Below are 72,089 nucleotides of genomic sequence, written 5' to 3'. Positions count from 1 at the left end.
AGCAATGACTCATTTCTGAATTGCCTGTTTGGTTCAGAAATCACTGATTACTACTTCTACAACAAGGTATTATGGACTATTAGCAAGAATGTTTCTGACAGGTTTACAAGGCTTCAAGAGAGCTGATAGCACATGGTGTTACTGCTCTGTGCAGAGCTCCCCATTTTTCATTTTCCCCTCGTATTCCAGGACTATTTGAATTATGCCTCCTTCCACTGCTGACATGTTTTGAAGACATTAAAGGCAGCTCCAAGGAGCAGAAGGGAGGCTGGATTCGCACTGCTCCAAACCCTTATCAGGCACATCTCAGAGGTCAAACTCAGATATTTCTCATCCCTCCAGGCCACTCACACATAGCTGTGCTTGCAGGAGAACTTGGGTGAGTGAATAAACAGCAGCTGCAACCACACAGCGACATGGGAAGGGTGTCAGGGTGCTGCTTCTCATGATGTTTTAATGAGATGGAATTTAAAGTACACCTGAGTTAAAAAGTAGACCTGAAAATGTTTGTGCCAGGAGCATTTGAGGAAATTGCAGCTAATTACAGATTACAATAGGTAGATAAATGGGAAGGAGATGCTAAGCTGAGCTGCCTTGGCAGTTTTCCCCATTTCCATGGAAAGCTGGATAGCTCCTGGCACACAATAACCTGCAGAGTGGAGACACAAATCAGGAAAGAGGACGAAAAAGCATGGACCACACTTGAGTTGGACCTTCTCCATGCAGTTACATGAATTCTGTCTGAAAACTTATTTCACCAAGATGAAAATGCACAAAAACCCCCAAACCTGATGAATCACCTGCTTTTCAAATGCAAAGATCGCTAAAATGGCTTATCTTGCTATAAGAATGGCAACATCTGGTCATCACATGCTCATATTTAAATTTCTGCTGACAAATCCATGTTGAGTTCGTGGCTGTTACCAACTCTCATTTCAGGACATCGTTGGACAAGTTCTCTGTTAACAGGTGATTGTCAACTAAAGACTAAAACCAGATATTTATTTTTCCAGAGAAACTGTATTTTTAGCAAAAATTCTCTTCCAGCTAAATCAAACTGCATATTTACAGGTTGAGTTTTCCAAGTCCAGCATCACCCAAGAACAGAAGCTGAAATTATTCACTCTATCAAAAAAAAAAAAAAGGAATTATTTCTTTCTGAAGTGTTTTTAAACTCAAAGATTTTGTACATTAAACTAAAAATAAACACATAGGCCTACATTTTTGTTACATCCACACGAAATTTTCTTGTTCCAATTTCTGTCATTCTTAGGGGAGGGAACAGAGCTGATATTCTGGAGGGAGAGGGGAGGCCTACATTTCTCAATGAACCATTTAGGGCAGGATAATATTGAATCACCCCTTGGAGAGAGAAGATCACATCAACAATAAACATTCTGCCTGCTCCCCCCAGAAGAAGCCATTTGGCCAAAACCACAGCCACACAGCCATCAAGGCCCTTAATTACTATTTCCAGAAGTTTATTCTGCTTGACTGGATTTGGCAAAAAGTTTTCAATCAAGCACAGAAGGACTGAGAAGAAAATCATGCAGGGAGAGCCCTCCATGCCAAATTCCAACCCAGAGCAGATTTTTATAGCTAAGTAGGCCTAACTTACAAATAAATCTATTAAAGGCAGAATTTATATTGGAAACACTGACAAGCTCATCAAGCATCCCTGAGCTGGTGGCCACAGCTGTTAGGAGGTGATGACGTTAATTTAGGGAGAGGATATTGCTTCAAATCTAAAGTGTGATGGATGGGGGCTCTCTAATGCAGCAGCTCCTCGTGGTGCCAGGGCTGGGCAGAAATACAGCTGCTGGTAAATGCATTTATAGGGGGGTTGCTGGCTATAAGATCCAATTTCAGCTAATCAAAGGTAATAAAATAGTAATAGTGCTGCTCCACTATAGAGCATGACAGCAGCAGCTACTGCTCATCTATTAAACGCTGGAGCTGAGAGCTTCAGGCCCCAACTACTTTAATATCCATTAGGGAGAAGCCTGGTGTTTCCACCCTGCTCCCTCCTCTCGGATAGCAACTCCTTTAGATTCCCCAAGTTTCAGCATCCCAGTGTACAATTAAACCACACTAAGCATTGATCTCCTCCTCACTGACCACTTCTCTAACTGTAGGGTCCACAAAGAGGGCTGGAATTTGGGGTCAGTTTAAACGTCAAGAAACTTTGTGCACCCAAACCTCAACTCAACATAATTCTTATGCCCCAGAGACCAATATTTGCAGCAAAAATTAAATATAGTTGGCAGGCTGGGATGTGAAGAAGACACCAGCAGCCTGCCAGGCAGTTTCCTTACTATTATTATTAGGAAAACCACACAAAAATCAGGGCATTGCCTCACTGTGACACCTGGAACACAGAGGGAGCCTGAGCATCTCTCAGGGCAGTCACTGTCAGGAGACCTGGCCGACTTGGGCCACGCTTCCAAGTCAGTTCCAAAAGAACTTCCTTGGCTTCAACCAATAAATAACCTCATTATTTAAATGCTGCAAATATGCCTGAACCACAGGTCAATAACTTCTTAAATCCACAAAGATACCAAAGATTTTATTCACAGACAGTGCAAAACAGCTCAAATGCTGACATGATCTAAAGGTCACTTGGCAGCCTGACCTGAGATTAAACTAAAGCTCTGGTTTGGAGCTAGTAAAGAGAAACTCATTCAGCTGTCAGTATTGCATGTAAATGGAAATATTTCCTAGGCCAGAAATGCCATTATCCTCGGCCAAGCAGCTGAGAAAGCAGCCAGAGCTGCCTTTCATCCCCATCCGGCAGATTCGGAGATTTCTCTTTAACACAACTGCCCCTCAGAAGAACAAGTGTGTGGAGACTAAGTGTCCCTTCTGATATGATTGAAAAACAAATTTGGTTAAACTCTTCCATGGTATTATCTATCCTCATTAAAATCTCTTGGAAAATTTTCACTCAGCCATTTATAAAGTGCCTTTTTTTTTCCCCACATTAATATGCACATGTTTCCTTCCATCCATTTAAGAGCATGATAAACAAGCTGTGCTTCTCACTGATGAAGAGCTGAACACTGGTTGGAAACATCAATTATTTGAAATTCATAAATCACTGTGAGCATAACTCCTTCTCCCTTCCAGCCCCTCACCCTCACCTCTGCTGTCACTCAGGAGGCAGAAACCAGCCAGGAGTGTCCTAAGTGGCACTTTGAGCTCATTTCCTCAGTCCACAGCAGTTGGGAGAGAGAATTTCTTGTCAAAATAGATTTTCTCACTAGCTACAAGGATGTTAAACCTGAAGATTGAGGTCCTCATGTAGTATAAGTTTTAACTCCTTTTTCAATACTAGGCAATTTGAACACAAAGGTGTTCTCAAAGTATGTAAAGTCGTAAATTCTATTTCATTTGTTTAAAAGAATTAGGATCTTCATATTTATGTCCCTGTATGATGAGGAATGAAGAGGATGAGGAATTGTGCATCTCTTTATCAGAAAAATACTTACACCAGTGATACCACATTGGGTGGACAATAAACTTTTAAGTCTGTAGCCCTCAGACAACATGTATTGTGTATAATACAAATTACCAAGAATATTCCCAGGATCAACACTCCCAACCCAGGTCCTCTTCCTGAACCAGCCAGAGGCTCCCACACATCTTTTGCTCCTTTCCATCTCACACCAAGTTAACTTAGTGGCTGAATTTCCCATGGCATAAATCCTGACAAATGACATCATCACACCCACGGATGTGGCAGCAAAACCATTCTCTGATCCTACATCAAGAAAACTTTGATCAGAAAAACCTTAGCCTAAGTCACAAGTGCCATGAGCTTTTGGCTTCATGAACTCCTGGTGCTTTTGCCAGACAAAGAAACATTTTCCAGATTCCTGGAATTTGTCATGGAATCCCAGAATGGTCTGGGTTGGAAGGCACCCTAAAGCTCATCCAGTGCCATGGCAGGGACATTTTGCGCTGTCCCAGGGTGCTCCAAGCCCATCCAAACTGGCCTTGGACATTTCCAGGGATCCAGGGGCAGCCCCAGCTCTTCTGGGAAACTCAAGTGCCTCACTACCCCATGAGCAAAGAATTTCTTCCCAAAATCCAGTTTAACTCTACCCTCCTTTGTCCTCTTGCTCCATGCCCTTGTGCAAAGTCAGTGTTTTACTTCAGCCCATATTAAATGAGTTCAGCTTCTCTTGACCTTTCACTTTAAAAAAAGCATCACACTCACAGTGGACACAATTAAAGCCAACTGATATTCCCAATCCCCTTTGGAAATGGCCACTGGCAGCACAGGGCTGCCCTGGAGAGACCTTGATCCACAACCTCTGACACAGGACTAATCATTTCACCCCAACAGAGCCACGGCTTGGCTGGGGCAAAAAAAAAAAAAAAAAAAAAGGTCAGAAAACAAGTTTTATATAAAACAGATCTGAAATGCAACAGTTGCAGCTGATGCAGATAAAACCCTTTGGAGTGGTTTATATGTGCACATTCCTTTCAGCACATGGATGAAAAAGCTTTCAGATCTGTTCCTAAAGCAGATCTGGATTCATAGCAGCAATTAAAATTGGGCTACAGCAAGACTGAATAACAAAACTTAACACATTTGGCCTCTGAGTATCTGTTTCTATCCCAGCTTCTTCCCCAATTCACTCATCATTCCAAAACAGGGAAAAATTAATTTATTTCCCATAAAGACAAGCAAAGTGGCTCAGTCCATGCTGCTGTATCAAAGTCATGCATTTATTTCCACAAATCCTTACACAACCTCAATTTTCCAATTATTATCATCTCCATGAGTGGAGGTATCAGGGTATGGCACCAACAATAACCAAAAAAGGATCATTAATATAAAGAAGCCAAATGAAGACAGCACATCATCATAATAAGACACAAAAACCTCAGTGTCAAAAGAGCAGCAAAATTACTTTCATTTAGTGTAAATTAAAGTTCAAATATTATTCAGGCTGCATATATTTTGATTGACACCTGCAAAACTAGAATAAATATTCCGCAAGATATACTTAAAAAAATAATTCCCACAGAAATTATGCATCACAGATGTTTGCTGCATTTTCCGAATTTTCTCAAACCTACAAAATAAAATCCCCAAAACCACACTAGCATCCAAACCCTCAGAAGCCCAGCTGAGAAAATATTTTTCTTGCATGTTCTCTATTTATTCTGGCCAAACCATTAGATGCTGCCAGTGCTTTCCACACTGTTACCCCTGCAGGAGTTTAACCCCAAGAGCAGCATCAACCTTAACCCCTGGGAGACAGGGAAGACATGAAATAGGTGCAGATAAGTCAAGAAAACATTTGTAAAACACAGTGACCCCTTTGGGTGTGAATCCATGAAAACACTCACCACTCCTACTCAAGAAGGGTGGCTTTTGGATACGCAGCAGTCCTTCAAGAGATTTAAATTTACTTTATTGGGGCTGTAGAGCCCTAAAAGGGTTTAAGTGCCCTGGGCAGCCTCCCCTGGCTCCTGCCCAGCCCCATTTCAGGTGTGAGTGCTCAGCCTTGCCCTGAGCCCCACCTGGGCACCCACCTGTTCCTGGTCCTGTTGTTGATTCTGTCCCCAGCCCTGGGCTCTGCTGTCCCAGCTGGACCTTCCCTTTGTCCCTGCCTGGTGACCAGGGGATGTGGCTGATCCTGGTTCTCATCACTGGGCCTGTTCTTGACTCAAATCCTTGCTGAGCTGCCCCATCACTTTGATTTTTGACCTTTGGTCACCCCAGGAATTTCCTTTATGGGCCACGGGGCTGCCGTCCTGCCACAGTGCCTGTTCCTGCAGGAGCAGCCAGCCCTCCCAGCTCCCTGACACCTCTGCTATAAATTTTCATTTGCTTGCAAGCTGCCAGAAATCAGAACAAACAGAAACCTTGGAAGAGCTGTACAAAAATCCCTGTCTAGATGCACATCTCCTCCCCAGCCCTCCATCCCCACGGCACTCTGATATATGGCGCTGGCATCCTCCTTTGCTGTATCACCATGTACCAGTAAATGAATTCTCTGCTGCTCCTCTGTCAATGTTTCCTAATGAGAGCTTTGTTTGAGTTTCTCTTTTCAAGTATGTGCAGAATAATGGATAGACTACAGTGAAATATGTCCCTCGTGCTCTTTGATGGAAATCATAAACTCTGACTGCAGAGCTCCAGTGATTTACAGCCCTTCCAAAATGCAAAGCAGAATTCATTCTGTGCCAGCCTGCTGCAGCTCTCATTTGTTTTTACCTTTAAAATGCAATGTATGGATTCATACACCTTTTATATCAGTGAAATATATATGTAAGCATTTCACCTGGCCGTGCAATTATGCAAAAGGCAATGTTAATCATTTATCTGTGCCATTCACACCAGCTTAAGGAAAGCTCTACTTCCTTAAGTAGGAGAATTAATAATTTTGGGTCTGAGGAGCACTGGTTTCAAGTCTTTAAAAGGATTTATTTCTTACAACATAATGAAAGCCTGTTCATCTAAAGTAATCATGGGCAAAAGCTAAGCTTCGTGAATAAAGTTTGAATTTTTTGACAAACATCTAATGAACATACATAAATTAGATTCTCCAAGTTCCTGAGTAGAAGCATGATTTGCTGTTGAGTAGACCCACAGAAGAACTGTAGGAGGATTCATATTATTACAACTGGACACTCAAGAACATAAAATAATCAACAGAACCTTTAGCAAATGAAAACCCATTAGTTTTTCAATATTGTCAGCCTGCACAAACTTCCCAGGTTCACATTTCATATAAAAATTACTTCCTTGATAGATCTGATTATGTTATTTATCTTGCAAACTAACCAGCACAGGTGTCTTTAAAATAACACCATTAAAAATCAAGCCCCTAAATGTATCCTTACCATAATTTATGTTATTTATCTTGCTCTACCAAGCCCACTCTACGGAATTTACAGTCAGATGAGGGCACTTCTCATCCCTAAATATTTTTTAGTCTAATTGAACATGAAGAGGAAGGGAGCTGAAGAATTAAGGGAGGAAGGTAAAGAAGGCAAAAAGGAAAACTGAAGCAGGAAGATGTAAGCTATCCAAATAAAACATTTAAATATATTGGTCCAGCTCTGGAAATTCAGGACAGTGTTATGATTTTGGTAGGCTCCTACTCATCACAAACTGATGTGCAGGTGTTAGCAGAACAGAGCCAGGTATTAACATTTGAGTAGCTGACACAAACAGGAGTTATTTAAGTCCTGCAAGCATTCCACAAGGAGAGGTTTCACCCAGGATCTGACAGAAATAACACTGAGGAACACCTTCCATGAATCCATGTAACATTAACCAACTGCTTTGCAGGCTTAAATAACAGTCAGGTAATAATAAAATCTGAGTACACAGCAGAATGGGCTCACCTGCCACGCCGTGCTTGACTTTAAATCCACTTTTTGCACTGGTGTGCAGTGCAAAGCCACACTTCATATTGGGACTGTGTGTGTGAACATGCCATTGTGCAAGGAAAAAGAAATCAAGTATGAAAGCAATGGAAATAAAGAAAGGAAATGAAATTAAGTTCTGTTCCTAACTTCTTCAGTCTCAGTTTGTTCCTGCATTTGATGATGTGTCTCTGTGTTTATTTACCTGAAGCCTCAATAATGAGTGTTTGAGACATTCAGTGTCCTAAGTTTATTAGTACATGCAGACAAGAGTATTCTTATCTAATTCAACATATTTTTTTCATTTTTACAATGAAAGGAAAATTTGGACAGTTGTGTTTTATCCCAAGAATTGCTGGAAGCCAACATCAAATGTCCAATGCCATTGGAAGGATGGAAAACATCATGAAACCCATTTGTATTCAAAGATAAAAATAACCCTTCCAAAGCCCACTTCCTCTCCAGAGGTGTTTATTAAATGTAGAAAAGAGAGCTCGGTGGGTTATCCTTTACTCCAGAATCATCTTTCTCCCTATCCAAACACTTCCAAGGGGATCTGCTGGGCAGTTCATCACATCCCTGGTTACTCTGCTCTGCTCCCAGCAGATCCAAACACGAGAATTTCCTGAAAGCCACGGCTGTCAAAGCCTGCACAAAACACCCTGAGTTTTGCTTCCTTCCTGACAACTTTTATTGCATTTCAAAGTTTGCATCTTCCAGCGTTCATCAGCCTGGTTTTCCTCTTGACAACATGTCACATAGAGCCTTGTCTTCATGCCTGGATCACCCACTGCCCTCCTTGGGCTGTGGTGATTTATCCTCATGACACAAATAAGAAATAAGGTGTGGAAAACAGAGATTTCAGCTTAAAATTCTGCAAGTAAGTCCTTAGGAGCAGAGCTACTCTACTTGCTTTCTCTACCTTTTATTACTAAAATAAACTTTTTCTGTGTTCATGCTAATTTATACACAGCTCTCCCAAAGTGATATTCTAGGACTTCTAAAATATTAAACACTGCAAATATTCAGAGCAAATTTCATCTTCTGTATGGTATTTTTGACTGTGGAACAGCAGACTGTGATATGAAGTGACTTATGACTCAGATAAAAGTCCTTTATTTGTAGTTCTTGGTTTTCTCCAACAGTAACAAGTCGTTTATGACTATTAACAAAGGGTGGATAATACAGTGAAGCAGATTGAGCTTTCAGGTTTCTGAAAACTGTTTAAGTTTACAGCTGCTTTTGTTGATTTGTTGAGAAACCATAGGAGCTGGGAAAAAAAAAAAAAACAAACAAAAACTATCCCAGCATGAAAATAAGATCCCAGTTTGGTTATCATTTTAGTAGATTAATGTTGCTTGTGGCATTTCTGTCTCTTCTACACTTTATAGATTATGAAATCTTGTTTCTTATGGCAACCACAGCTGATGATGTTGAATCATTATTCACACTTCAGTGCAATCCAATGGGGGTTTTTAGCTGGGTTTTTTAATGGGTTTTAATTTACTTGATTTCATGCAGAACAACAGTTCAGCCAGCACGGGGTAAATTTTGAAGGTGGTGAGTAGGAGATATAGTGCAAGCACAAATCCTGTTATTTGTTAATAGGATTTGTCTGCATCGCTGTGTTTATGACTTGGGAAATGCAGGGCTGTGCCTCATTTGCAGAATAATCCCATTGGCAACAGCAGCAGCTCCAAACAGACCTGAGTGTGTGCCTGCTCCTCACATGGCCTGGGGTGGAATGATGCCTCAGGTTTGAGCTTTTCTATTTTTCACATTCTGTGCTGCTTTAGTGTCCAGTTCTAAGCTTCACATCAGGGGATGGTGAGCTCTCTGCACAGAGCAGGGAGACAAAACAATTCCTGCTCCAGCTGGGGACCAAGGACAAATGATCCAAACCTCAGGCCCAGGAGCACAAACAGCGTGGGCTGGAGAGAGAAAAACAAGCAGGATGGGACTGCATGGGCTAAAGCTGGAATGGGACAATGAACTCCAGTGTGCACATGGAGCAGAGCTGATCACAGTGAGAGCCCCCGGGAGCGCTCGTGCATTTTGGGACCATTTGGGTTCATCTTGGGTGCAGCCCTGGCTGGGCTCTGGTGCTGCCTGAGGTGGATCCATGGAGGAGATCCTTTTGATCAATCCCTGCTTTATTCTGTGACTCTGCCCAGCCTCTGCTCTAGGGCAGCCTGCACAGGGCATCAGGAACAGCTCTAAGCAGGACATGACCTTCAATTAAACTTCCAAGGAACTACCAAGGACTCCTATTCCTTGATTTACTCTGGTGCCCCTAGTCACTCTGCTCTTTATCAGTGAATTCCTCAGCTTTAGAGCCAAAGGTGTGGCTAAAAAGCTCCCCTTAAAGGGTGATTTTCTAATTATTCCAACCATGCTTTTATTAGTCTGTGTGACAAAATGTGAAGAGCTCCAATAAAACTAAAGTATTTTCCACAATCTATCACCTAAATAAGTGCCAAAGAGGATATCACAAATCATACATCGAGAACATCCCCAAAAGGAGTTTTTCTCCCACTGGTGGAACTTGCACTGACCATTGTGGCTCAGTTTATTATTTTATTTTGCCATTTTCAACCCCCTCCCTCTTATAGATCCTGAGCAAGGAAATAGTTGTTTTCCAGGACCACTCCCCTCAAAAAGCACACTGATGATGCTTTAGTTCCTTCATTGCACTCCTACCTCTCTAAAAAGGAAATTAGACAAAACTTTTGATGGAGGAGCTAAAAACCTCCCAAAGGTGATATTCATATGGGCAGAGAAAATTGAGTGTAAATCACAAAAGGAAAGGAAAACTTAAAAGCAACTCAACAAAAAACCCAAAACCCTTGAAACCAAACCACTACCTCTGAAATTTTCATGACTTGATGTGCACGTGGGAAGGGCCTCATCTGCAAATAACAAATATTTTTTACTTTCAACAGTGGGATGTTATTTGTAGTGAGAGCACCATCATCCTGAAATCACGCTGACAGCCAGGTTCTTTAAATCAAATCCCAGTGCTGTGGTCTGGGAGTCGGAATTGTGCAATAATTGGCATTTTTGGCTCACTCTGAATTCTTCAGATTCAGAGTAAAAGTCCTTTCTTCTGTCTATCCTGTCCTTGCATGTAATTAAATATTATAGAAAAAGAACAAGTCCATTCCTCCTCAGGGTCATAGAAAAGGGTGACTTTATATTAAACTGAGATTCACAGGATTAAATAGTTTCTAGTATTTTTCTCCTGCCTGGTATGACACTGAGTTTTTTTTCTAATTAAAAGAAAAAAAATGTATCTTTACAGTGTTTAATTCCAATTCTTTTCCCATCTTGCTGCATTCTTGAAAGAGGAAATCATGTCAGACCTTGGTGCCATACCGCCAAAGAAAGAAAAAAATTCATATTTAAATCAAGTTAATGACTCACTCTTCCCATTTTGTGCATTTTCTTCCATTACACTTGGTCCATTGGTTCATCCATTTTTAAAAGGTTTAATTTCCTGCTGGATCATTGACTGAATTTGTAACAGGTTCTCCTTGCATTGTGAGCTCATGAGGCAAGCAGCATTCTGTTTGCAAGCACACAGGACTGTGTGCACTAAAGGCAGGAGCTTTTCTTATTGAAGACCTGCTGGTAAATCATTTCCACACATGAATAAAATGAAGTAATTATTGCTTTGGATGTGAAGTTCTGTCAAGGCCTTTCATAACACCTCTCCTTCCTCCTCACAGGTACTTCCCCTGTGGTACCACAGCGTTCCCAGCCGAGGTGGGTGTGCAGAAAATAAAGCTAATTTCAGATTAAAGTGCTGGAAGTGTTTCTGGTGGCTGTTCAGAGCCCCTGCCACCGGCTGCCCAGAAGTGACAGATTCAGGATGCCACCACAGTGTGGGCTGGGCCTTCAAGGGGAATTGGTGCGAATTTCTCCTTCCCATTCTCTGTTGTCACAGAACTCCTCTCCATCTCAAGTTAATAATGCATTTCAGAGATGATGCCATGGTGGTTTGAATCATGGCATAACCTGAGCTTTTGGTGGTTTGAATCATGGAATAACCTGAGCTGGAAAGGACCCACAAGGATCATCAATCCAGCTCCTGTCCCTGCCCAGACACCCCAACCATCCCACCCTGTCCCCAAGAGTGTTGTCCAATGCTCTGGCAGCCTCGGGGCCGTGCCCATTCCCCGGGGAGCCTGGGCAGTGCCAGCACCCTCTGGGGGAAGAACTTTTCCTAAAAATCCATCCTAAACCTCCCCTGGCAGAGCTCCAGCCACTCCCTTGGTCCTGTCCTTGGCACCAGGGACAACAGATCAGTCTCTGCCCCTCTGCTTCCCCTCACAGATTGCAGTGGCTTAAGAACTCCAGATATTCTGGGGGACAAGGTCTGATTTTCAAGGCCACAGAAATAAGGTTATGAGATATTCTTTGTGATGTCAAGAGGTAGCAGAATATCAAGTAGGCCAGAAACCAACGTGCCAGGTGAAGAAGGCAATGAAGAATTGCTCTAGACCACAGATACCATCTGAATGATGAGCCTCATTTATGGGAAATAAGGCCAGAGCTTCTGCTGAGGGTATGTGAGGACTTACCACCTGCATTTTAAAAGGAAAAAAAGCAACTCTGAAGCACAGGGTGGGATTGTTGGGGTGTCCTGTGCAGGGCCAGGAGCTGGAATTGAAGATCCTTGGGGATCCCTACCAGCTCAGGATATCCCATGATTCTATTCCGTGGCGTTTTTCAGCATGCTGAGTTTTGGAGGGGGAGCAATTGAGGGAAAGTGCCAGTTTTAAATGCACATTCCTGATTCACTACCTTTCAGAGCCATTGGGAACTGCCCCCAGGCTCCTTTAATAAGAGAAATCTCAGAAAGGTTTTGACAAAAGCTGTAAGGGTTGCACAGGCTCATACCCTGAGAAAGGTGGGAAAGTTAATCCAATTTGCTGATCTATTATCTTGTCAAAGTTTTCTGTTTATGTTTATAGCAATTTGGCAAACAACCTATGTCTAAAATCAGAGCATAGACGAGGCAAATTTACCTCTCAATATAAACCTGAGTAGCACAACCCAACAGCTGTGGGGTTTATGCACATTAAAATACCTACATTGCTTTGGCAACTCACAGGCTATTCCTGACCACGGGAGCTCTGGATTAGGATTAGGATTTTAGAAAAGGAGATTTTGGGTTTCCACAGCACTCAGGGTGTGCCAGGCACCAGTGCTGTTTTTCTTTTTCACCTTGTGTAGGATTTCTTTTGGGTTTCACCTACATCAGCCATACTTTCCCTGAAATTATTATTTAATATATGCAACTAGAATGAGTATCTTGATAAAATGGTTTTTACCCAACTGTTGCCAGTGCCCTGAGCAAGGGTCTCCCCCAGGTGATGGAGCAGGAGATGGAGCAGATCTGCAGTGAGAACCACCCTTATTTTAAGGAGAAGCTGAATCATAAAAAATGACAATGATTATTAATAATTCACAGAGGAAAAGGGAGAGGAGGGGGCAGGTTTTATTGTTGGATCACTGCCTCTACCCTAGCAGGATTTAAAATTATGAAGGCAGCCAAGGCTGTAGCCAAGCTGTATTTCTTCCCTCGATGGCTAAAATCACAAGCAGAAGGACTGCAAATATTGAGGAAGATTCATAGTTATGCTCATATTTGCATAATATTCTTCAAACTCTCATTCCTGGCTCTCTTGAAACCTGAATTGTTTTTCACGGCACTTGGGAAAGGAAAGGGAATACATTATAAACACTTTTACAAATATTTTTTTAATTTAACACTGAGTCAAATATTCATCCATTTAGTTGAACACAGACTGCAGAAAGGTGATAAAGATATTTGTTTGAAGTCTAATATTCCTACAGTGTGAGAACCTTGACTCCATGCTCTTTATTAGGCGACTTTAAACAAAACACTGAGCAACTGCAGAAAAAAGATACTCAGAGCAGCACTCAGGGAAAATGTAGAACAAATTTTGAAAACAGGCTTTAAAAATGTAAACACATATTTAACACTGAGGAGAAAAAAAGAATGACAGTCATGCCCTGTATTAGTCACAAATCCTTAAAGCTACTCAAAATTATGAGCACAAAAGACAAAAATATATGACTGTGACTCATATATTTGAAAAAATAAAGTAAACAGATTAATATTTTCTTGCACTCTCCATATTTTAAGGACTTTGAGAATTTAACATAACATTTTAATGCCAAACTCCAGCTAAAAATACCATTTTCATGTAAAACTCCTTCTCTAAATTTATAAATTATCTGCTCAATTTCACGGGTGATGTTTGGTTTCCAAAGAGCTGGTACGACTTTCACATTGAGTCTTCCTTCTTGCCTTTAAAATATTATTTTAGAATCTGAATATTTTAAAAAGAAACTTTTGCCACCAGCAGGTTCTTTTATCACATTACAAACACAAAAGCTGATTTTTAAGAAAAACTTCAGTTGTTCTTTTTCGCCCTATGTAGGATTTCTTTTGGGTTTCACTTACATCATCCATACTTCCCCTGGAATTATAATTTAATATATGCAGCTATAATGAGTGTCTTCATAAAAATCAGGGGTTTTACCCAACTTCAGCTAGGGAAAAAATGTTAACTTTCCTGGGTTTTAAAGAAAAGTTCAAATTCTCTGCTGTCATGATGAACACTGTGAATTTTGTTGTTTCATGCAGCTTAAATCAGCTTTTTTCCTCCTTTGAAGCTTCAAGGCAGGAGTTGTGGTGTTGGAAAAGTTGGTTACATTTGCAATGTAGGTGTACTGAAATCAAAAGAATTTATCCATTCACCTGTTATGCTCCAAGGAAGCTTCCTAGTAGAGCTGGAGCTCTTCCAAGGACAGCCAGGACCAACCACCACATCCCTGAGATCTGAGAGATGTGGGAATCACAGTCAGACATCAACACATCTCCTCTTTGCATCCATTCCCCATGAACAGGACATAGTGGCTAGGAGAAATTCCCTCACTGAAAGAGCGGTCAGGAATTGGAACAAACTGACCAGGAAATGGTGGAATCTCAATCCCTGGAAGTGTCAAAGAAGGTGTGGATGTGGCACCTGGGGACAAGGTTTAGTGGTGGACTCAGAGTTACCTTGCAGGACCTTTCCTTTTCCTTGGCTGATGGGGGAGGCTCATTCATTCAGTTGGTTCTTTCCCTCAGGTGCTGCTGCTGTTCAGGATTTCCACAAAATTCCCCTCACGGTGATATGTAACAGCTGAGAAATGCAGGTTCCTACAGGTGGTGAAATTCCCTTTTATTCTGGAGATTTATCAGCTGAGTGCATTAAGTCCTGCTACAGCCACATTTGGATGACTTTAAATGGATTTAAGACAAGGGATTTCTCTTGCACTTCTTTTACATAGGCTTGGATTTAACCTTTAGGTGGCTACTGAATTTAACCCTTTTCATCCTGATTTTCAGAACTCAGAGTTCCTAAGGTAGGAGTTTTGCAGACAGAGCACATGGTGCTATCTTTTACTTCAAGGACAGGAAAAAAAATAAAGCTGCAGTCAGATCTGAACTCCTGAAGTGAAATGGAGATTGTGGAACCTCCCTGTCCCAGGGCAGAGCTGCTCCCTGAGGAGCTGTCAGGAATGCTCTGGGCTCTGAGGATAATGAAGGATGATCCTTCAAGGAAAAACCTCACAGCATTTTAAAGAAAAAGAATTATTTCATCCTGAGTACAAAGCAGAGGAAGACAAGTGCAAAATATATTTCAGGGAGGAGTGGAAAAGCTGTGTTCATTGGAAGATTTGGAGATTTAGGTTTGATATTGGAAGGGAATTGTTCTCTGTGAAGAATTCCCTGGTGCCCAGAGAAGCTGAGGCTGCCCCTGAATCCCTGGAAATGTCCAAGGCCAGGCTGGACATTGGGGCTTGGAGCAGCCTGGGACAGTGGAAGGTGTCCCTGCCATGGCAGGGGTGGCACTGGATGGGTTTTAAGGTCCCTCCCAACTCAAACTATTTTGGGATTTCATTATTTTATGAAAATTGCTGAGCAAAAAATTGTTGTCTTCTGAAAGTAAGAGTAAGCTTACACCAAATAAATATAATTTATTTGATTAACTTGCACATATAAATGGGTTTCTATGAGGTTTTCCTGAGCTACATGCAGGAATCAGGAGTTGTGTAATATGGCTATTTTTTTTTTGTCTACTTCCCTCAGTGCTGCAGCAAAGTGCCAGTTGTGTTTTTGGTTTCTGGAACATGGAGACCAAGCCTTCTTTCAGTCAATATTTTTCTAAGCTTCTCCCCAGTTTTGGCACAAAGGATTGCATTAAAACCCAACAAGACTTCATAAATTTGGCCCCAGCTCTATTATATGAAATAAGGATTACAGAACTGGTAATTTTCCATTATCCAGAAATCATGCTGACGGATATTTAGGAGAATGGAGATTTTCATGCATAACTCACCCCAAGTTAATATATCTTGAGGCAGTTTTAAGCTCCTGATGATTCACTGTGCACACCTGGCTCATTGATTTGTCCTTACTGTGCCCCCATGAAGCTCATACATCACTGGGGAAAAAATTCAGAGCTCCACATTCAGGAAAACAGGGGGAAAAAATGGATTTCCAAACCTGAAAGCACATATGAAATTTTTGTTTGAAAATCAAAGCCCTCTAAATATAACTAAGCATTCAATAAATAAAAGGGGTGGATTTTTTTTTCAGATACAAGATGGTGCAAAAACTTTTGCAATTACCCAGCTGCAAAAACTCCTGACAAGTTAAATGGAGATCAATCAGAATCAATCAGGGTTTTATGAGAAATTAGATGTAAACTCAGCCTCCCATTATCTGCCTCAATTTGAAGCATTTCATGTGGAATTTGAGCTTTGCAAGAACAGAAAGAGTAAAAATTGTAGGAATAGTACAGTTTCTGTTTATCATTCCTGAAAAGACAAGGGGCACTTGAACAGGTTCCAGTTTTTGGTTATTGAATCACAAAACACCAATAATTGCACTAAAATATAGATCTAAAAGCTTAAGCCAGAGTTTATATAAACCAAAATGCTATACAGACACTTAACTAAGTAAATCAAAAGAAACCTGTAAATATTTGTCAGATTTTCCAGGTGGAACCTCTTCCTTAATGGATGTGGAGAAGCCTCAGGTCCCAAAGCATGAATCCCTTGAGGTGACCTGCAGAAAGTTTGCTCCTTCCTTTCCCTCACAGCGTGGAGTTGAAATATCCATGGAAGAAAGAATCCCAGAATGGTGCTTTTACCAAAATTTCCTTGCTGGAAGGAGGAGGGAACAGAGCCACTGTCTTGGTTTGAAAAACCAGGTGTCTGCTAAGGAAGGCAGGAGCCTCCCTTGGAATGGAAAATGTAAACCCTCTCCCTCCAAATTATTATAATTTTGAAATTAAAGGGCTCTCAGTCAAATATATGGGAGCAGGAATAAAAGCTCTTTATTAGGGAAATTAAAAATACAAATTCAAGAGTACAAAAGAAAAAAAACACTGGCAGAGTCAGAGCAGGCCCTGGCAGCCTGTGGGTCAGGGTGGTGGCAGCAGTCCCATCCCATGGTGGCTCAGCCCTCCTGCAGTGCCAGCTGTGCTTCTGCTGGAGCAGGGATCCTGCACAAGGCTGGAGTTTTCCTCTGAAGCTCCAGGGCTGCTGGAGATGGGCCTGGGTTTCCTCTGGGAATGCAGTGGGGAAGAAAGCTGCTCCTCTGGGAATGCAGCGGGCAAAGGCTGCTGTGGTGCTCCAGACCTCAGATTGTATCCAGGTAGGAATGCTTGGCTCCTCCCCTGGGCGGAGCCTCTCCCCGTGGGATGATGGAATTTTATCAGCCATGCAGGGACACTTACTGGCCCATGAACAGAAGAGATCTCCTGGAGGGAGGATGGGTTGTGGAAGAGATAAAGAAAAGTGCCCAGTCAACAGCAGAGAACTGCCCCAGCTCTGACAGATGGCAATAGAATACACACCCCCTGCCACATTTTGCAACCTAAGACAGCCAGGCAAGGCCCTCGGTCCCAAAAAACTTCCCAAAAGCTCCTGAGTCTGAGCCTCTTCCACACCAGTTTTCACCTTCCCTCTTTACTGAATTTCAGGGCAGCAGCTGGACCCTGTTTATTTTAGGGATAATCTCATCTGCTGTTTGGCTTGGGGGTAGGAAAAGGAGTGCTGGCTGATGACTTCCTCCTGACACCTCCAGCTGAGGCTGACATTTGTTTTCCAGCTGTTATTGGCTTCTAATTATGCCTGGATATTCAGAGGATCAGCTAATTTGCTCTGCAATTTTTGGATGCAATTTTTAATTCCCTTCGCTCAGTTCGGAAATCTATGCTAATTTCATGGAATTATTAAATATTCAGACAGGATGGGACTAAGCCTATTGGGATTCCCTGGAGATTCAGCTCAGGTGTGTCTGTAACACTGCTCTGGCTCAGAAATCCAGACTTCCTGCAGGTGGCACAGCCAAAAAAATTGAGGAGCTTTTGCTTCATTTGTGTTGTCCCACTCACTGCAGAGAACCATTGGCTCCTTTCTGCTGCTGGGCAAGGGCAGAGAAATAAAGAGCCCTGATCAGGAAATAGACACTAAAACTGGAGTGTGTGGAGAAACTGAGGCTCTTCTGAATTAATGAAATAATGGAAAACACCAATGTCAGCACCATGGAAGAAATGCTCCCATTTGTGTTTCAGTTTGCTTTCCATTCTGCGCCAAGACCTTAAAATAGAGCCAAAATCCTACCCTTAAAATTCCAGATTCAGTGGTGTATCAGGGATAATTTCACAGGAATAGGGGAAAAGGATGAAGTGATTTTGCACTGCTTACTGAAAACACTTCCAGTGTTGTTTCCAGAATATTTCCAAAAAACACGTTCCCAAGTATCCCACAGGGGTATCCCTGTATAGAAATATTCCAGTTATAGATTGGAGTTGTTATTGCACCAGCAAGAATCTAGCAGCATTTCAAGCTGTTTGTAATATTTAGCCTTCTGTATATTCCAATATAAATTCTATATATTGTGAAGCCGTTCCTTTTTAAACATCCAGGCAAGTTTGAAATAATCAAGGCTGTTTAACAAAGTGCAGGTAAGACCTGTGCACATTAGCTGAGGAGCCATTAACTGCTTTACAACCTTATTTTTATAGGAAAAGTAAAATCCATCCATATATTCATGCAATTCACAGGAATCCCTTCATTTCCTTTACCATTTCAGTCCATTCTGGTCTCTATCACTCTCTTGTTTAAAGGGTGAAATCTTTTGTAGTTTACAATGAAAGAGTTTTCTCCTGACCACCCCAATCTTAGTGAGACCCTACAGTGAAAAATCAGCCAAACTAGATGGTTCACTGCTAAGGAAAAAAATAACTTTTTGACATCCACAAATTTAAGCCAAATGACTACAGTGGCACTCTGAATAAAACATCCCAATTATTTACTCTTCTTTCCCCACCCCTTCCCTGATGATCTGCCTTAATTAGGTTCTCTGGCTTCATATGAAGATTTTCCCTTCTTTTATTCACATTTGGTGAAATACCGTTGATGTTTGGAGCAGAAATAATGAATGTAAGGAATACAGAATATAATACCACAACATTAAACTGAGCACTGGTTCTAGCTGAGCATCCCAACTACCTCCTCAAATCTGAGTGTCATCCAAGGACTATTTTCCAGAGGCAAATTTCGGCTCTGGTTTTGTTGGTGAGGACATTCCCGACTGGTGCACTTGCACTTTACAAATATTTGGGGTTTTCCTGGTTCCTTTTCTGGTTCACTCCAGTCAGAGCTTTGAAAGCACCAGAAACTTCCACTGAAGAATATATTGATTGTCCCCAAACAGAAATAACCAATTAAAACAAACTCAGTTTTCCATGAGTTTAAACACCAACCTGATAAAAATTTTTGTAAAATGGGTTTTTTGAGGACCTGTGGCAATAAAGGACTTTCTGTGTCTGTTGTCCTAAGCTCTGTCACTGCTGATTTTAATACATTAAAAATGGTTAATTTTAGCAGATTGTTCATGACTTTTAAAGCAAGTTATGGCAGTGCTAAAGTACATCACTGCTTCGAGCTCCTCTCAAGAAAGCAAAAATCCCTGAAAATTTTCCTTATTCCCACTCAGCAGATGATGAAGATAGAATGGAAGTAGCTTGCCCTGAGTCAAGTCCCTAAAGCCTGAATGATCTGTTGGGGATTTAGAGAAAATGGAATAGGTTTAAGAGAGAATTTGCTGCATTAGAGCAAAAAAAAAAAAAAAAAAAAGAAAAAAGGAAAAAGAACCCCATAACCCCAACAACACAACAACAACAACCAAACAACCCAAACCAACTGAGCTGCTTAATTGTCCCATCTCTCTCTTGTTGCTTCAGTAAGAAATAGGTTTAAGGGTCTCTAGATTTTGGACCTATCACTTTTAAGTCCATCAAGCTCCCATCAAAAAGAGTAAAGAAATATTTTCCTTTTTTTTTTCTCCTCAGCACCAGCTCAACAGAGCCTCAGTATCACAGGAACAATGGGTAAAAGCACTCAAAAATCAGATTTTATTCTCCCCAGTCAACTTTCCTGTCTGGCAAGGCTTGGATGCACAGAGTGGGATGTCAGCCAGCAGGTGTGATTAAAGTAATAGGATAATTAAAAAGAGCTACATGTGGACATAAAAATTGGGTTTTTTTCAGGCTGGTTTGACTCAGTAGCAAACAGCTGCTGCACATCTTCTGCTGCTGCTTTCAGCATGGAGTTATTTTTGTTTGCCTCAGTTGTCTTTTATTTTAAAGGGGATTTTCATCATCAAAGAAGTAAGTTTATTGTCACAGACATGCCAGGAGGAAACAGAGCTCTGTCCCACGTCCCTGTGGCACATGGAGGATGAGTGTCAATCTTTGAACCCAGGAGTGAACCCAAGCCTGGCTGATTTCAGAAGCCAACCCCAGTTATCTTTAAGCCCAGTAGAATAAAACATAACCTGTCAGGCTGTATTTCAATGGTAGAAATGGGAGAAAAAAAAGTGGTTAAGCCTCCAGAATAAATTTGTTGAAAAATAGTTTCAAATTATCTAATTTTTAGAAAAAACATTAAGGGAAATGCTGATAATGAAATATTTTAAAATTATTTATTCTAGACTAGCTCACATTGCCCCTGCCCTAATGAGATAGCAATATTTTAACTCTAGTAATACTATTAAGGATATCTTATCTCAAAATCTGATTCCTAAGTGTGTTTAAATAGGTATAAATCTTATCCTTAGATCCAATGTGACATCTGTACAAGAAATTTACTGTAGAATATTTTCTTTCCCTTGATATCATCTTTTATAGATATATTAATATAATTTTGGATGGAATTTTGCCTTATTCCATTCTTTTCTGCCTTACAGACAGGCTGTTTGTGCATAGATGGTTTATAGATGCCCTGGGTAGTGGCAGAATTTATTTCAACATGAAAATTTTTAAAGTGAGGAGGTCTAATTTTAATAATGGATCCATTAAACCCTCCCATTCTCCAATGGCTTCCTAAGCATGGGGAGAGTTCTCAAATATCCCAAAATGAAGTAACTCCTCAGCTAATTTCATTTACAAAGATTGAAAAGGGTGGGCACAGGCTCCAGGATGTTCCTGCAATAAACTGAATTATGCAGTTTCTTTTTCACTGTCATTGCAGATCCTGACTGAAAAATTACCCAGTGTGTTCATACAGAAAAAAAATTCCATTGTCAGAGCATTGGACACCACCATAAAATGTCCCTTTTATTGACAGGGACTGCAATCTGTCACTTCCAAAGGGTACATGGAATAAAAACACTGTGGGATTATTGAAGAGTCAAGCCACTGGTAACAACATAATTTGTATAAAAACCACAATGTCTCCAGCACATTTTATGAAAAATCCAAATTGTGGTGTTTTAAACGTTAAAATCTATTTAGAAAGAAACAGTGAAAATTACTTTTCTTCCTCTACCAAATTGTAATGATATTTTGCAAATTTATGACCCAAAACCTTTAGTGGAACTATGAAAATAACCACATTTATTTTGCCATTGAAAATCAGGAAAGGAAAGGACCAATGCAAACAGCAAATGCAGGAGGGTGAGAGACCCAATGCTGCACAAAATGAAAGAAAAAAAAATGGGGATGGAGCAATAAAATTACAGATAAATGCATGTACCCAAAATGAACTTAATGTTCTCTTTCCTGTTCTGATTTCCCTTCCACTCCCCCAGACAAAAATAGTTCTGTGCACAAAGTCAGATCATTGAGCTAATTAGGTTATTTACAAAGAAAGGTCATTAAAATGGTATCCACCATGTTTTACTGTCAGAAAAGAACCACTAAATAGAAATATCTCTCATTGTTTCAGTAGCTTTGAATTTTTCTGCCTAATGCCCAGAAACTATTTATTGTTCAATATTTCTGTATTATTACCAGTGATATAAATTATTGTGCATCTGAAGCATGTTTTTGTAGTTACATTATATTGTCTCAAATCTGTGGGCAAAATACATCCCAGATATTCAAATACATTCCCAAATAAGCAGAAGCTGGAAGCAGCACTCGAGCAGAAACACTGACTTAATTCCAGAGCTCCTCTCTCCAAAAGTCAGTCCAAGGGATGGGATTTCCTCCTAGATTTGGTGTGCAGGTTGAAAAACAAATCAGCCAACAAGAGGGCATCATGTGCCTGAGCCTGTGCCATGAGCTGGCTCTGGAGAGAACTCAGGGCTGCACAAGGCTGTCCTCCTCACGTAGCCCCAGGAGAGCTCAGTGCCAAAAACTCACAGCCAAAGCCAAGAGCGGCCCGGCAAGAGCATCTCTTTTTTACTTCATTGTTTGCTCCACGGAAACTCCTCTTCTTCCAGAATCTGGGCATGCCCCCGAACTTCTGCAGCGACTGAGCACTCTGCTTGGACCAGCACAGGGTGAAAGATCCCCAGGGAAACCTGGAATCTTGCAGCAGGAGCGAGGAACAAAGAATTGCCTCCCATCCTTGCAGTCAAAAAGATCCCAGAGCAAACCCAGCAATCACATGATGGCTTCACAATGATGCCTTAGGATTCAGCTTTTATGTTTTCCAGCCCCTGTACTGCTTTAGGGAAGAACTGTAAAGTTCCACAGCCTGTCAGCTCTGTTCTCCCATTTTATTCAGACACAACAATTCCTCTCCAGGCCTGGCAGCCAGAGACACCTGATTGTCTCAGCCCCCAAGAGATGGGAACAAATGTGAATTGGGGAGGAGCAAACTTGGGGTAAATGACTTCATTAGCTGAAGATGTAATTGGAGAATTAACCCCTGATATGTAAATGGACTAAACTTATAATTGTCTGAAAAACTCATGACCATTGGGTGTAGCCTCTGGGAGGCTTTGGACTGCCCAAGGTGTGCCTATCAATGCCTTTAATAAATACCCAGTTTATTCTCTCAATCTTGTCCAGCCTCTGTTTTAGGCAGCCCTCCAAGGCATGACACAAACAAGCTGGGAGCTCTTGGCAGGGCTGCTGAGCATCCTGTACATAACCTACCCCTGCAGAAGGCCCAGAGAAGCCTGGCAGCCTCTGGGGATGGCAAACAGAGGGTGGGAAGGATGCAGGAACTGCTGGGAGGGCTGTGCAGCTCCCCAGGGTTGGGTTCTGGGTCAGCACAGACCCAGGGCTGTGAGCAGCCCCAGCAGACTGATCCCTCCTGCAAACTCTGCAAAAAAACAACATCAGGGAAGCAAACTGTGCCCGTGTGTGGGATGGGAAAGAGCAGGGTTGTTCCTTATCTACCAAGGGCAGATTTAATTATATTCTGCAAAGCAAACTTGGGGAAAAATGATGCCAAAACGGCTCAGATTTTGCCTGGGAACTTTATTATTTGCTCTTTTATTTGACTTAAGTTGTAGTAAATCAGACCAAAGGAAAGTGAGTAATTACTTTTGCCTTATCCAGTGTATTTCTCTATTACCAATATTTTTGACAGATGGCCCTGTTATACCCAAAGATAGAAAGGAAAGCATAATATGCAGTAGATATCCCAGTAAATGTAATAAGGCATCACTTTCAGGATCTCTAACCATTCTTCCAAAACAAAAAGCAATGATTCCTTTATTGATAAAGACTTCTTAAAAAAAAAAGTGTTTGTTTGTATTGTTTGTTTGTATTGTTTGTTTCCTCTCTCTCTCACTTTGCAAGCAGTAACTGCAGATCTCTATTTTTGAGGTGAATTGCCACAAATTTAGGGCTTAGCACCTTTCCCCCTTTTTCCTCCTGATGAACAGGAACTCGGCAACTGAATTCCCCAGGACGAGGGTTTTACCAAACACCAAAAAAGTAGAGATTTCTCTCCAATGTGGCTCCCTTGATGGTAAAAAGGGATCTGAGCTCATCACCAACAGCAGGGAGCCTGATTTTAGCAGGATAAATCTTAGTGCAAGCAAGTGGAATAGGCTTTATCTCAGCACAGGAGAGCCTGGAGCCTGGCCAGGTCCTGGACAGGAACCTGGTGAGAAACACCAGACAAGAGTTGGACCTTCCAGCCTGCCATGCCAAAATACTTCCTTTTTGGAAGGTGTCAGGAGAACTCTGCTGCCAGGACTTCACCTTCCCACAGACACTGCTACACCAAGAGAAATTTGCCACAAATCCAGCCAGTGCTCCCTCAAAAACAAACACAAACAACTTTGTGTTGCAAAGACAGCCCCCAGATAAGTGTGGCTTGAGTGTATTTTATTTTGAGAATACAGGTGGAAGAGTAAGAGTTCAAAACACATCTCCTACCCTTCAAACAACAGGGAAGTCAAATATCAGAAGTAAGATATGAGTGCAAGTGCCATTATTTGGTAGTTGGTATCGAGTGTTGAATGTGGGATAGAGCAGCAGAGGGACATTGCTGACCCCACTGCCTAAAACAGCTAAAGGCAAAGGATAAAACAAATACCCTCTTCAAGGCAGGTAGGAGTTGACAGTAGGACGTAATTCAGAAATATAAATACAGTCACAATGATGTGATCAGAAAAGAGAGAAGAGCTTTAGACTCTTCACTGTGGCTGTAATCCCTGTGCTTAGTGCAGCTTTCCATGCTCAGCTGAACCTGACACAAAAGTGATGAGAAATCTCTACCAAAACCTCTGCAGAACTCTGTTCATTACCATACAGAGCTCTGACATCTTGCAACATGAATGGAATCACAGAAAAATAGGGATTAAAAACTCAGTGCCTGCTCACCTCCAGGCTATGATCCTTGCCAGCATAAACCCAGTGGAAGCTACATGGAAATATCCACCTGGAATGACAGGAAACAACCTCAAATCAGGGCAGTCTTCCTGCAGCCTCAGTGCCAGTTCTGATCCCATTTACTACTAATATTTGAAGGAAATAAAGGATGCAATGGTGGCATTGATTCCCTTAATTCAAGTGCTGGATACCCTGCTCCATACAGGAGTGGATGTCATTCCAGGGATGTTCCCTGCCTCTTTACCCAAAACCTGCTGAGAGCTGTGAGGAAATTCTGTTTGCCCCAGCCAACACTTCCTTTTTCACTTCCTTTATTTCTTTTCTTACCCCTTAATTGACTATTAAAACCCCCAGACACTTCCAGTGTGCTTTCATTTCTTTCTGCCTTCGACTCAACTTTTAGCATTACCATTGCGGTATCTCCTTGGGGATTATCCTGTTCCAAACCCCTGCCATGGGCAAGGACACCAAGGGCTGACATTTTCCTTGTATTTCAGACACAGCCATAAGTTCTGTTGAAGAATTAACTTGGTACTACTTAAATAAAAACCCATCTCAGCCTTAGAATATTCTTTGTCAGAAAGGACAGGGAGAAAACCCTTTAAAACCCAGCCCATCCAAGGCAGCACATTTGCAATGTTCATGACCTCCTTATTTCATTTGCCCCAGTTAAATTCTTGGTTTAGCTGCAAGAAGGTGAATGGAAACTTTATCTGCCTGCTAGAACAGCCTCTTCCCAACTGTATTAGCTCTTTAACTAACACATAATCAGAAATTAAGTTCTCACTGCCAGCTGTAGAAATGCAGCTCAGGGAAAAGTGGGAAGTTTTAATTTCCCAGTGCCCCCATTATGCTGCAGCTGTAACAGCCCTGTGGTTTTGTCAAGATCCACAATTTTCTTGTACTTTCTTTTTCACATTTGATTCCAGGATGTTGTCACAGCAGTGCATCCAGGAAGAGAATTTAGAGAAAACAATTGCAAGAAATGCTCACTTTTATAGGTCCCTACTCTAAAGTCTTTGCAGAGAAGATTGCAGAAAAAAAAAGTATTTATATGTATGTTGGCTTCTCTTTATGCTAATATTATGTATTACTCTGCATTACAAAAAAAGAAAGACTGTGTTGCATTTATGCTCAAAAGAGTTCCAATAAACATAAAAATATGGGTGTTTAAAATGACAGCAATTTTTAAAATCTGTAATTTAGAAGGGTAACTTCATAATTTTCATATCTGCAGGAAAAGCTGTTTGGGCAGTTTTAGAAGCTCACTCTAACTGTAGTTGTAAACATGTAGCTGAAAAGCATAAAGATGAGTTGCTCATTTACATTTTTATCTGTGTTGTCTTAGAGCCATTAATTGTGGAAATGAAACAGAGAAATATGTATTAAACCCCAGGCTACTAGAAATTAATATACACAGAGAATAGAAATATCTGGAAGTTAGGGATGACCTCCATGTTTCAGAGAAAGATTAATCAAAGACCGAGTTATAGTTTCCAATTTACTGCAGAACAACAGATCCTATTTCATAACAACTCCAGGAACACCATCCCAGCTTCAGCAGCACTTAGATGATGTGGATAACAACTAAAGCCAGGGCTCGGCGTTCTGGAGCATGAACTGCTGTGCAGGAAAGCCAGGAGTGTGTTTGTTTAATTGCAATGAGCTTTTGATCCCTCTGGCTGCCCTGGCTGTCTCAAGACCCTGGCAGGGGTCTCGGAGACCCTGGCATGAAGTCAAAAACACCTGTGGCTTCGATTTTAGCCCATGGAAAAAGCTGTCAATTTTGTGTGAGGAATTACAAGTCACAAGGGTTTGAGTAGTGGGATATTTGAATTAACACAGGGTGGAGAAGGAGAATTTTGGGATTTTTAGAATGGGGTTCAAGAGTGTACAAGATGGAGGAATTTGGGCGTTTCCTAGCCTTCCTTCCCTTCTTCTTGCCCTCCATGTCTTGGTGTGCTGGTGACACTTTTCTATTGGTTTAGGATAGGGACACACTGTCCAACATAGATGTTAGATATTGGTGCATTGTTATAAACAGACTGTGCATAACTTTTGATATAAAAGGCAAATGCCGCCCGAGAGGGCACGCCAGACTGCTGTGGCTTCTGTTCTAGGCAGACCTCGGCAGGTCAGAGAGAAAATATTATAGATAAGGAGAAATAAACAACCTGGAAAGCACAATCAGACGCATTCCAGGCTCCTTCTTCGGCTGCTGGGTTAGGCGAACAAGGACTTTCACACTGTTGGGGTCTCACCAGCTGACCCTGACAGCCATCCACACTCATTTTCAGCCCATTCGGGACTCAGTGGGGCACAGCCCTGAGCTGATGTCAATTGTCACAGCTATACCAGAGAGAGGCAATGAGGCCCGTGCAAACTGACACCATCAAGGAGGGGCTTTTGGCTGTTGGGAGCAGGGCCTGGCTCAGATCAATCCCCTGGCTAGAGCCCACGGGGGCAAGGCAGAGGCCCCAGGAGCCACAAGCAGCCCTGCAGAGCTGCAGGACAGGGACAGGGCAGCTGGACAGTGCCCAAGCTGAAAGGCTCCTGGGGTTGCTGATGGACAGCAGGCTGGACATGAGCCAGCCGTGTGCCCAGGTGGCCAAGGAGGCCAGTGGCTCCTGGCCTGGATCAGGAATGCTGTGGCCAGCAGGAGCAGGGCAGTGATTCTTCCCCTGTGCTCAGCACTGGTTGGGCAGCACCTCGAGTGCTGTGTCCAGTTCTGGGCCCTCAATTTAGGAAGGACACGGAGGGGCTGGAGTGTCCAGAGAAGGGCAGCAAGGCTGGTGAGGGGTCTGGAACACAAGTCCTGTGAGGAGAGTCTGGGGTTGTTCAGCCTGGAGAAAAGGAGACTCAGAGGTGCCTTTATCACTCTCAACCACCTTTCAGGTGGTTGCAGTCAGATGAGGTTGGTCTCTTCTTCCAGGCAACCGCTGACAGAACGAGAGGACACAGCCTTAATCTGTGCCAAGGGAAATATAGGTTAGACATCAGAAAAAACATCTTCACTGAAAGAATGATTGGGCACTGGAATTGTCTGCTTGGGGAGGTGGTGGAGTCACCATCCCTGGGTGTGTTTAAACAAGCCTGGATGTGGCACTGGGTGCCAGGGTTTAGGTGAGATGTCAGGGCTGGGCTGGACTCGATGGTCTTGAAGGTCTCTTCCAACCTGATGACTCTGTGATAAAAAAACCAAGCAAACCAAAACAAAAAAAACAAGAGTACACAGCCTCAAGCTGCGCCAGGGGAAGCTTAGATTAGAAATTAGTAAAAAATTCTTCACAGAATGAGTGATTGGGCACTGGAATGGGCTGCCCAGGGAAAGGGTGGAGTCACCATCCCCGGAGGGGTTCAACAAAGCTTGGACCTGGCCCTCAGTGCCACGGTTTGGTTGATGAGGAGGTGTTAGGTCATGGGTTGGACTTGATGATCTCAAAGGTCTTTTCCAGCCTGGTTCATTCTGTGATTCTGAGCTGTCTCAAGGCATCTCAGAGCAGGATTTGCCTCCTGGTTGGGTGTACCCCTGGAAGGAATGTGGGAGCTGCAGATGCAATCAGGTAAAACTCTGAGACTCAGTGAATCAGCCAGTGAATTCTCCCCAGCCACACAGAGCTGCGCTCCCCGAGGAGCGTAATTTTAATTTAATGTTCTTTTGTTAATACCTAGGAAATGTCATGGCATTTAAGCTGCAGGACTGCATTGTAAGCAACTTCTTTATCAAATTTAAGGCTCTCTCTCGCCAGCCAAGGGGTGTGGCTCAAATGGGGCAAACAAGAGGCAAAGAGGGCCAGATGCTCTCGACAATTAAAACAAAGGCTGCTTTTCTGTGCTGACATGGGAATGCTGGGCTTCAGCCTGACTGTTACCAGCAGCCAAATTGGAAAAAATATTGATTGGGGGAAAAAAATACAACACACAGAACACCTATCTAAATGAATGTGATGCAGTCTTGTGTAAATCAATACCCAGTCTTCTCAGCTGAGGAGTGAGGAGATCTTTCAGCATGCCTGACATTTTCCCTATCATTTATGAGTCCAAAAATGCTTCCCAAATTCCCATGGAACACTCCAACAATTGCTGAAGTGCAGAAGTTGGAGCACAGGGATCTGGAAGCAAATAGAGCTGCTCATTTGAGCATCCTCATCACTTGCTAACTCCACTGAGGCCTCATCAACAATTCTTTTATATTAGTCATGTAATTATTGTTATTATTATTATTCTTGGGTAGCAGGTGCATCCTGATTTTACTTTTCAGGACACAGGAAAAGATTGCATTGCAGCAAATTTACACTCATTAAGAAGTAGAGAAGAAAGGGCAAAATAATCTCCTTTTTGCTGCTTGAGAAAAAAGGCAGATGGAGGGAATTAAGAAATTTGCCTAGCAAATTCATTTCCAGCAATTTCTCAATCCTTGTCCTGGTTACATCTCTTTGCTCAAATCTGACCCCAGACAAAGCTGTAGATGTGAAGGCACAAAGTCAAGGAAATATCCAAAATCCAAGAGAGAGATCAGTTTTCTCTACAAATTTAATCGATACACTTTGAAAATAGAGGGCTACACCCCCTTTTTTTGCTTCTGATAAGAATTGGAGACACATGAATAACCAACATCCTAACTGCCCTCAATTTTCAGTAAGATCAGACTCTTACATTCCTATTACACCTGGTTTGAAATTTTTCCTTTAATCTCCATTTCCATCTCCACCCTCTCTAAAAATATTGATTCTCAGCATCTTGCTGATAATTCCAAACTTCTTGCATGTTAAGATCACTTGAAATGACCTGTTACACATCGAACTTGACTTTCAGAATGATCAGAAATTGTGGCTTTACTTAGAAATATAAATTCTAATAAAAACAAAGCTGCAGTGATACATCGTAAGTGTTGAAAAGAAGTATTTTGTTCACAATTCATCACCTGCCCAGCTGTAATTCTCCATATCCCATTTTATATAAGGACTCAGGTTTCCAAATCACCTTGATTGATGTGAAAGGATTGCCCTTATATGTTACTGTATAAGGAAATATCAGGGAATTCTGCCATGTGCAAGTTAACATCCATTGTTCACTCAGAGGTAGTCATGGCTGGAAACAGAGGAAAATATCTTAAAAGCATCTGTTTTCTATCTAAAACCCATAATTTAATTTACACTATTTCACACAAGTATTGAACAAAGTGAGGAAGACAACAGCTCTGTGAGGATATTCAGGATCACCCTTCCCACAGGAAGGGTCCTTCGAAATCTGCTGGGAAGGGAGGATCAGAGCCCTCGGAGGGATCCCCGTGATGCCTTTTGGGGCTACCTAAAAACAGAGGCCAGACAGAATGAAGGGAATAAAAATCTGTTCTATTTATTGAAGGGCCTTCAGGTACATTTGGGGCAGCCCCAGGGGCTACACCCAAAAATGGATGATGGGTCATGGCTTTTCACACTTTGATAAGTTTGGTCCATTTGCATATTGGGGGTGAATCTGCCAATTCCAGCTTCAGGTAATGAAGTCATTGACCCCAAGTTTGCTCCCCCAACTCACTTTTGTTCCCATCTCTCTGGCCCGAGGCAGTGAGGTGTCCTTGACTGCCAGGCCTGGAGAGGAATTGTTGTGTCTGCCCAAAATGGGGAAGCAGCAGCTCACACTGTGTGTGGGGTTTGGAGTTACACACTAAAGAACTGCAGGGTTACAGACAGATGGAAAATAGAAAAGCTGAAATCCTAAGGCATCACCACGGAGCCGCTGCTCCTTTCCTGCAGAACACTTCTCATTCTGGGCATGCACAGCCCCAGCACTGCAGCTATTTAGGGCTGGAACACCTGTGTGATACTGCCGAGGAAATGAGCAATAAGCATATTAATGACACCATTATTAACCAATTAATTAGTTCCTGCTGTCTGCACTGGAATACTCGTGCTTTCCCTGTCTAAAGGGCAAAATACTTCTGTCCACATGGGCCAATATCCCAGCTCACCTTGCTGCCAGGGAAAGTTAGCAAACATTGTTCTCTGTTTGGAAATGCTTTCCATCAGGAGTTTGGGTTTATCTAGCAGTGGTTTTAGATTTTTTTCCTCAAGGAACTCCAAAAGGAAAACACTGTTCTGATTCTGAGTGTCTGAGCCTGTCTTCCATGCAAACACAGCCCCTTCCCACATTCTTCTTTCTCCACAAGCTCTCCAGGCAGCAGCATTAGGACAGAGCCTTCAGAAACAAACTGTCAGCTCTGGGATCCCACATTAGCAACATCATTAGCCAATTCACTGTTGGAAAAAAGCCTTCTCATCTTAAACACTCCTACTTCTACTGAACTTCACCCACCCATGTTAGCAATTTAATTTTAATGTTTCATTTCACCCAATACAATTTTTTTTTTTTTACTTTAGAATTTTAATCGCAGGCTCATTTTCCTTTTAGTGCAAAAGCTGTCTTTAACCTTGTTGTACTTAAGCTCTTCAGCTCCATACAATGGTTAATGTCATTTTCTACTGAGGTTTAGAAACAGGAAAAAAAATGCAGTGTTGATGAGGACTGTATTGAATAGCTAACTTCTCATTATACCACATAAACTCCATCATAATAGAGAACAGAGATCACCTTTGGGCTAATAAATGAATGAAAAGAAGGATCTAAAGCTGGACTCTTGCTCGCATTACAAAGATTACATTTACTGCATGTTTCACCTTAGACTCTCAGCTCTTGTATACCAAGACGTAAATATCATAATCCCTGTGAGAAGACAGAGGGGCAAAGGACTTAAATAACATTTATTCTTCAGAGCATTTAAGAGCAGTGTTTAGAAATACCAATTTCCTGATCAGTTAGATGCTACTCTAACCCAAGCCCAGATGGAGGGGCTGGAATTTCACCCTCATTCCCTGGGATTCCTCTGTGAAGCTGCAGTTCTTCCCCTTTTCTCTCTCCTATCTCAGCTCAGACCTGTGCTCATCTCCTCCTCCTGCTACAGCAGCAGAATTTCCAAAAATCCTCAGGCAAGGACACAGGTGGAGGTGTGTGCTGTGCAATCAGAGTGCCTGGGCAAATATTTATTGTTAATATGAATTATCCAGATTGGCATAAGCAAACTGTGCCCAGCCCAGAGCCAGCATCCTACTGTGCCAGGCTCTGGAAGCACACAGTGGGATAAAAGTTCCTTCTCGGAAATCTGTTATTTCCTCCTAGTTCTGGTGGAATTTTCTGCACAAAACACCACAGTTATCCTTGTGTTCCTCCAGTAGTAACTTGCCATCACTGTGCTTTTGGCAATTTGGGATAACAGCTCTGCTTAGGTTTGTAATTCCTACAGCTCCTGTTCTAAAGGAAGTGAGCTACAGAACAATTATGGCAGCTGAAGAAAGAAGATTTCCAAGGTCCTGTGCCTTTCATTCTTCTCTTTCACTGACCTCTAAGATCTAAAGGAGAAGGTAAAGATCCAGGAGCAAGGAGAAAGTGACCTTTTCTCTAAGGCAGACAATAAACAGTAAAGGGTATTGTTAACACAGTGCACATGCATTTAACCACACATCTCATTAACTCTAATGGGAGCCTCACCTAAAATATCCCAACATCACTCCCAAACTATATCCTCAAGTGGGATGTATGGGGGAAAAAACGCCCAGAGAACATGTAAAAAAAGAAATTAAAAAGAGAAATACTAAAGGGGAAGGCAGATATAAAAGTAGCTGTGTGGGTAGGAATACATGAAGTTATTTGTGAATTTTTATATATTAATTAATTATATATAAATTAATATATTAATTTATATGCATTTACATTTATATACATATACTATATTTGTATATTTTTTATTTATATTGCCCCATGAAAAGAGGGATAATCTCCCAACCAGACAGGAAGGGGCTTTGGAGTATTCAACAGAGGGAGAACATAACTACAGGGAAAAGGTATCCAAGGAGTAGTTCCATTAGCAGCAGCAGGGATAGTTATAGGAAAGCATAAGGAGAATCCATAGGGAAAATCAATCTACAAACCCCAGTGTGACAGTTTTATGTTTCCCCATTATTTAATATAATAGAGAGTTGTAGGCATTAAAGTATTCAGGTTAAAGTATTCATGAATAATAAAATCATATTCATTTTGTCTGGTCACATTCTATTCAAAATTATTTTATTACCTTCCAAAGGGTAAATCTGGCAAGGTTTTTGAACATGTTAAGATAATTTAAAAGTAACCGCTTAAGTTGTTTAAACCTCAAATGGCTCCTTCCATTTCTGTCTTTCTGAAAGCTGAGAATGAAGAGGGAGGAGAAGAAAAACAAAATGTGCATCTAGAACAGAAGGGGACAGGCTGTACACAACATGGCTGCAGAAATTAATTTGCTTACAGGGAATTTCACACATTAACATTGAAATGTTTTGTTCACAATGAGCTTTGAAATGAAAAATGGCACCGGGCATGGGGCTGCTCCTTCACACACACAGAATTATCACAGCTGATAAAAGTGAGCATTAAGATCCCGACTGATAAAGGCATTTAGCATTGCAGAACTGAAGTTTTATGGCTCTGTCTGAGCCTCTGGAGGGAAGCAGCAGGATGCTGGTGGCATGGTCCTGTCACCTGAGCCCGTTCACAGAATTCACAGAATGACTAGTACATATTCATTTAGAGAATTCACAGTTGTCCCCTCCCCACTGGGACTGCTGCCCCAAGTGCCCCAGTCCCCCTTCTTCACCCCATTGTGCTGCCTGGGGCTGGGGGAGCTCCCTTCCCCTCTCGGGGCTGTGGTTTGCAAGCAGGGTGATAGAGGAGGTGCTGCTGCTGCTGAGCACAGAGCCAAAGGCCTTTTCTGGTTTTTGTGCTGCCATGGTGGCCAGGGGACTGAGTGGGAAACGGGGAGGGGACACAGCCAGCACTGTCGCTATTGGACACGAAATGAGTACACAGAAGCTTGGTGAGTTCAAAGGAGAAAAAGAGAGAGTTTTATTCGAACATCTGGTATTTATAGAATTCCAGAGGTGACCGTGGATTGGAGGATGGAATTGCCACCTCTCCAACCACACTGGTCAAACCAAGAGTCCATCAATTCTCTCCTCCCACAAAGAAGAATGCAAAACAATCATTATTTACATGAACAGTGCGTGAGAACTCCAGGAGAAATATGTAAACAGATCAGAAGGCTGAAGAAGTTTTATGAGAACTTTAAAACTTTCAAAAGGACTGTAAAAGAAAACTTAGCACTTTTAAAAATCAGGGTAACAAAGGACAGCTGGTCCCACATGGCCAAAAGGACATTCCAGACCAGGAGCCCCTGCTCAGTGAATGAAGCAGGGGGAAGATGAGGAGGGGACACTTGTAGTTATGGCATTTGCCTTCCCAAATAACCTTGGCCTTTTGAGCCCTGCAAAACATGAATACAAGATATTTTTATTTTTGGCATTTCATGAGCTTTAGTCTCCTGTGAGCTTCAAGCCTGGCTCAGGGGAGCTTTGGGCACGTGCTGAGAGCACATGAATAACCCAAAGGCTTCGAGCTGTTTGGTTCCTCCCTTGCACCCAGGGATTTGGCAATTTCCTGGAGCCAGGCAAAGGAAACTGCAAATCATTAACTAAATAATCTTTGCTCATGACAAAGACATTAATCAAAATGTCTGTATTCATGTTCCAGAGGGGCATTTAAACCATCATCCAGTCGTTCACTCCAGTACAACCCAATGTCACTTCCACTGAACAGCACTCAGAATTCCTTCCAAAAGTATGACAGTGTCTAAACTAATTTTGGCTTTATGGAACAGCTTCCTTTTCAAAAGCATGCAGTATTTATGGGATTGAGCAGAAGCAAAAAAAAAAAAAAAAAAAAAAAATCAGTTGTGAAAGTCAGTTTTGTGTCAGGCAAACAGAAGGAAATATTCAGCATTTGAGCACGGGCAGCCTCACCACCTGGACAAGGCTTTTTAATAAAAAGCAGCCAATCTTTTCTCCTCGCCAGTGCAAACCCCACTGTTAAATTCCCAGGTGCCCCAGTACCCCTCACTCTCATTTCTCACCAATTCTAATACCTCAGCCCTAAATCCTTCAAGAGCAAATCTTCAGCAGTGCACAAAATGTGAATTCAGCAGGCAAAAAATCCCGAAAAACAATCCCCATCAAGCCCATAGCACTGTGCATTTATTATTCCTCACAACAAATTGTTTTTGTCAGGAGCTAAACAAAACACAAGACAATAAATCCAGAAATCCTGTTATATTACACAAATTATTCCATAATTGGAAACAAGGCTGTTTTACCTCTCCAGTGAGAGCAAGAAACAAATGCTTAAAAATAACTTTCCAGGAAATATTTGATTTCTTGATTATTTTGCTTTTTAATGGGAAACTATGGAGAAACAAATGGAGTTGACGCTTTCATTAAATCCCTGATAGAAAGTGAAATTCTTCCCTGTGAGGGTGGGCTGGCCCTGGCACAGAGCAGCTGTGGCTGCCCCTGGATCCCTGGCAGTGCCCAAGGCCAGGCTGGTCATTGGGGTTTGGAGCAGCCTGGGACAGTGGAAGGTGTCCCTGGTTGGAACTGGATGATCTTTAATGCCCCCTCCAACCCATTCTGGAATTCTCTGATAATTATCGTGCAGCCCTGATCTTTCTATTGGAAAATACAATAATGAGTAACCAAAGATATAGTATAAAACCTTGGAATATATTGGAATTTATATCATAAATGATGGAATCATTCTAGTTTTTACTCGCAGTCCTACTGGCTTTAATGAAGTATTTCATCATCTCAAACAGAGAAGGTGAAATGAGTGACAGCAAAACATCTTAACCCAGGGATTCAGCCAACAGGAAAAGGCTTCCTGAGGGAAAAAGCCACATTTCCACATGTAACAGAAGGCTGCTCTACCTAAACCCTCATTAATCATTAAGCCAGATTTCTGATGTGTTTGTCCAATTCCATTGTGTTTGCCATCGCCTGGGTAGGAAGCTGGAGGAGATGTGTGCAGGGACACAGCTCAGCAAGGCTCCTGCAATCCTATCACTCACACAGCTGAGAAATCCTAATGGATGAATCCTAATAGATGATTCCTAGTGGATGAATCCTAATGGATGAATCCTAATGGGTTCGTGGCTTCATTAACAAGACTTGAAGAGAAAAAAAAAAAGATTTACCTCAGTGGCAGGATCATGTAAATACAAAGAATTTTTTAATATATTTCTAGATGACAAATTGGTGCATTGCTATATTCTAAGACATATCCAGGCAGTTTATTCTTTCTTCAGCCCTAATCAATATCTTGGATTATCTAGCTGTTCCTTACACAACATTCCCATAGCAGAGCAGGACCAAGGCATGTGCACTGATATAATTTACAGCTGATTATTTCCTAGCTGCCGTTTCCAGCTGCTGTTTGAAGTCAATCAGCAATAACAATGACAACAAAGTACTTTGCTCTTCATTTCTGGGCTGCTGGAAGCTAAAGCATTGAGAGGAACACCTTGCAAATGTCCAGGTTGATGTTTGGCCTCCCAGGTGTGCCCTGAAATGTGAGTTTGCTGGCCCCAAGTTGGGCAACTCCCTGGGGGCTCCCCTGGCAGGGGAGACCCTCCTGGAGCAGTTCTGTGTCAGGAACCAGAGACGCATAGGACTTTTTCGGTCTTCAGCTTCTGTTTATTGTTATCTTATCAAAACTTCAGCACGCCGTCTGCACCAGACTCTGCGTGCAGGAAAATCAGCACAAACATGGCTAACAATCTCTTGTTACAAGGTATTTTAAATCTAATCAAAAACTAAGTTACCCAATTAAGAAGTGGCACCTAAATTATTTTCCTTTCTAACCCAATAATTGACCCCTAAAGACCCGCAATGTGGATTTTTCTACCCAATTAGAAAGGTACAAACTAAACCCAAGAAGAAAGAGGAAGAAGAAGAAAGAAGAAATTAACTCAAGACAACACCCTGTACCCTCAATCTTGAACCCATCTCTAACATGCTAAAAATCCTAAAACCTAAATTTCTCATCCATGTGACATACTATACTACTCTCTACAATCTCTTTCACACTTTTGTGGTTTTTAGTTTGCCTTGAGGCTTTGGAAATTTTCTCCATGAATGAGGATCAAAGTCTGTGCTCCCCTGGGGTTCAGGACACCCCAGAGCAGACAAAGAAATATTCCCGGTGCCCTGGGTTTCCACACTGAAATTTCCCAAATTGGTTCAAGATCTCTCAAAATTCAGAGAAATTAACCCGTTCCTCAACAATGTTCATTAACCATGACCCTGCTCCCCACCCTCCCACAGCTTCGTTGGCTGCTTCTTGCTCCAGAGCTCATTTCTGGATGTGGAATTAGCCCCTGTTCAATTCCCCCACACCATCAATCACCACCTAAAGCCCCTGACTCCTGTTCTGTGGGCTGATCCAGCTCCTGCCACAACCAGGAGGGACAGTGAGGTGGATGCTCCAGGAGATGAGGAATGAGCAGATGAAGTTTGGGGTTGCTGCAGAACCACGAGCACAGCAAAGAGCAGCTCCCAACCTCTTGTGAAAGTTGGCAAGGAGAGGCACAAACATCTCAGAGGTTCTAATGCCTTTTTTCCCCCCCCATACATTACTGTCAGCTCCACTGAAATCACCTGCCACAAGATATTTTTTCCTCATAACGGGCACTGTGGCTTATGCACTCCATCAGGGACACTGGAGAGGACAAGAGAACGTGGGTTACCTTTATGGCCTGAAGAGCCAATTTTATTACAGATTTATGTTGCCCTGATTTTTAAAAGTGTTTTCTTTTGTAGTTCTTTTGAAAGTTTTAAGGTTCTCATAAAACTTCTTCAGCCTTCTGATAATGTTTACATATTTCTCCTGGAGTTCTCACGCACTGTTCATGTAAATAATGATTGTTTTGCATTCTTCTTTGTGGGAGGAGAGAATTGATGGACTCTTGGTTTGACCAGTGTGGTTGGAGAGGTGGCAATTCCATCCTCCCATACACTGTCACTTTTGGAATTCTATATATTGTGAGGTCAGAAATACAATTGGCTCTTTTTCTCTCTTGAACTAACCTTCTGTGCACTCATTTTGTGTCCAACAGAAACAGATTTACATCTCCCTCATGTGCCATGGCCACAAAACCAGACTGGGGGAAGCTTAACCAGCACCTCAACCAGAACCTCCACAGCTCACTGAGTTTCACCATCCAGGTCTACACTGGGTCACCCACCCAGCTTCTGTGCTGGTCTCCACTGGAATCCAAAATTCAGCCCAAGAAATCCTTGAGAGGACCAGGCTGATTCTTTGGCTGGAAAAGGTGGAATCTCCACGCTGAGGGCTGGAGAGGTATGTTCTTTTTGAAACATCTGAGTTAAGTGGTATTGTCTCAGAGATTCAAAAGGCTGTGGGCAGTTGGGGTGGGTGGGATTTTTGCAGGAGAGCTCATGCACTGAGAAATACAGTTATAGGGAGGAAAATCATGAAGTATTTGGCAGGTAGGTCATGTCTGAGTCATAGTCACTTGACAAAAAACCCACAAGAGTTTGACTCTGATTTTCTCAATTTAGAATATTTCCAGAACTCCTAGTGCAGAGTTTGAAAAGGTGTTAGAAACTCAAAAATGAATGACACATTTGGATTTTCAGCAAAGAAAATATTTTAAGTTTAAAAAACCCAAAAAGACCAAACTCTTCACTGTGGGAAGAAAACCAATAAATCATTTCTGCATTCAACTCTAATTTCTCTGTCAAGTTCACTTTGATTATACACCCAGGAGCTTGATGAGGACTAAACTACAGGCTCCCTCATCTGCAGTGTGCAGCAATTCCCTGCTAGAGATGCTCATTATGGCCACAGGCACTAGGCCAGTGGAATAAGGCTGCTAGATAGTTATTGCTAGGTTTTAAGCAAAAAAAAAAACAAAAAAAAAACCAAAAAAACAAATCCATTAAAAAGCACAGTAATCACAGCCACCTCAGCTTTCCCATAATAGCCCAGAAAAAAAGAGGGCTGGCTGGGTAAGGGCAGCCTGGCTGGGAAAGTGTGCCAAAATCCCAAATCCCAAGCACAGCCAGGTGCTGTCATGGTGGGGAATTGAGAAAAGGGTGTAGAGAGACCTCACTGTTCTTTACAACAACCTCTCAGCCCCACATACCCAGCAAATTCTCTCCTGGAATGTTTTTCCTACCGGGCTATCCTGTATTTTATTTATTAAGCTTAGCAACAGACAGGTGTGGGGAAAAAATATAGATTACAAAAGGCCCAGTAAAGAGATAAACCATACACTGCTCCTGCAGCAGAGCCCACTGCAGGGCTGGCAGAGGGAACCAACATTTTAGCTGGTTTAGAAAGGAGGTTTTACCTTGATGGATGTTTCTGTTACATATAGACATTCTTAAATTAAAATGAAGCTAAGCCAAAAAATATTTATCAAAGGTCATAGACTTCTTATTGCCTGTGTAATAGTATTGCCATCACTTTGGCTCACAGCTCAGTGAAATTCTACTCATTGGGCTGAACAAGGTTGTGCCAGGTAATGTTCCCATAAAACTAAAGGACAGTTCTTGCCCTAAACAATTTACCTGTACAATAGCATATATTGCCTCTGCTACTGCCTCTCTATTTTTGCTTGTCCTAACACAATGGGAACACACTGATGTTACTGCAGAAAAAACTGGGATCTCATCTATTGGGTCTTAAATCCTTGTCTCCCCATCTCCTTGGCTTCCATGGGGAAGTTGCAGCTGCTTCCCTTCCAGCTTCCTTCCCTCCCCCACGCCCTCCCAGCTCCACTCCTCACACAGAGGACTGGGAAAAATGAAGTTGGGTTTATGTTAGGACAAGGGTGTTCTACTTCAGTTATTTATTGCAGTAATCACCCCTTGGAACTGTGCTTCCCTCAAATTGCACATATAAATTATCAGCTATTTCTCCCCCTCGCAAAGGTTAATGCAACCTCTTGTTTTACAGGTAGAGTGAAATTTAGAGGTTAAAACATGCTTATGACTTGATTTTTCCTCCCTGCTTCACCAGCGACAAGGTAAGGGGAGAGGAAGGCGAGGCATTACCCTGAGAGCAGCTCTGCTAAGTGCAATTACAGAGGAGTTTTGTGAAGCATTCTGCAGTGCTGTACATGAGCTCTGAGATCTGGCTTCCCTCTGCTATTCATTTTTCAATTTTCAGCTTCAAAGATCTTGGACAGTCTCCTCTACGCTCATCTACAAGCAGGAATCCAAGGTCTAACCACGTTGGATGATTTGCTCAGACGCAGGATTTGTTGCAGCAGTCTCGAGACAAACCAGCAGAAGGTAAAAAAAAAAAAAAAGGCAGGAAGTTCATGCAATATTAGAGCTGCTTTTATTTTCCCCAAATGCCGTGACAATCCTATTGTCCTTCAGAGACGTGAGCAAGTTTACCTTGTGGAATTTGAGCAGGATTATTATGGCTTTTGTACTTGATAATCTGCTTTTCTTACAGAGTCTTTTGTGCGAGGCTGTGTTGGCTGTGGCTCCATTGTTGGAGACACAAGAGCCCTGCTGATTGCTGACAAACAGCACCCCTGGAACGAGGCCACACTCCCACAAGAGACACAGGAAGAGGAGCACAGGAGATGCCACCTGGTGCAGTCAGCCCCAGGTAGAAAGAGGGGACAAGGAAAACTGCTGTCAAATGCTGTCTGAGCAGGGGAAAAGCCTTTTAGTGATGAGAGTGGTGGGAAGTCACCATCTGAACAACCCACAGGTATTCAAATGTCTCTAGAACCTGGGGACTGCTGGTGCCAAAACAGGAGCAGTACGTTCTGACACTCACATTGTTTCCTGTACATAATTTACAATATAAGTAGGAAAAAAAAATTAGAAATAATCCAGAGCCCATCAATATAGAGTTCCTCCCACAACACAGACTCATTCAGGCTGGAAAGTTCCCTCAGCAGCACACCCCAAGGAGCCTCTGGGTTCTTCCCAACATGCTGGTGGAGGGAATTCCTGCCAGGGAGCTCAGCAGTCTGGAGCTTTTCCCTCAGAGCCACCTCACCTGAGCAGGGCAGGGTCAGGGGCAACCAAGAGCACTAAACCAACCTGTGGTGACAAAGCAGGTCCAAGGCGCAGCTGGAGAAGCCAATCCAGCTGAATTAGTGTCACAGGCAGGGACCACCTCTCCCTCAGCAGAGTTTAAACCAGATTAAGACCCCAGGGCTGAGCTTAAATATAAACCCCAGTGGGAGACCCAGGTGAGGCTTTTCAGGTCCTTCAGGGGCTCCTGGGGAGACCCAGATGAGGCAGGTCAGGTCCTTCAAGGCCTGAATGCTCTTGGGGATCCCCCATGCCCTTGTTCCCTCTTCCCACTCAATGATCAGCATTAAAAACCATCCAGAATGGACACACCAGTGAGATACAGAGGTATTTTTTCATTCAGAAATGCTGTGGGGCTGAACCCTCAGCTGCTGCACATCATTTGGAGTGGAATCAGTTAACAGCAGAGGAGGATTTAGCACCTGATTTTGTTCTAATAACCTATCACATTGACCAGTCCTTTTATTAATCTGAGCATTTAAATGAGTTCTTATTAGAAAAAAGTAACCAGAGCTGCAAAAAAGGAACAAGGTAAGGCAAGGACAAATGCATAATTATCTTGAGTATGAAAAAAAATGGTGCAGCAGAAGTTCATGTTCCTTTGTGTGGAACACAGCCCAGTTAATGTACAATTTAGATGCAATAGTTTTCTCTGGCTGGGAAATCAGTGTGATTTTTTTTTCCCCCTCAGCTTATGCTTTTAACATTTTCCCAAAGAACAGAATGATGATGGAACTGAACTGCTGCAGCAGGCTGAACAAATTCATTAATGTCATTAGCCAAATAATGATCCCAAACATGTGTGGCAGCACAGGCAGCAGCACCACACTTCCAGGGAGGCTTCCAGCATTCCACCTCCTCCTTAATGGGAGCACACAGCTTTGTCATCCCTGCTGCAAGAAATACAAGGTCTTAAAAAAGCTATATTTGCCACCTTCCTGCACGTGCTCTGCTCGTAATTTCAGGTATCCAGGCTTGATTTGGCAATCAAGCAGCTCCCAGTGCCCTCCAGGAGAAGCTGGGGAATGGGACAATCTCCTGGGGTTAATCACTAGCCTTTGTTTAGGAAATTTGCCATGGAGATGAGCAAGTGAGGTGTTTCTTCTCTTACTAATGAGACAGCCTGAGCCAGACCCACAGCTCCTCTGAGAGGTGTGGGGTGAGAGAAGGCTCTGTGTCACTCGTGCCTCCCCTGAGGTCCCTCCCAGCCCCAACCATTCCATGGTTCTCTGCATCTCCTGATGCACAGGGAGCTCTCCAGCACGTGCTGCTTCCTTCCCTCTCTCGTGGCCAAAGCCTCTCCTTGCCAGCTCTGGAGCCCTAAAGCTGCCAGATGGGGGTGTCTGTGGAAATGGGTGTGGCATTTGGTGTGGAATTTGGATGGGAAATGATGTCTGGGTCTAAAATCGAGCATTGATTGCCCACCAACATCCTGCAGTCTGGGACACCTTTGGAAAGATGGGAGAAGGAACTGCTGACCTGGATCATGAGAATGCAAAGGGAAATGGTGAAGGGTGCCAGAGTAACTGGGGGAGCAGCAGGAGCAGGAAACAATTTTAGACAATGCTGCTGCCCTTGGGGCATGAGTTATTCATCAGATTGGACCCATCTAAAATCCTGGGCAATTTTGTACCCAATTTTTCTTCAGCTAAACTGGCTGAGTGCTTGCAGCAACCCTCCCTTCCTTTTTGGTTTGGCTTTGTGAGTGGTTAAATCCTGCTGGAGCCAGGTCCTGCTCCACTGAAATCAAAACAAAATGGGGAAAATGGGTTTCCTGCAGGATCTCATTGCTCCCTCTGTGTGCCTCTCCCTGTCCCAGCCCTGATGTTGTCCACCTAATTCATCCTGAGACCTTTCTGCCAACTTTTTTGGCTTTTTACTGTCTTTCAGGTCTCTTTCTCAGTTTTCCAGTGCCCAGCACAGCCAGGTCTGTGTTCAGCCAACTCTATGGTAAAACACATGATTTATTTATTATAAAATATAATTTCCATAATTTATTACAGGAATTATTATATAATTAAGTTAATGGTGGAGAATTCCAATTAAGGAGGTGTTGGGAGAGTCCAGCAAAGCAACCAAATCATAAAACTGCCCACAATCCTTCAGGCCAGACCACGAAACGAGACTTGCAGGGCAATGGATAACATCAAAACATTGAATATATAAATAATAATAATGACTAAAGCTTTGGTTTTTAGAGCTTTCATCACAAGTTCTGCTGATGCATTGCAAAAGTTTATAAAGCTCATTGGGAAATTTTAATAAGGGGTAAAAACCACACTCTTCATCTACTAAAAGTACCTGATCCTGACTTATTTTATAATAGGGTTATTCAAAATAACTCCACTGACATCACAGCCCACTGGGGCCAGAAAAAATAGAACCAGTCCCTTGGTATTCATAAAATAACCTGCCTGGGGTACACAAAAGAAACATGAGGGGAAACCTGAATAAATATCCTCATAATTAAAAAAACGCTGGAGCAAGGATTTTTTTTTTTTCCTTTTTCTAATTTGGAAGCTTCTTTGATAACACACAAAAAGTTGATAACTGAAAGATCTGGAGCAGCTAAAATGCAGCCATGGATTGAAGATGCAGTGATAATCTACATGTTTGATTGCAGCATTTATGGCCTAAATGCAGAAATAATGGTGACAATACAAAGCCCTGATTTCTCTTGCGGAAATTAATCTTCCTGTAGGCTGGAGGAACTGGGGGGGTGTTAAAAACATCCCAAAACTGGGCATGGCTGTCAGCAGCAGAAAGCAGGATTTGCTGTCTCAACCGGATGAATTATTTAAGGATCGAGGGAAAGAATCCAGGAATGAAGGATGGCGTGTGGAGCACAGCTTAGAGAGGGGTCACGGGTTTGCCTTTGGCTTTGGGGTGTCCCCATCCCAGCGGGGTTGGAGTCAGCAGGCTGCTACAGCTGGGCTCTGGAACAGGTTGAGGGAGACTGGGATGGGCTGGGATCCGTGGGATAGGATCCGTGGGATGGGATAGGATAGTATAGGATCCATGGGATGGGATGGGATAGGATAGGATAGGATCCATGGGATGGGCTGGGATCCGTGGGATTCATGGGATGGGGTGGGATGCATGGGAGGGGCTAGGATCCATGGGATAGGATGGGATCCATGGGCTATGATCCAAGGGATGGGCTGGAATCCATGGGATGGGATGGGATGGGATCCATGGGCTGTGATCCAAGGGATGGGCTGGGATCCATGGGATGGGATGGGATGGGATGGGATCCATGGGCTGTGATCCAAGGGATGGGCTGTGATCCATGGGAGGGCATCTATGGGGTGGGATGGGATCCATGGGATGGGATGGGATGGGATGGGATCCATGGGCTGGGATCCATGGGATGGGATGGGATCCATGGGCTGGGATCCATGGGATGGGATGGGATCCATGGGCTGGGATCCATGGGATGGGATGGGATCCATGGGCTGGGATCCATGGGCTGGGATCCACGGGATGGGATGGGATCCTTGAGGTGGGCTGGGATCCATGGGATGGGATGGGATGGGATGGGATGGGATGGGATGGGATGGGATGGGATGGGATGGCTTCCAAGCTCTGATAAACCTGTCCTGGTTTTGGGTGCCATCTCATATATTCCTCACAGAGTTAAGGCTCACTCTTCTCAAACACACAGGCCGTGCTCTCTCCAGGTGCTCCAGAGTCCTGAGGGGAAAAAAAAACTGTTTTCTCTGTCCCCTGGAAAATAATTAGGCACAAAAAAGGAAATAAAACTGCTGTCTTGTGGCAAGGTGTCTGCATTCTTTGGGTGGGTGAAAACAGAGCTGAATGAGGCCTGCAGGCTACCAGGGCATTGACAGCACAAAGCCATAAAAGGCTGGGAATCTTCTCTCTTAATTCACTTTATCCTTGTGTTTACAAGGTGATGGGAGCAGACAGAGATCTAATCCTGCTGATGAGAAATCCTAAATTAAAGCTGAGATTAAAGGCACGACTGACACAGATACACAGAGCCAGGTTTAGCTAAAACACACAAAAATGGGGGCAAGGGCTTTGCAGGTCTGGGACAGCCTGTCCTGGCTGTGGTTCTTGTCTCTTCCACCTGTACACAAGCAGACCTTGAAGGCCTGAAATGAGGGGAATCATTTGCTTGAAAATCAGTTTTCTATGGAGAATTGAGTCTGGGATGGTTGTTTTATTGCCTCTCAGGAGGCAAGTCCTTTTAGAAAGTGTTTTTCAATTGTCTTTCCCCCTCAAAGGTAGCACTGTTACTGTGGGAAGTGACTGACATCCCTTTTCCATCAAGCCTTTCTTCCTCCTTGAGCTGCTGAAGTGCTTTTGTCAACAAATATGAATAGATCAGCCACTGCTTTCTCTTAAAAAGCAAAACAAAAGTTCACTTCAGGCTCATAAGAAAGGAGAGGAAAAAAAACCACACTTTTTAAAAAATAAAATCTCACTTTTGTATTCCTATTTTAATTACCTTAACTGTTCTTTCATGTACTAATCTTTAGACTTTTTTTTTTCCATTTGTGAGCTCCACTTCATTTGTTAAGGTTTTTAAATCCTCAGTTGTTTGTTTCATGTTGTTTTTTTTCATGTTGTTTTCTTTTGGGTTATTTTTCTAAAAAGACATTCTTCTCATGAGTTCCCTGCTCTGGCTACAGCACTTACATGAGAAGAAAAAAGCATGATCTCACTTTTCATGCTTATAACAAACAATTCTATCAGCTGATCCAAAAATAAACTATATTAAAAAAAAAAAAAAAAAAAAAAAAAAAAACCAACACATTTTGTGCAACGTTTCAGGAAGTTCTGATGTCCAGACAGGATCTAATAAGGGTTTAAATTGAGGGTTGAAGTTGTAGGAGGTGGAAAAAATGAATTACCTGTCTACAAGGATTTACCTCTGCTCTCTCCTCTGGCAGGAATTTGCTTAAAATTCCCCTCTTGCAGCTGTGCCTGTGAGGATCCCACTCCCTGGCCTCTCTGTTATTTTTTTATTCACCTTTTTCCTCCGATGTCCTCAGGCTTTGCACCCCCTCCTCTCTGGTGCATCTCAGGGGCTGTGGGATCTCTGCTCTCCTCTCCCCCCAGCATTCCTGTCCCTCTGCATGCAGATGTGGTGGATGAGCTCCCAAAAAGCTCTGTGGGCAGATCTGGAGTAAAGCTGCAGAGTGTCCCTGTCAGCTCTGGTGCCTTAGGATTTCAGCTTTTCTATTTTCCATCTTCGTACTCCTGCAGTTCTTCAGTGTGTAACTCCAAACTCCACACACAGTGTGAGCTGCTGCTTCCCCATTTGGGGCAGACACAACAATTCCTCTCCAGGCCTGGCAGTCAAGGACACCTCACTGCCTCGGGCCAGAGAGATGGGAACAAAAGTGAGTTGGGGGAGCAAACTTGGGGTCAATGACTTCATTACCTGAAGCTGGAATTGGCAGATTCACCCCCAATATGCAAACGGACCAAACTTATCAAAGTGTGAAAACCTGTGACCCATTGTCCATTTTTGGGTGTAGCCCCTGGGGGGCTTTGTCTACCCTAAATATATCTGAAGGCCCTTCAATAAATAGACAGCTTTTTATTCCCTTCATTCTGTCTGGCCTCTGTTTTTAGGTAAATCCAAAAATGCATCAGCTCCTGCCTGAGCTTGTGGTGGGGTTTTAATTGGGAATAATTCCCTCAGTCTCCATAAGGAGGTAGGGAAAAACTATTCACAGGGAAACTCTGGTTGCTCTTTGGTTCCCAATCCAAAGCTCTTTTTGGTGTTCCACAGATGAGTGTGAGTGAAGTGCTTTTTGATAGCCACACCTCTATTCCTCACTCACTGCAGACATCCTTCCCTTCATGGAATGTTGTGGGGTTTTCTCCTCTTGGTGAGGAGGCTGAGGGTGCAAACCAAATCAGAGACACTTTCCTCCATTGTTTTTCTGTGGTTGAATGTCTGTACTGGGGATAGAGCCCCCAGAAAACTCCAGCAGAAGATAACAGGTATTTTCTTCTGTCTGACCTGGAATGGGGTGAGTTTAATGTGTGCCAAATCCTGATGTCCTTACTCAGTCAAACTGCCCAAACCTGCATTAATAATGCCAGGAGGATGGGATAAAAGCATCAAAATAAAATCCTTCCAGCAAGAAAGTGTGAACCACCTCCAGTCTAGCCCAGAAAGGTGTTTTGGCTCCAGAGCTGATGGGTTTTGCCCCAGGGGTGCTCTGAGCCAAAGGGTTCTGCTGGCAGGAGAGACAGCAGGGCATGGGAGTGGAGTGTTGGATGAAGGGCAGAAGAATGAATCCTCCTCCCCTGACCATCTCTGCTCTCATCCCAGGCTAATTAAACAGCAGGGAAATACATGGAATCAAAACTTTCCTTCCAATAAACCCTTTCAGAAGTGTATCTGAGGAGGTGATTTAGGAGCACAATGACACAGAAGTGTTTAATGAATCTAGACCTGTGCTGCTGCATTTGTATGGACTTTGCAGCAATAAAGTAGGTTAAAAGACAAATTAATTGTGTGCTTCCTCTCCAAGAGAAAGAGACCAATGGTAGTTTCTATGGCAACAACTTGCAATTCATCCTATTAACTTTCTTATTGCAGGAACAATCAATAATGATACAGATCGCTTTAGGATAAAATATACATGAAGATTTGAAAAAAAATATTGTTTGCTCTACTTTCAAATCAAATCTGATATGCTCTTGAAAAAGCAAAGACAATGTTCGAGAGAAGCACAACGTGGATTTGCCAGGAGGGGAAAAAACCAGGTGAGTCAATTTGTACCAAAATCCATCTTAGCAACTCGAGCAACCTGCTCAGATTAATTATTTTCTGAAATGTTTTGACACTTGTGCTCACTCTGATTGTGAAGGTTATACCTTATTTAAAGGTGTTAGTCTGTGTGCTGATATCTCTGCTCAAACCAGTCAAGTGCATTCACAGCCCCTCAAAGGACTGGTAGCTACTCCAAAAGGCTTTTGGAAGAGCAGAGCTCTCGGGGAGCAGCGTGACTGATGCTTCTCCCTCTCAAAGAGCTACCACAGGGCTCTATTGCACTTCATTTTTCAGATGAAGATCTCCAGGCAGATCCCTCCTGCCTCCTGTGGCCCCAGCAGCAATGATAGCCAGGCTCAGCCTCCCTGCTGATGGGTTTGGTCTGCAGGACGCTGTAGAATTCTCAATTTTCCCCCATTTGATTTTTGTAGTTGCCAGGAGGTATCACTACCCCGAGGTTTGCATCCCCTCCGTGGCATATCCTGACACTCCACTGGCTTTAGGGGCAGTGAGCCACCAGCAGAAAGCTCCTTAATCTGATTTATCAACAAATAAAAATATCATTAATCAGCTTCAAACTTTGCCTTCATTTAAAGAAAGTGCTGGTGAGAAGGGAACGGATCTTCTGTGCTTACCAAAAAATACAAAAAAAAAAAAAAAAAAAAAAAAAAAAAAAAAAAAACAAACAATCAAACCCTGAGTACTTTTGACTGTTCTTGCAAAAAAAGAACAATAAAATAACCAATATGAGAATCAATCTGTAAGTTTGGGGGTTTTATAAAAGAAGGATGCACAGCAATTCCCAGAGGATGCATTTAAAAGCTCTGCAAACTCTCTCCTTGGAGACTTGGATTTTCCTGCCTTTTTAGACTTTTTCCCTACATTTAGCTTCTGAGAATCTTAAAGGAAAAACTGTCACAGTGTCTTTGTGAAGCACCCAGTGAAGCAGGAAGGCTCTTCCAACTCCAGCAAGGCTGTGCACACTTGGAGTCTTCATCCAAGCACTTCAGCTCTGTGATACACCCAGTCAAGGTGTGGTGAATCAAAATAATCTCATCATAAATTGGGTTTGGGGTATGAAACCAATAAGTGAGGCTGCCCAGGGCTTGTTCTGTTGTTAGAGGATCCTGTGCAGTGTCTCTGGTGATGGCTCTGTGGAGATCTGGGTACAGGAAACGCTCTGAGCTGCAGAACGGAGCCGACAGAGGCTGGAGAAGGAAACAGGAGCTGGCTACAACAGCCAGGGCAACAGGATGCCATCAGCTGAGGTTCCTGCTGCCTCAGCTGCCACAGCCCACGCTGCAGGGTGAGGGTTGTGACTGAGTGGCATGAAAGGAAAGAGAGGAGCCCGAGCAGTCACTTGGAACCTAACTGAACACGCTTTGATGTTTGTTGCAAATGGCATTTCTCCCGTGGAGAGGAGCTTGCTCCTGAACTCCATCCATCCAGGGGCAGCCCAGGAGTCAGTAAACTTGCTCCAATTGAGATCACAAACATAAAAAGCCTCTCTGAAAATCCACGTGTAGACATTTCCTCTGGCAGGAGCTGCTGCCTGCACTTGCCATGGTGTGAATTAGAGCAGCCCCAAACAGGGTTTGTGCCCCCTGGGTGAGAAAGGTGGGATCCAGAGCTGGAGCCCATTTGTGAGGGTTTCTCATGATTAAACATCCAGATGTGCTGAAGGATGGAGGGGTGAAGCCAGGCTTAAACCCCAAAACTATAATAGCAAGGGGAAAATAAAATGCCCTCTTGCCTCCTATTTGAGATTTGCATTTTTGAATTCATTCCCTCTTGAATTATTGTGCTCTCGCTCTATAAATTTGATGACCTCTGACCAGAAGAAATTAAGTTCAATGATTTTCTGGCTTGTTTGAATATGAGCCTCCCCGGGAACTGAATGTCATGTAAGGCTGCAATTTTTGGCATGCTAACTTACATCTCCTCAAAACAGGTGGCTCTTCAAATGATCATATTTTAAACTATTTCTGAAAAGCATTATGTATCCAACAAATTACATAGCAGGTAAAAAGTCTTGTGATAAATGTCATGCCTTGGCTGTAATTTATTCAATAGGAATGTTTATTTTGCTTTTTGATCAATTTATTATAGTAGTTGTACCAATCCCTCTATTATCTTTAAATTCATGTCACCTTTTTTTTTTTTTTTTGCAGTTAAGAATGTGAAGAATTGATTTAAAAAATGCCCAAATTGAATATCCATTTGGTTCAAGCTGTGTGATGTGAGTGAAAACACAGCTCATGCTCAGTAGATGTCAAGTTACACTCACACTTTGTGATATTATCTCAGTTTTATGCATCTTCTATTTTCTGTTTTATCTGAAGGTTTGGTGCCCTTCCTGCTGCTCCCACAGAAAATTCTGCAGCCACTCCAGCACCTGGGATGCTCCCAATCTCCTCTGTTCTTTCTTGGAGTTCCTTCTGTGTTTAAATAATGTCAGCTTCAATTGTGCTTGAGATGAAGGTGGAGGAAAACTGAGGGATTGAGTCTCTGCTCTCATGGTTAATGCACTCCGATTTGGGATGAGGAGAGGTGTCAAGTTCAATTCTCTGCTTCAAATAAGGAGGATGGATTTGAACTTAAATCTCCTCTATTCCCATGATTAACCCTGGGCAGCTGAAGGATGGCTTTATTTCTCTCTTTTCCCTTTCTGGTTCTGCTCTGGTCAGGAGAACACTCAGATCTCCTATCAGGAAAGGCTGGGGATGTTTGGCCTGGAGAAGATAAAGCTCCAGGGAAAATTTCTTGCAGCCTTTCAGGACCTGCAGGGGATAGAGAGGGATTTTTGGAAAGGGATGGAGTGCATGAAGTGGGGACAGTTGCTTTAAACTGAAGAGGGCAGGGTTAGAGGGGATACCAGGAAGAAATTCCTCCTTGTGAGGGTGGGCTGCCCCTGGATCCCTGGCAGTGCCCAAGGCCAGGCTGGACAGGGCTTGGAGCAGCCTGGGACAGTGGAAGGTGTCCCTGCCATGGCAGGGGTGGCACTGGATGGGATTTAAGGTCCCTCCAAACCAGAACTGGTCTGTGATTCTGGGATTCCACCATTTTTTATGAATGGTGTAAGGTCCCCTGCAGCCAGGGGCCAAAGACAACACCTCCCAAAAAGCAAGAGTGGAGCTGTGGTTTATTCCCCAGGATCTCCTCCTGCAGGTGCAGATGGTGCCAGTGGCAGCAGGCTGGACCTGTGTGAGCTCTGCATCCCTCTCAGGGCATGGTGGATCCCAGAATCCCCCCAGGAGCTGCTTCCAGAGGAGGAGGGACAGCAGAGCAGAGCCAGCACCCATTCTGTGGCTCTCAACCAACAGCTTTGAGCTGAGTTCCTGCCATGGGGATTGTTTCAATCCCTGTTTCACCTCAGACTGTCTCCATGGGAGCACTGGATGCGGAGCCTGTCAGAAATTTCAAAGGAACATGGCATTAAGGGTCTGGGAATGTTTCCTCTTCCCTGCCAGTGCCAGGAGCAGGACTCCACTGACATCACTGCCGAGCCTCCAGCCTGCTGCCAGTGCAATAAATCTCTTTTTTTCAGAGGGTAACAACTCTGTGGGAAGGTCGGAGCGTCCCTCACTTGTCTCTGAGAGCATCCAGCATCCATGGAGAGAGAGGATGCCACAATTCTGCAGCTGGTGGAGCTTCAATGCTCAAGCACTACCCAAAATCTGCTCCAAAACCATGTGACCTTAGTGTGCTATGAGTGATTTCCAAAGGCAGCTTGACTGTTTTCCAGGTAAAATATTGTGACTAGAGAAAGAAAACACACAAGGGTTAAAAATGTGGGGTAAATAGTGTTTGATAAGATAATGATCATAGACCAGCTGTTGCTGAAAAAGTGTTTAATATTATAAATCATCAGAAGCCTTATAAAATATAGATTTGCCAGAACAATACCAAACAAAAATGATTCTGTAATAATATTGAAATATGTAAAATTCACAGCTCCCTTGAGAATTCAATTTTTTCAGGGATAGGCACAAATCTGTTTCACTTGCATGAAAACCACACATAGACAGAAGTCCTGAAAATCCTATGTCCTTGCTTAGATTTATTTAAATCGTTTAAATCAGGATTTGTATTAAGACAATGAAGATATAAGTGTAAGATTACCCTGGTTGTAACATAGCAGTGGTAGAAAATTCCAGATAAAATCTCATATTCCTTCTTCTTTTTATTGGGAAAAAATGGAATTAAGAGAAATGCTGAACATGTGAAGCTGCACTAAAAGGCGCTGGGGTAAACCTTAAATTTCTTTCCATGATTTATTTCTAGCAGCTAATACACACCAATATTGCTGAAATTCAGCCCAAATTTGGAAGGACACAGACGGAACAATGCTGGTGAGGAAGCTGGGAAAGGACAGAGGTTGGGAAATATTTTCCCTGTGGAATGTGTGTTCACACAGCCGAGAGGAGCCGAGCTGTGTTTTCCCAGAGCCATAACCAGAGGGTATCAGCCCTCCTGGTGTGAGATCCTGTAAGAAAATGAGGCACAAACAGGCCTTGCAAAGTTAAGCAATATCAATTTATTCCCCTGAGACAGAATAAGATAAAAATAACTCGGGGCTTGTGAGAATGGAGAGAAGCTAATAAATTGTTTTTAAACCCAAAGCAAACCAAACAATCCCTTCAGAAGGTGACAACAGCTGAGCACACCGGGGTTGGGGGGGAGATCACAAACACTTGAACCTTCCCAGAACACTTGAGCCTTCCCACCAAAAACACATTTACTGCCAGGAGAGTTGCAGCACTGTTGCTATTGGACACAAAATGAGTACACAGAAGCTTGGGAAGTTCAAAAGAGAAAAAGACCCAGTTTTATTCAAACATCTGGTATTTATAGAATTCCAAAGGTGACCATGGATTGGAGGATGGAATTACCACCTCTCCAACCACACTGGTCAAAGATCAATCAATCATTTCTCTCCACCCACAGAGAAATATGTAAACTGTTCTATTTACACATGAAATTGTGTGGGAACTCTGACTCTCAAATATGTAAACATGATCAGAATCAGTTTTATGAGAACTTTAAAACTTTCAAAAGAACTATAAAAGAAAACTTAACACTTTGAAAAATCAGGGCAACACAGCACTTCCCTTTGGCAACTCCCAATTGCTCTGAGGGAAACTGGAGCTGCTTTGGCCCCACTCTTTTAAAGCTGAGCTGAATGTGATGCCTTCAGTTTTAGATTTTCTTTTTCCCAGGTTCTGCACTGCACTGGTGTGACTCTGATCTCCAGATAAAGTGTCAGCAGCTCTCCTCACAGCTCAGGCACACAGAACAATCCTTTTCCAGCCCCAGAACCAAGGACAGCGCTGCAGCTTCAGCCCAAAAAGTGCAAACAACAGGGAATGGAGGAGAGCAAACTGGGAGAATGGGACTGCATCACCTGGAGCTGGAATTGGACAATGAACCCCAATGTGGAAATGGACCAGAACTTATAAAAGTGTCAAAACTCCTGACTCTGAGTCCATCTTGGTGTAGCCACAGCTGGGCTCTTGCACTGCCCAAGGTGTGTCCTGTGAAGGCCTTTTAATAAATCCCTACTTTATTCCTTTAACCCTGCCCATTTTCTGTTCCAGGCAGCCTCTCAAGGCATCAAATGAAACAGCAAATCCTCAGGGGCCCTGTCTGGAGGGGCCAGGGGTGAGCAGCACACGGTGCTGTGCAGCTCGGGGTGGCAGTGTTCCCACCTTACAAACATCATTTATATTCACATTACCTCCCTCCACTTCCCAGGAAATCTCTCCTGAGGCCCTGCACAGCCCCCTGAGCCCTGCCAACACCCCGTGCCACTGCAGTGTCACTCCCCAAGGGATGCTTTTCCATTTTTCCTGGAAGTTCCAGCAGCTTTTGGCGCTTCTCCCTGCTTGCTCTGCATCCTCGCCATGTGGAAAACACTGGCTGCTGTCGAGCTGCAGGGTCAAATAATTTCCCTTGATTCACAGAATTCACAGAATTCACAGAAAATAATTCCCCTTGATTTGGTGACAGGATCTTTGAGTGGTGCAGGGTTACTCTGGGCAGGTAGGGAGTGGCTTTAGGAAGGACCCGGAGATAGCACAGATTCACTAAACGACATTTTAATCACACCTTGAGCAATTTGCTAATTGCATTCAACAGCACTTCGAGGAAAAACAGGAGCTGTCAGGGTTTGTAGAGACAAGAAGAAAATTGGTTTGGGGACACCACTGATTATTACAAATACCAAGGTGTCATATTATCCAGAAAAGGCACAGTGGAAAATCCTAGCAAAAGTCAGATTTGCAATTTTATCTCCAACTTTTTTTGGAGTAAATTTGATCACAAGTTTATACTTTTTTTTTTCCTCTTCTATGCAGAAGGTTTTTTTTTCTATATTTAAGTATGTATAATGGATCTGCTAAAAACCATCAGAGACCATTAAGCCAGAGAAGCATGAAATCAAGTAGAAATTATTATTTTAATTCTATGCACTTGTGCATAACAGTATGAACATGGTGCCAAATAAACATTCATCAGAACTCCAGCTAGTACTCAAGGCAGTAACCTGATTTTCAGTTTGGAAGCAGGGAATACACCCCTGCTCACATTTCAAGAGATTTAGGTGCAAAGCCCAGCTTGTGTATATTCTGACAGCAGGAGAAAATGTCAGTTGCTCAAAAGCCATTTTATTATTAAAGAAACTCTTCAAATGGCAGCACTGGGCCTTGACAGACAAGGATCCATCTGTGAACTTTGCCAATCATGTGTGGATACAGAAACATCAGCTGAGAGTTCATTAACTTTGCATGATGTTGTTTCATGGTGAGCAGGTTTAGGGTCTGCATCTCCCAGGTCATTCCTAAAGGGAATTTCCTGCTTGCCTGGGTGCAGCTTGTGGCAGGGATCCCTGGTGTGCTCCAGGCACAGGAAAATAATGATTATTAAAATAATGTGATTTGTTCTGCCTAGCATTGATCCTGTAGGTGTGGCAAAGGTACGCTAAAAGGTCATTTGAATGTTTATTTAGCTGGTGATGGACAACTGGACAAAGAGGAGGATTCCGTCAACCTAAACAGATCAAAACCTGATATTTTCTTTTGGAGACAAAGTCTTATGAGACCTGGATGTCATCCTCCTAGAAAGTATGTTTCTCCTCTGCACCAGGACCAGTTCTAGACTCCAACTTGCTGTAGCTGCACGTTATAGGAGAGTTTGGTGAAAAATTTTGGATAATTTTTCCACTCAGTAGTCGTGACTTACCATTCTCTGACTCTTCTGCTAATTCAGATGTCATGCTCAGGGCTTAGGCAGAGAACCTTGTGCCATCTGCCTTCCAGCAGTGCTGCTGTGCAGGCTCCACACTGAAAATGTGTTCAGGAAACCTTTCTATGTACTCAAGGCATTTTCATTTCATGAAAATGAAATACATTTTCATGTATTTTATTACAGGAAAATAACCTCATTTGCCAGAACCTGGAGAAGACACAGGGGTAGTGGCTGCAGGTCAGCTCTGCTTTCTTATTTCTGTGTGCTCATCTTGAGAAAGGGGCTTGTTTCACATCTCCACACCTCTGAGTGAAAATAGAAAAAAAAAGGTTGCTCACAACTTGGATTCACTTGAAGGGCTCATAAATATGGATGTTTGTAGCAGTGATCATATGATGGGGAAGGAGCAAAATATACTTGACTCTATAATCATGTAAAGACTTGAGGACTTGTGTTCAGTGTCGTAGTGAGAAAGGGAAACCTGCTAAACCCTCTCCTCATTCCCTCACCATAAATCTGTTCTCTTAACTTGCCAATACCAAAAAACTTCCTACCAATACTCCTGAACTCGTGCTGAGCTAAGAAGTGAGGGGGTTCTTCCTTTCTCCTTCACAAGGACCCAGGAAGAGCAGTTTACTTACAGCATGAACATCCCAGGGATTTTCAAGCTACAGCAGTTTTCTTCACCAACAGCTGTCTCAATTATCCTAAAAATGCTCAGATGTGATCTGGAAAATGAGTCCTTGCCTCCAAACAGAAGTTTGCTGTACACTGAGCTAAGAATAGGTGAACTTGTCGGGATGCTTCCTTAGGCCTGTCACATCGTGTTTGCTAGGCACATTCACGAGCAGCAATCCTCAGTGAAAATGGAATATATTAATCACAAGCAGTCTGTTTTAAGTGCTGCTGCCTTGTCTCTTTGGCCTACCCTGCCACTCTTGCTTCCCTTTTTGGAGCAGCTTCCATGGAAAGATGAATTTCCTCGTGAAAATTCCTGGAGCTGATTTAGCACTGTGGTGGCTGAGGCTGAAGTGCTGATGGGGCAGGAGTGCCAGGCTGTGACTGCACTCTGCTCTCTGTCCAGGCAACACAGGAGTTCCCTTGGAGGGTTTCAGGGAGATGACTCCCAGCCCTGTTGGGTTCAGGGCTGCCACTGCCACATTTACACTCAATTTATTTATTTTACAGACAAACATTTTTTTCCAGGGAGGGAGCTATGGTACTTCTAGAAAGATAAGTAGAATAATGCTCTGTTACAAGCTAATTTATTAATTTATCTGTTACAGAGTTTGAAAGCTGTCACAACTCAGGGAGAAAAAAAGGGACCCATCCTTTTTGGACAGGGATTGAAACCCAGGGGAAAAGGGGCATTCCCCAAGGGTCTTTATGGAACCTGCTGAGGAGAGTCTAATCTGCGTTCCCTGAAGTCCAAACTGGCACTTGAGGCACACAGAAATCTTCCTTCACTTGTCTCACTGCATTTTAAAAGCGTTCAGAGGGTGATTCCTGGGGGTGTCAGCAACCCACTGACTGCTACTAACAAATTCCACAGACAAAAGGTGGGAAAAGAGTAGGGTACCAAAGCTCAGCTTTTTGGAGTAGGAAAACACCCAGCAGGAGCAACTGAAAAGGAGAAAGTCCTCGTAAGTATTCTGTGACTCTCAGGTGTGATCTTCATGAGCATCCACAAAGAGCAGCAGCTGGTCTATAGCCTTTCCTTCCTTCCCAGATAAATAATCTGATTTAGCAGATGACTCATTAAAATTGAAAGTTGAATATGACAGCACCTCTTCTCCTTTGTTTCCAGGTTAGTTTAATGGTCTGGTTTAACCCTCAGACTAGAGCTGCACTGGGCCATTCCCCTTGGGTGAGAAGTAGAGAAAAACTCCTGTAGTTCCAGTGTAAAATGCAAAGTAAAGCAGCTCAGCCCTCATGCTGCCCTGCAGCAGGGAAATAAGTGGCTGTAAGGAAAGGATGAAACAGTATTTCCCTGTTTCCCCTACTTTCCTGGCTTCTTGATGTTGTCTGTGTTGCCCTTTGCTCTGTCATGTCCTTCCCTGGCTCTGGGAAGGAGGAGGATTCCCTGGAATACTAAAGAGCTGCACGCAGCTAATGAATAACAAAATGAAGAGCACAGCTTCCCGGACTCTGTGGTTCCAGAAAAAGCCTTACAGGAGTTCAGGGCACCTGAAATCCCCAAAATTTCCATGTGGGGAAAGAGGCATCTCTCTTCTCACTGTGTGAGAAGGAGCTGTGAGCTCAGAAGGGTCTCTTGATGGTGTTAGAGTGGTGACATCTCCCAGAGTGACATCTGTCAGCCCTGCTCTTGCACTTTTAAGGCCACTTGGGTCTTTTAGGACAGTTCCAGCCTTGGTCTTGCAACCTGTGTAGTTGAGTTTCCTGACCCTGAACTCTGCTCTCTAAAATACTGAACAAGAACAGTAAAAACATACCCCTCATTATTGTCTTTATGGGGAGCTTGCTGATCTGTTGAGCTGATTGCCATCAATGAAATTTGCTTCAGAGCAGTGAATCTGCAAAATTCACCCCTTAAACTCATAGTCTAAGTCAAATACAAGCCATACAAAAGAGGATCAGACATGTGATTGTCATCAGAAACACCAGCTGAGAAATTGAACAGGGATTAGGAGTACGATCTTTTAAAATACTTCATAATTTGAAGCATAACAAGGAAGAATTATGTCAAAAGCTTATTCAGAACAAGATAAGGAGAGAAATGTGCAATAATGCCTTGTATTAATTTCTGGTAAGACTCTGTATTTGTTTTTTAGCACCATTCTCCTAAAAAACAGGTGATATCACTGGTGCTGCTGCATTGAAATCTTTCTGCTCCTCAGACAAGGCTCAACACTGCAGATGCTCTCTGAGACCCCCTTGTCCCTGTTCACAGGCTGTGGTGGGCAGGAGATCAGCCCCCTTTGCTCACCAGAGACAGTTTTTGGCAAAAAAAAGAGTGTTTGTCTGCTCAGCTGAGACCACAGAGATTTCAAAAGAAGCTGTGCTCGAGCCAGAGAGGAGAATTTCTGACAAACCTGAAATACAGAAGAAAGCAGCTGTGTGGATTAATTGAATACCTTTTACATAGGAGCAGACATCTCCTGTGGTTTTGGTTGGACACTCCCACTTAAACCACCTGCAGGTCAGTCCTCACAAACAACACACATACAGCAAGACCAGAGCCCCTGCATCCTTTCTGGAAGTAGGAAAGAGGAATATTCTGCAATTGTTTAAGTCTCTTCCCAAGCAGGGAGCTGTTCCCTTGGAGCACATTCCTTGGCCTCTGGAATACCCTGGGATCAGACCCTTACCCTGCACACAAATCAGTATTTTTCATAAAATCACAGAATCATGGACTGCTTTGGGTGGAAGGGACCTCCAAGCTCTTGTCATTCCCTCAAGTCCTTGCCTGTGCCCATTCCACCCCCTGGCATGGGCAAGGACAGCTTCCCCCAGCCCAGTCTGCTCAGATTTGCATTTAATCCCTCAGGTACAGAGCTTTGGGCTGGTCACAGGCCAGCAATGCAGCCAATCATTCTGTCCTTCAATTCTTCCAGGAAATATCAGCATAGTTTGGGAAAAGAACTGAATGAATGAGTGTTGGCATGCCTGGAACGTGTTATCTCCCCAGCATGGTTTGCTGTCCCTTACAGAAGATGGCAGAGACAAGAGGAAAAGCAAAGGAATCAAGAATTTCAAAGTCTCTAATTAATTTGGAGCTTTTCATTCAGTTTCAAACAATAGGAGCAGCCTCCAGTTCCTCCTAGGTTGCCATGGATTAGGAATGCTTCAGTGCTGGTTCCCAAATCCTGGTGCTTATTAACACTCAGCTGGCTGAGGAAAACCAGGGGAGGAGATGTTTGGGGTGATTGCAGGAGTTCAGATCTTCTGGGCTGCCTGCAAATGTCATTTTAGCCCTGATGTAACAGAGACATCAAAGTGAAGTATTGATTAAACTGCTCGAGCAGGCAGGCTGGAAAGCTCAGTTTGGAGGTACAGCTCTGAGGATTTCTCCCAGCAAACAAGCAGCCCCTGACAGCACCTGCCTCTGACATGGGGCTGGTGACATTCCCAACCTCTGCTGCTGCGGGAATCTCCTGGGGCATGCTGCTGGCCCTGCTCAGTGCTACCACCTTCATTACACCCAGTGTCCGAGGGGTTTTAGATGTTAAAGATTATTTTTCCTTCCTGCTGCTTCTTTTCTCTGTTCCATGCCTCTGGCACCAGCTCTGCTCCATTTCCAAATGCCTTTCCCCTGGATAATTCAGATTGCAATCTCTTTTGCAGATTACTTTTGTTGTGACCTCTGAATTTCCTGAATTTCTGACACTATTTTTGTTGGCATGTTAGAAAGAATAAAGCAATAGAAAAAACAACAGAGAATGATGCCAAAATGACATTTATTTATTTGGCTTCTTCAGCCCCTTGTGCTTTTTGGAGAGCAAACCCAAATTACTCCCACTTGATGTCTTTTCCCCATGCCAGGTTTTCTATTTGACTTTCCTTGCTGTGACCTTGGAATTACTCAGCAGGCACTGCTTAGAACAGTAGCCAGAGCAACAAAAACCTCTTCTGCCTATTGGAAGACAGCTAAAATTGCTGCAAAATCACATTGTGGTATTCCAGTATTTACTCAGGTTTAACAATTCTTATAATTGTTCATGTTATGTTAAAATGCAGGAGGGAGCTGAGAGGTTCTGAAGTTTTCTTTTAGAAAATATGGAATCTCCAGTTTATTAGAATCTTGGAATGGTTTGTGTTGGAAGGGATTTTAAGCCCATCCAGTGCCACCCCTGCTATGGCAGGGACACCTTCTCCTGTCCCAGGCTGCTCCCAGTCCCAGTGCCCAGCCTGGTCTTGGGCAATGCCAGGGATCCAGGGGCAGCCCCAGCCGCTCTGGGCACCTGTGCCAGGGCCTGCCCACCCTCCTAGGGAGGAATTTCTTCCTAATATCCAATCTAAAACGACCTGCCTTCATCATAAGGCCATTCCCTGTGTCCTGTCCCTCCATGCCTTGTCCCCAGTCCCTCTCCAGCTCTCCTGGAGCCCCTTCAGGCCCTGGCAGGGGCTCTGAGCTCTCCCTGGTACCTTCTCCTCTCCAGGTGAGCACCCCCAGCTCTTGCTGCCTGATTTTTCTCTCTCTTGAGCCAAAGCTACCCCAGGAGGAGCAGCTGCTGAGGAGTTGGGCTCCTCTGATGCCCTGTGCAGGCTGCCCTAAAGCAGAGGCTGGGCAGAGTCACAGAATAAAGCAGGGATTTATAAAAAGGATCTCCTCCATGGATCCACCTTGGGCAGCACCAGAGCCCAGCCAGGGCTGCACCCAAGATGAACCCAAATGGTCCCAAAATGCACGAGCGCTCCCGGGGGCTCTCCCTGTGATCAGCTCTGCTCCATGGGCACATTGCAGTTCATTGTCCCATTCCAGCTTTAGCCCATGCAGTCCCATCCTGCTTGTTTTTCTCTCTCCAGCCCACGTTGTTTGTGCTCCTGGGCTGAGGTTTGGATCATTTGTCCTTGGTCCCCAGCTGGAGAAGGAATTGTTTTGTCTCCCTGCTCTGTGCAGAGAGCTCACCATCCCCTGATGTGAAGCTCAGAACTGCACACTAAAGCAGCACAGAATGTGAAAAATAGAAAAGCTCAAACCTGAGGCATCACTGAAGGAACAAATTCCAGTGTGGTCCTTTGCTGCAGTGCTCAGCTCAGCAGGAATTGCCTTCACCAGGGCTTTTTAAATGATATAATCTAAAGCCATCTGAGTAGATAAGAGGGGTGATTGATTGCTGTGTTATTACTAATAATACTTTAGGTTAAATTGCACTATTTTTTTTTAATCTGCCCTATGTCCTTCTGTGCTCCTGTTAATAAATTTTAAATCCATCTTAAATTTCATGGAGAATTTTAAATTGGTTCCAAAGTACAATTTGTTGGACAAAATTGAATCTATGGTGATTTTTCAGGTATAATGTAACACTCTAAAAATTGTTGAGCGTTATAACAGGGCTGTGCTGCAAGAAACCTTATTTAGAACATAAAAAAGCAGTACAATTTCTGTGAATATTGGCTACATTAATACCTAATTTAATTAGGTCATTAGTAATATAAGCATATTTCTGCCTTTACTTTTTCCCTGCTATTATTACGAAAGCTGCATCCTTATCTTACTCAGTTTTTTTAATTTAATATGAATTTATCCCTAAGCATTCCTTCCATGATAACCGATAACTAATTTCAAATTCTGCCCGAAAGAGGCACATAAACAGACATTAAAACCCACAGCTAACATTGTGAGATGGCAGTGAAAATTTAATGGTGGAGACATAAATTCAGCCTAATTTTATTGCAATTCTTCAGGAATCCTTTTTTCTAAACATTGCATCAATTTCCAAATCCATTTGTTATCCATTATATCAGAGGATAATGAAACCATTTAATACACTATAGCCTGTCATATATACTTCTCTTGGTGTTTCATTTTAATTTAGCTTACTTAGGAGACACTTAACTGATTGTCACTCTTAAATTTAATAGGCAAAATCTATCTTTATCTTGTTCTTTTCTGTAGATTAATATTAATCTTATTCCATGATAAGTTTCTACCATTAAGACAAAAAGGATTTCTTGAAAAAAAACCCAACTCCTGGCTGGCAGAATTATCTAGACCACATGCTAGGGATGAAAATGTAATAAATTCTCCAGCTTTGTGGAATGGTGCAGCTTGGGAGAAAACAAAGTGAGGTGGACAAAATTAGCCCAAAAAATGGGGATACCCAGACCACCCTAAGGCTGAGTTAAGATAATGACTGCTAGAAAATAAAACACATTAAGATAATAAATGGGAGAAATTGTGGATGTCCCATGCCTGGAAGCTTTGTGTGAGTCCAGGAAAAGAGAAGAGGGTCAGAAAATCATGGAATTGTTATCCAGCTTCGTGTTTAGGAATCTTTGCAAATACAGGGGTTGACCCCCAGTGCACCCCCAGTATCTTGGAAAGCTTTGGCCAAAGAAAAGGGAAAATGTCACAAGTGAGGCCTTGCCCCGGTCCTCCCCCACCTCTTCACCGTGGAAGAACCACCCAGAGCTGCACTTTGATGATGCCAGCTACTCCAAGGTGATTTTTAAAGCTTCAGGAAAGCCCAGTGAAGGTTTGTGTGGAATGCCCACGTCCCGACCCTGATTGCCAAGGCTCGAGCAGCTCTGGGTGAGGGCTGAGCTGAAACTCTCGGTGCTGCTTCAGGGAGGTTTGGGAACCCCAGAGAGGGATCCAGGGACGAGTGGAATGTCCCCAGGCCTTGTCACAGCCACAGGGCTCTTCACCTTGACACGAGGCATGGAGAACAGACATGGGGTTTGCTCTCAACTCTGCCTCACATGTCCTTTTCTTTCTTATTTCTGTTTTGTTTTCTCTTCCTCTTTACCTTCTGTTTAGCAAAACCCTGGTTTAATCATCCAAAACTGCGTCTCTGCAACACTGCTGTGAGCCTGTGACCAAGGAGAGGTCAAAGCAAAGCCCAACCAGCCCAGTGCTCCCCAAAACTGCCAGATTTTGCAGTGCCTGACAAGAGTGAGCTGCGCTTCAGCTCCTCCAGCTGCCTTTGTGAATTTTTAAGTGAGTTTGGGAGCAGTGGGGCAGTGCCAGGAGGCTGGGAAAAGCAAATGTTGTTCCACTATTTAAAAGAGTGAGATGCGATGACCCTGGTAATTACAGGTTTGTTAGATTGATACTGGGCCTGGAATGGCTGCTGGAGAATTTGATTAATAAAGGATTAATGGTAGAAACCTAATTAATGCCAATCAATGTGGGCTTAGGGAAAGAATCTCTTGTCAAAATTGCCTTTTTTTTTTCTGAATGATATTACAAATTTTGTTGATAACCATGGTAATGTCCTGTAACAGCCTTCTATAAAACATCTGACTGGGTACTGCATGACTGATTAAAAACCAGAGAGATACAAAACAAACAGATCACATTAAATGGGGCCAAAACTGGCTGACAGGACTCAAAATAACTCTAAGTGACCTTTACCAGCCATGTAATTCTTTTGCTGATGGACTCCATGAATTTCTCATTGTTATTTTGGCTGTTGTATTTATGATTTCAAAGGAAAAAAAAACCTGATTTATTGTGGCTGTAAATCCTTTAGTCTTTTCTGCAAGTGATGCCAGGCCTTGCAGGAAGAGTGGGTTGTGAACATTCTAACTTCATTTTGTCCAGTTGAAGCTCCATAAATCGAAATACGTGGCCCTTAAAATGGAAAAGTTTGGACCATCAGGCAAGAAATCATTCAAGTTTCAACCCCTCCCTGTGAACATGGAACACAAGTAGCAGAAGAGCATTTTTCTAGTTTAGCAGTGGTGAGGAGCTGAAATCACTCCAGAAACATTGTCTCTGCTTAGAGTTTAGGTGATTAAATGTTGGGCAGTGGGCTGTGGCTGATTCTTTGTCAAACTCAGGCTCCAAGTTTTCCTGATTCCCTAAAGAATTAATTCAGAAATAATTAATGTGAACCTGCACTGAGCAAAGCACTGGCAATGCCCTCCAGCCTTTCCACCTGGCTGGAATCAGGCTGCAGGAGAAAACCCACCCCAATTAGAGAGCCCAGATTTGTGTTGTGTCGTGTTTATTGCTGCCAGGGGGGCTGTGGGATGCTGGGGTTGCCTTTGCTGTGTTTGTATTTGCTGTTCTCATCTGCAGGCTTGAGGTCTTGGACCTTCAAGATTTAGGTTCAGTGGCAAACAGAGCCAGAGCATCTGAACCATCTTCTCCTTTCCTCCAAAAGATTAATTATTAGCCTGCATTAAAAAAAAAAAAAAAAAAAAAAAAGAAAAGAAAAAAAAAAGAAAGGGAAAAAAAAGAAAAAAAAAGCATCAAATGCAGAGTTGTCTTTATAAATATCTCCTGAGCCTAAGATAAAAGGGATGAGGCTGGTAGGACACCTGAGGTGTAGCCCAATTAACCAATACTTTTATCTTCAGCTGTTCTAATGCAACTTTTCTTCAGTTTTTTAATAAACCTTAGCCATATGTTTGAGGTGGTTATTGCAAGGAGATTAAAGCTGAGGTCCTTAAAACCTCCAACAATCTTTTCCTTTTTATTACACAATATTATGTTCTAATAATGTTAAAACCTTTTAATTCAGTGAAATAAATTCACTCAGAAATTAATACAAGAGATCTGTCATTTATCCTTTACCTGCAAGAGAGGAAATTAAAATTGACTTTCCAGATGATCCTACAGTAATGCTGGAGCCATTTGCAAATTTTGGTCAAGAATAGTACAGAGGTAGTTTAAGTTTCTCTCAAGGATTCAAATCTCAGATTATATTGAATTATTACGTAGTGAAATATAAACAAATGAAAGTAAAGGATGAAAATTTGGCCTTTTTTGTAGTAAATAGGAGCAGTGAGGGGGCTGTGTGGGATGCTCCAAGAAAAGCCTGGAGCTCACAGAGGTGTTTGATCTGTACTTTTTTGCAGAAATTCAATATCTGCTGACTTTCCTTCAACAATATCCTCTGTCTCATGGCCATGTGAACTCAGCTCTCGAGCACATGGACCTCAAGGTTCTCAATACAAGAGTTGATTCCAAAATACCTTATATTTTGTTGAAGGGTTTGAGGGAACCCAGTAGAAAAGCTCCAGCAGTGAGAAATTATAAAGGAAATGAAAGTTTGACCATTACACCATGACTTTTAAAACACTGTTACCTCCCCTGGGAGTGGCTGATATTGAAGGAAGCGAATTTAAAAGGATGTGGTTCAAGTTATAAAATCCACATACCAAACTGCAAGTGATTGCCCTGTTTTTATTATTCACATTATGATTCCCAAAACACCATTTTTTCCTGGTGCTTTAATTATTTTCTTTACCAAGTCTTCCAAAGGTTCATTTGAGGCTTGTGAACCTAAGAAACTTTTTTAATAAAAGAAAGATAATCAGTGAGTAAGATTGTTTTGCAGGGTTGATTCTCTCAGGTATTTCCAACACCAGTGATAAACCCTACGAGTCCATCTGCAGAAAATGTGAGTTTAGCCTGAGACCAGGATAAGCACTAAATCCAGCTGGAATTGGCTGTAAAACCTGACAGCTGATTCAAACAGATTGAACTCTCCTTTCTAAACATCCTGGGCGTGAGAACCCACAAACCTTCCAATGGGATTGCATTTGGGAAGAAATTCCTCCCTCTGAGGGAACCTGGCACAGGGTGCCCAGAGCAGCTGGGGCTGCCCCTGGATCCCTGGAAGTGTCCAAGGCCAGGTTGGACACTGGGGCTTGGAGCAGCCTGGGACAGTGGGAGGTGTCCCTGCCCTGGCAGGGGGTGGAATGGGATGGGTTTTAGAGTTTTTTCCAAGCAAAACCATTCTGATACTGTGGTGGGACACCAGCACTGCTTCCCCAGAACTTCTGATGCCTCAGGTTTGAGCTTTTCTATTTTTCACATTCGGAGCTGCTTTAGTGTGCAGTTCTGAGCTTCACATCAGGGGATGGTGAGCTCTCTGCACAGAGCAGGGAGACAAAACAATTCCCACTCCAACTGGGGACCAAGGACAAATGATCCAAACCTCAGGCCCAAGAGCACAAACAACGTGGGCTGGAGAGAGAAAAACAAGCAGGATGGGAGTGCATGGGCTAAAGCTGGAATGGGACAATGAACTCCAGTGTGCCAATGGAGCAGAGCTGATCACAGTGAGAGCCCCCGGGAGCGCTCGTGCATTTTGGGACCATTTGGGTTCATCTTGGGTGCAGCCCTGGCTGGGCTCTGGTGCTGCCCAAGGTGGATCCATGGAGGAGATCCTCTGAATAAATCCCTGCTTTATTCTGTGACTCTGCCCAGCCTCTGCTCTAGGGCAGCCTGCACAAGGCCTCAGCTGTACGTGCTGCAGGTGAGAGCGTGGCCACCCTTCCTCCCTGGGAATACCCTGGGATTGGGATGGAGCAGAGCCTCTGGTTCCAGTGGAGGTGGTGTGGCTGAAATGAATGTCAACAGGGGACATGCGCAGGCATCGATGGGAGTATTGGCTTCATAGTGTGCTAATTAAAAAATATTCCCCTATTGTACCTTACCCCACTCCTATAACCAATTTACTCTGCAGAACTGATTAGCATACTAATAGCCTTCCCTCCAGCTCACTGATAGAACTCCAGTTGAGAATATCCATTAAATCTGAAGTTATACAACCTGTGAGGTGCAATAAGAGAAGGAAAACTTCTTAAAGTAAGACTTCCTTTGGAATGACTGTACTTTGTTACCACTTTCTGCTTTCCAGCTTTAATTTTCAATGCTCACCTAGCAGCAATTCCTAGGTGTGGAGTGCTCAAATCAACACCTAAAGACAAAGACATCTTTCATCATGCACTTCCTTCCTAAATTAACTCTTAAATTTGACTTCTCTGTCTCTTTATCTGATTCCCCTTTTCTGTCCCTCCATTGATTTGAAGCCTTCCCCTTCCCTTTTCTCTCTGTTATCTTTACTTTTCCTCTTTTCCCAAGGTGTGGAAATATCTGTGCCATTCTTCATCGCTTGCACACAGCCCTGCTCCTCTGCTTCAGAAGGACTCAACCCTCGAAGTGTTCTCAATGAGGAATACACTTCAAAAAGAGCAGGGCTGTGTGAAATTTTACTGTCAGTGCTGCTTCCCGGGAAATCCCTGTTTTCTAATTGTTTTCCACACCAAAAAAAAAAAAAAAAAATCCCATTCACAAGGGAAGGAAAGGAAAAGGAAAAGGAAAAGGAAAAGGAAAAGGAAAAGGAAAAGGAAAAGGAAAAGGAAAGTCATTAACACAACTTTGACACAACTTGACTCCAAACAATAAATATTTTTATGCTAATGTTCTCCCATAACATTCAAGCTACAGTTTTTGTGGATTCTGTTTTCATTCTCTGTGGCTCATATGGGATGTCAGTAGCACCAGGATTTCACTCAAGGAAATTCTCATGGAATTCTTCTTGTAGGAACAGCTCTCAGGAAAGCAGCTGATCTACAAGAGCTGCTTTGGAGGTTGGAGATGCCCTTTTGAAGTCTGATCACAGGAACCTGAAGCGCTCAACATGCCCACCTCTGTAGCAGGTTAAACCATGGTGCCATTGGCAAAATTCCCCCAAGGCTCCAGACATCACCAAGGCCTTGGCAAACTCAACTGGAAGAGCAAAAGTTGTAATACAAAAATGTATCTCGAAGGAGCTTCACAGTCAGACAACACTTTCTTCCTTCGGGCAGAAGATAAAGACATGTAAAAATATGAATGTAAAGAGATATTTTGGTTAAATGGGTTTCAATTATTCTAACTGATGGGAAGGTTGCAGCTTTCTCTGACAAGGACAGCAGAGACACGTCAGTCTGAGGCAGAAATGTTGACAGGGACTATCTAATAACCAGCTCCCTGATGTGATGGCAATATCCTTTTACTTGTAGTGAGTAAGTGTCAAAATACCTGCTTGCTGAATAACATAAATTGCATGGAGTTATAAAATTCAAAATAGACTCAAGTTTGAAAAGCTCTTTTTTTCTGCCAAACTCTTCTAATCCCTTCGTCTTGACACAGCAGTGCTTTAAGAAACCTCTGTGACTCTGCCTTTAGCTGTGGGGGCTAATATAGAAATAATCTACCTGTAATTAAAAAAGATAGATATCTTCCAGCTCAAAGATTACAGCTCATTACTTCCCTTGGTCTCATGTGAAAACCTTCTCATCTATCTTGTCAAAAAATGTAATCCAGGAGCCTTTCCTCTTTGAGAAGCACAAAGGTTTTGCAGAAGGACACTTGATGGGAAGAAGAGTTTGTGTTTGAGAGAGAGGGAGAGAAGGTTTTGCCTTCTCTCAAGGTGTTACTCCTTGAGCACCTGGCCAAGGAGTGACACCAATCACCTTGGGCTGGTTCCAAGGAAACCCGACTGAGGTCACTTTGTCACCAGCTCAGCCCGTGTTGCTCTGCAGAACGTGGTAACAGATATGATTTGTCACGACTTTATTGCAAGGAAAAGTAGGAGCTGAGGAGAATTCAGGGTTATGTGTCCAAAGAGGGGCCGTGTCCTTTGTTCTCCTTGGTGGGAAGAAGAATCTCCTCATCACCACGAGGAGATGTGGACAGGGAGGGCTTTTCTCCATGGCAAACACAGCAGCTCGTGTTGGGTGTGCTGTGACTGCAGAGTGGCAGTGTCACCCGGCCAGGACAGCCTGGGAGAGCTGCCAGTGTGCCCTCTGTGCTCTGGGGATTGATGGGGAGGGACCCAAACTGCTTTGGTGTCTCAGGAAATTGCAGCTGGTGGCCATTGCTCCCCAGGAACTCAGGCAGGTTGTTCTGAAATGCCTCCAGTTGCCTCCTGCTTCCCAACAGGATAAAAATCTCCCTAATGGATTATTGAGAAGTTTGGAGCAATCTGGTCTAGCAGAAGGTGTCCTTGCCCATGGCAAGAGATGATATTTAAGGTCTTTTTAAGCCCAAGCCTTTCCATGGTTCTTTGATAAATTTAAAGCAAGAAATTCCAAACCAGAGCTGGGTAATGAACGTTTCAGCACATGCTGTGCTTTACAAACTGTGGTTTCCAAACCAAATACCCACAATTCACTTGACACATCTTCCTCCATTGTCCACAGAGCCATTCAAAAGAAAAAAATAATCATAGATAGAATAGTGATCTTAGGGGAAAATACATCTTGGTCTGATTATCATGAAAAACTTCATTTAGTGGCAATCTACTACAAGTAATCACACACTGAGAGTTGTTGTGAAGGGCAGGGCACCTTGACAGCCAAGGACTGGAATCAAATCCTCAAAATGGTGATGATAAAGAAAAGACAATTTTTTTTAAAAAGACTCAGTCCTCAGTTGATCAGTTGATGGAAAGGTGTGTCCCTGGGGAGTGGATATAGGAATCTGTTACTAGAATATAGCAGGAGAGAGTAAAAAAATTAAGACAACTTGTCTATTTTTTTATGTGTTGAGGCAACTGTTAAATTTTATGAGGTTATCTTGTAAAACTGTGCTCTGCTCCTCCTGTGTGTCAGTCTCCAGCTCGCCCTCACTGTGCTCCACTGACAAATCAGCATTATTGGAGCTCATTTGGAGCATCTTTAGCAAAGCAGAATGGATGGAAAAATAAAACAAGTTGTGCTCAGGGAAGAACAGTTGCACATGAGATGCTCAGGAATTATATCCCTGTTAAGGGTTTGTGTGAGCTGGGGCAAAAGGTCGCAGTGGAATGTGTGAAGCAAACCCAGTGAAAAGTCTCCTGGGCACCTGGTGCTTCAACATGAACAGCTTAACACACATAAAAAGCTGTGAGCTCCTTAAAGTGCTCCCAGTCCTTAACTCTGGGCTGAAATAGTGCCTGGGTGATCCATTCCTAAGCACACAGCCCCTGCCATCTGATGGGGAGAGCAGGGAAGGGGTTAAAATGCAGAGCCCTGCTTTTGGGGAGGCTGTGTGAAAGCAAGGTACATTTTAACCTCTGCTCTCAGCAGTGTCTGTTCTCCACTCAGCAGAACACTTAGGGATGTGATGGAGAAGGAATTAGAAAAAATGAAGGACTTTTAAGGGAAGCAGGTCTGTTAAAAGGGTCTGTTCATAGGTAATGAAAAGGAATAAAGTGACCAGAAACTGAGTGGCAGAGCTGAACTAAGGAGGGTAAACGGATTCCTACAAAAATCCTGGAAAGTCTCCTTGAAATATTTTACATTAAATTGGCCTTAAGATGAAGGAGGGTAGATTAGATTAGAGATGAGAAAGAAATTCTTGATTGTGGCAGTGCCCAAGGCCAGGATGGACAGGGCTTGGAGCAGCCTGGGACAGTGGGAGGTGTCCCTGCCATGGCAGGGGTGGCACTGGGTGGGATTAAAGGTCCCTCCCAACCCAAACCACTCTGGGACTGTAAGAGCATTTCACTTACGTAAGTGTTGATTATTAATCCTATAAAGAAATGAAATTAAAAAATTAAAGTTTTAAATCTCCTGAATTTTTAGTCCGGTTTTGAATTTTGAACATCTTATTTCCCACCCAACCACCTGATTTAAAATGTCTGAATTCAGCAAAGAGCTTTCCAGCAGTGTCAACTTTCAGTCTAGAATTGAAAGGTCCAAGACGTGAGTTTGAAATGCAGCCAGAGGCTTCCTTATTTGTTCTCATGCCAAGTTAAATGTATTTTAGGGGAGAAAAAAAGCTCAAATGTTGTTTTCAAAACTATTTTATTCTTTATACTTCAAAAAGGTTCAATTACATGTCCATTACGGTAGCAGGTAAAATGCCATTTTATTCCTGAGAAGTTGGCATTCATCATATGGTACTTTTTTCCAATAATAAAAATAATTGAATGTATTTATTTGCTGTTTAATAAGGATTTTTTAGAAATCAACATCAAAAAAAAAAATAGCACTGCTCCTTCCTACAAGTAAAAGATTTTTATATGCCAAAGTCTTTATGATTTGTGCTGTAATTAGAGAAATTTTGATTTGAAGAAGATAAGCAGACAGGGATCTAAGGAGAGGAGCAGCTGTTATCAGTGTTTTATATTTTCAGTTGTTATCAATATCTTGTTTCCAAATAGAGGGGGAAGCACACGATCCCAGCAAGGAAACTGCAGTAAATGGTTGCAGAAGTGTGTGAGGTTCTGAGGTTTGCAGGCAATGAGAAAAAGGTGAATTTTTTTGAAGATTCAGAGTTTTTTGTGGGCATTTATCCACAGATCCTTCCAGACTCTTCAAAGATCACTGAGGAAGGTGGGTGATGGTGGCTGGAGACTCCTCCCATTTCTTATCTGGAAAGAAATTGGAAATTACCAATACTGCCTTTTTTTGGGAGGGGGAGGAAAATAAGGAGTTGTGAAATAATGACCCAAAACAATGTGGAAGAACCTTCACTGCTACACCAAACCTTTGTATAAAGTCTGAGATCTGTGGGACTTCCTTGGCAGCAACCTCCAGGCTCCTTCCCAATCAGCTGGTAAATTTGGGATGTGGATGGAAATGAAACCACATCTTGAGGAATTCTGAGGAAATCTCTCTTTTTCCAGCAGGAATTTGATAGTTACTCCTCAGATGGGAAGAATGGCAATGGCTAAATAAAAGCTTGGGTGTTTTTTTAGGATTTCCTTGGGAAAGCCATGATTTTTGAAATGGTTTTGTTTTGCTTTTAGAGGGGAAAGGGAGTGAGTTCCCTGGGCAACTGGTGTGGGTGTGGTTTGTTTCTGTCATTTTGCACTTTCAAAATGAGTGAACTGTTTCTAAAATTTATGGAAGTGAGAGGAAGGGATATTATTTCAGTAGTGGACTGAGTGCACACCTGACCTAAAAATAAAAGATTTCTGTCACTATAACCACACTGAGTGAAGCTTTGCAAGGATATATTCCATATCCACTCTCCTGCTGAATATTTTTTCAGTTTATAGATTAAAAAGACATTTTTGGGGAATTTAATGACCACTAAGGTGAGCTAGTGTAGGTATGTAGCACCCCTAGCAGGATATTGGATATGAAAGACAAAATTCCACCAACTGAAAAATGTCAAAATTCTTTCAACAGCATCTGACGTTGATGTGATTGAAACCATCCTCTGTATTACAGCAGGAGGCTTTATTTTTCAGGATGCAGGTAATGTTTCAATTTTTTTTGGTTTTGTGCAGGCATGAAAGAGAAAGTTGTATTCTCTCTGTAAGATTGACTTAATTTCATTTTTCTCTTGTGTCTGTTTCCCTCGGATTTGGCTGCTTTCAAATTTCACTGTATGATTCTGAGGCGAACAAAGGCTGTAAACTGCATATGGAAGGAGTGATAAAAAACAAGCATGATGTTTGCAGGGAATAATCCCTGCTGAATAATCACTGTACACCTTTGATTGGAAAGGCAGCCTCTGCTGGGGGGAAATGTGTGCAAAGCTCTGTAAGGTAGCATGGAGGGACGGGGTTATGTGTGACATTTTCAGGTTTTGTCCCACTTAACCATGTTTAAATGCAAGATTATATCACAGCACCTGAAAATATATGTTTACAGATAAAAGGATATGTTTGCATAAAGAATACAGTTGATGATTGTTGATTATTTGGGACCAGACTCTGGATGGGTGAAAAAACTCCTTCTGCTCCTCCCATTTCTCTCCCCTTTAACTCTCCTCTTCCTCCCATTCTTGACTCAGTTATAGTCTGAATAATTAACAGGAATAATTAACCCCTCTGTGCTTTTTAAAGGAGACGTTTGCAGGGTTTTTCTTCGATCCTTTTCTTTGGTGCAGCTGCCAAAATTCAAGGGGGGAGAAAGGTCATTTTACCACTGGCAGCTGGGGAGTTTAACCCAAACCAGGCACCACTTCAGGAAGGAAAGAAGGCTTTTTATTTGGTTTTCTTGTTTTTTTTGGGTTCTTAAATTCATGAATCTTCTCTCCCACTGCATAAGCGCTGAATACAAATTTGGTTTATTGGCCATTTCACAGCTGTTGATTAAAATAGTTCATATTTAACTGCAAATGGGCTTATTTGGAGGAGATTCACTCACAAGAACAGTCCAGTTTTCTCCCAA

The 72,089-nt window shown here is 42.8% G+C and overlaps 3 long non-coding RNA genes across 4 annotated transcripts; 2 read left to right on the top strand and 1 right to left on the bottom strand.

The window, feature by feature from the left end:
* The first annotated feature begins 10,953 nt into the window (after positions 1–10,953).
* Positions 10,954–15,060, top strand: LOC137480404 (uncharacterized). 2 transcript variants are annotated; one of them, XR_011002885.1, is made up of 4 exons: positions 10,954–11,154; positions 14,332–14,435; positions 14,555–14,632; positions 14,758–15,060. It is a non-coding gene; the product is annotated as an uncharacterized lncRNA (long non-coding RNA). The 2 variants fall into 2 exon arrangements; XR_011002884.1 differs by having other exon boundaries at positions 14,555–15,060.
* A 23,892-nt stretch (positions 15,061–38,952) lies between these two features.
* On the bottom strand, positions 38,953–40,749 carry LOC137480403 (uncharacterized). The gene is made up of 2 exons (XR_011002883.1): positions 40,574–40,749; positions 38,953–40,312 (listed from the first exon to the last, which is right to left on the bottom strand). It is a non-coding gene; the product is annotated as an uncharacterized lncRNA (long non-coding RNA).
* A 107-nt stretch (positions 40,750–40,856) lies between these two features.
* Positions 40,857–49,457, top strand: LOC137480402 (uncharacterized). The gene is made up of 3 exons (XR_011002882.1): positions 40,857–41,098; positions 47,151–47,317; positions 48,213–49,457. It is a non-coding gene; the product is annotated as an uncharacterized lncRNA (long non-coding RNA).
* The last annotated feature ends 22,632 nt before the right edge of the window (positions 49,458–72,089 follow it).

Source organism: Anomalospiza imberbis, chromosome 11 (genome assembly GCF_031753505.1).
Source record: "Anomalospiza imberbis isolate Cuckoo-Finch-1a 21T00152 chromosome 11, ASM3175350v1, whole genome shotgun sequence".
In the NCBI taxonomy this organism is placed as follows: Eukaryota; Metazoa; Chordata; class Aves; order Passeriformes; family Viduidae; genus Anomalospiza; species Anomalospiza imberbis.
Note: the sequence above shows the minus strand (reverse complement) of the source record. Positions and strands in the feature narration are given on the sequence as shown.